Source organism: Oryza brachyantha, chromosome 4 (assembly GCF_000231095.2).
Source record: "Oryza brachyantha chromosome 4, ObraRS2, whole genome shotgun sequence".
NCBI lineage: Eukaryota > Viridiplantae > Streptophyta > Magnoliopsida > Poales > Poaceae > Oryza > Oryza brachyantha.
In genome coordinates, this window is record NC_023166.2 from 5,119,213 (window position 1) to 5,191,301 (window position 72,089).

Here is a 72,089-nt window from a genome sequence, read left to right on the forward strand (position 1 = left end):
TACGATTGGATTCTGCCATCAACTTCACCTTTCATACAATGTCAACAATGATTCGATTATGCACACCGGGATAACTAGACATATTGTGCATCCACCTGGTTTACACTTCGTTGATGGATGCATGTGGAGTCAAGGTGTCCTATTACTCTGGGAGATTGATCTCCTAGACGGATAGGCGTCGCCCGCGAGCCTCCGATTCGTGTGGATCGCCCGGGAGCAAGTTGTGAAGGTTGGTGCCTAACCTCCACAAGGGAATAGATAAGATTGATAGTGGATTCTTGTGCTTTCTCAGTGCTTTCTCATAGAAGGCTGCAGGGTAGAGCGAATTGCAATCTAGGGTTGGGCAAGTCGCCTTGATCTTGACCTTGGTGGTCGATCGAAGGGGTTGCTAGTCCCTAGTTGTGAATTCGGAGACTCGTGTTGGCCTTGTTGGAGGAAGCCAAGAGAGGGAAAGGATTGAGAGAGATCCCGCTCGCAGGAGCGCCTCAACGGAGAGTAGGATCGAAAGATCCGAACTTCGGGATAAATCTCTCGTGTCTTTATTCTTATGATTTCATGTTCTGTTTATTGCTGCGATCTTTCTGTTGTTTTGTGTTACACACATAATCACATCACGTTCCCAGGAACATCACCGAAAAAGTAGACTGTCAAATCTGCATTTTTCACTGACCGGACGGTCCGATGTTCTAACCAGGACGGTCCGGCCAGAGCTCTCGACCCAACCCGAGAGTGCCGACCGGATGGTCCGGCCCCTGTACTGACCGCTGTGATTTGAAAAGTTTTTTTAGGACACCTATTCACCCTCCCCCTCTAGGCTGTCTCTCTAGGACTTCAATGGTTTCAACCCTCATTCTTCTATTCATACTGCTGCCTCCCGATTTCGAGGTTAGTCCTACCTTTAATATTTCATATTTGAAGTCATACTTGGGAGATGAGGATGCGTTTGAGTCGAGGACGACTTCAATTCAATAGGGGGAGGATGTTGAGGTCATCACTCCTTCTGATGCACATAATACACCTCCGTTGGATATTCAAGGTCCAATCACTAGAGCTCACGCGAGACAATTACATTTAGAGGTGAGCTCGTTCCTATGTTCTTCTTTGTATGATTTGGAGAATAGATTGCTACCTAATGATTTTATTATGATTAGGAATCATGGATTAGGAATCATGGAGAAGACATGGAGACATTTAGAGAGATGCTTGGAGGTGTGGAGGATCATGAAGGACGTCCAAGTCAAGCTCGAGGGCCAAACCAATTCGACTTCGACCACTGTTCGAAGTACACGACCATTCTATAGTTAAACGGACGCCCAGATCGCATACGTGCTCGGATTGGGACGTTCTTTATATGGATGGAAAGCTAAGAAGATAACCTTTCCATTGGATCTGGTCCCACATCCAAATTCATTCCGAGTCAACGGAAATTGACCGAACAAGTTGGCATCCAGAATTTGTTCCGGTGTTGCGTCACCGTCTTTGGGCCTTTTGGGCCATGCATCGTGTCCAAGTCCATTAGGACGCGTCCAGGGGGTCTTGCATGAATCTAGCATTTATATATCAGTAGTCGTCGCCTAGATTAGGGTGGGGGTTTTGCTTAGATTATTTCTGTCAAGAACAGTTTCGCCGCTAGATCTGTTTGTGAGACCCCAACTCATGAATTTAATCATTCATCTGTAATTTTGGTTGCTTTCTTTCTTGTTCTTGTATGTGTTCTTCGATTCTCTAACAGGGATTAGTCTTCTCGGCTAGGCCATCTGTGTTCCGGCACGGCGGTAACCAGGGCAGATGTGGTGCTGCGATTGCGGGGCTCAATAAGCCGAATTGACGTGTGTCGCGGCTCTGCCCAAATCGATTGTTTATCAGAACCTTTCGGAAGATTGTGTCGCGGCTCCACATCAGGCCTGGGAGTTTCTAGGCCCACAGTTGTCACGCGCCAATTGCTCAGGGATACCCTCGGGCCCATATCTCCGACACAGGTCAATTAACTAGACAATCCTAAAATATCAGACTTAACCAAGATAATTTTGAGCCTAACTAGCCGATCAACTCGATTTATGAATTATCATACATGCAGTCAACAGCCGATAAAGCTTAATCCAAATTTAAACATAATAAAACTAGATTACTAGATTAATTACCAGTATTCAATAGTATTAAGTAACATTATGCATATTCAAGGTAAACCTAGAAGATCGGACTAAACCTAGGCAGTTTAGGTTTTAAGCATGTCTAAGCATGAGATCAACATAATATTGCATAATATGATAGACAACTATTAGGCCAGCATAACCCATTGACCTATTTATTAAACTTAACAGATCGAAGATGCTTCTAAAACAAGATCGGATCAGATTAACATAGATTGGACCATACCGAGACAGTATATATGCAATCTATGCTGATATAATCACATAATCTACAAGCCTAATAAACTGGCCAATGAATTACTTAAGATAATGCATGCTAGAACTCCAGCAAAAAGAATATGCAAGCATTCAGTCTAATCTATAAACGTAAGTCTAGAAAAACATGATTGATCGGACTAAGCCGAGACAGAATCACATCAACCAAACCTATATTAACAAACATGATCAAATTCAAGCACAAACTCTGATTGAAGATAAGCCATTACTCCAAACTAGAATGTAGATCGAAGTAATCACAAAACCTCAAGTAAGCCGTCGAACAGATTAGACAGAATATCGGACTAAACCGAGAAAGTTCTATCTAATCGATCCGACGAATTGATAATTACGAATTTACATTGCAAAGTTGACTAACCTTGTGTCAAGAGATCGCTCTATCGAAATAGGCTGCGATGCACCAAAAGATCTGTTGTTGATATCCTTTACAAACTACTAGGTGCTATATTTATACCCCTAAAACCGACTGAGAAACGGATATAGACTCGTATCTGTTTACCTAACTTAACACAAACAGACTCTATCTTTCCTAACAAGATAAGTATCAAAAACTAAAATTGCTATTTATTGTTTTCATACGAGCTCTATCTCTTTTCCGAATCATCTTCATCTGATTTGTATCCCAATCGGATTCCTTTCTCTAATCTGACTCATTTATGTATCAGCTATCCAATTCAGCCTCCAGCCGATAGTCCAATCCCTCTATTCAGTCCAATTCAGTTACATCTTCATGATTTTATCTCTAATGGCTAAAATATAAATTTTACCATTAACAGGCTTACAGATAAAGTAGAGTCTTAATTTAATAAGATTAAGATCTATCTTATTGGATACGATTGGGTCTGTGTTCCTGCCGTTCAATCCGGATATTACCAAACTCCTTAACCAATCCAGTACAGATATCATTGTCTTCCTATCTGATACTCCTGAGCCTATACGTACATGTATGGATTATGGATACCCGTAATATAGGTATCTCACAACGGTGTTAGTGGATGGTTGGGCCGGGTGTAGCGTGGTGTAATGCTAGCTAGTGTTTGGTTTAATATTGATTATTAACTCAAAAAAGTAAGCTACTCCATAACGTGAAATTTCAGTAAGAAAAAAGATTCATCACAAAATTTGTTGCTTCACCTTTTACAAGTTGGACAGGTTAAAAAGCACAAAGCAAAGTGGTAGGTGTAGGCATATAAGTACAGCGACGTGCACTAGCAACGTGCATCTTGATAGCGCTCCAAAGATATGCAGGGTGACACGTTACAAACCAACTACGTCCCATAATAAAGGATTTTGGCTATTCATCTGTATAGCTAAGATCCTTTTGTATCATGGGCTGAAGAGTACGTGTTGCTGAGATGGGTTATCACTTATTGGTACGGTTCTATATCTCAAAAATTAATAAATACTATTTGCGTATATCAGTCAACAGGAAATTTCAGAAATTATAGAAATAATTGTGGTTAAACTTGAATTTTCCAGCAGAAAGGATATCCTAACGTGGGACTGAAATTTAATTCTTAAATATGGAAATCCTACTTAACAGTAGAAATTTTAGGGTTTTCATACTGTGAAATAAGCTACAAAACACTATCCGTCTATAAATACTACTAAATTTTAACCATCAATGTTATATTAGAATATGTTTGTGATACTCAATTCATACTTTCATATGCAAATCTAAGTATAACATTTTATTTTTTAAAACCAATCATTTGAAAAAATATTGGTGATCAAAATTTTAAATGTTTGATCAATCTTATGTTATATACTTAACAGCAAATATTTATAATAAGATGGATTATATAGCTTCCCACAAACTTGTATGATATCAACACTGTAATTTTCTTAACTACCTGATAGTACTTTCTCCTTTTTTTTAATTATTTGACACAGTTAACCTTTTGATTTACATTGGACCATTTATTTTACTTTAAAAAGTTACATAATTATTAATTATTTGTTGTGCTTTATTTTATTATTAAAGATACTTTAAATATTATTTATAATTTTGCATATATTTATAAAAAATGAATAGTCAAATGGTCAAATGTAAATAAAATCAACTGGGTTAAATTATAAAACCAGAGGGGTAGGTACATACCTAGCTGTCCAGTTGTTGGCTTGCTATATATACGTTGATCTGCAGACACATGGATCCAAGAATAAATCACGAGAGACAGAAGAGAGAGCTAGACTGTGTGCTCGTGTTTCTGAACTACTGGAACCTATGGAGATCGGCAAGAAGCTTAAGGAGACTACTTCACTGTCGCCGCCTCTTCTTCCTGCAGCTCGGAAGGCGCTCGTCGTGCCCCTGCTCTTGCTGCTGCTCATCGTTTCTGTAGCTCCACCCACTGCATCCGGTTAGTAGCTCATCCATGGAATAAGTCATGCTCATTTTGGGGCCTATCTTGCCTAGTTGCCTGATAAATAGAAAAATTAACATTGCTGTTTCATCCATGCATCATTCAGATGGAGTGCGCTACGATTACAGAGCTTACACTGAGGTCCTAAGCTTGCAGCACCTTCTCATTTCTATTTGTTTCTTGCTCGTTCTCTCACCGTACGTGCCTGAACTCTGAACACGGCCGGCCGGTCATTTTTCTTCTTCTTCTTCAGTGCAAATCACATCCTGAGCCTGCGTTGTACAATGGTGGCATACTGCGTTGGGCGAACAAAGTGACGGACTTCAGAAAGGAGGACGACGGCAACTATTCGCCAGCATTTGTGCTGTATAATATGTCTGCGGCAACCGTATACAGCTTCTCTTGTGAGTAACTCGCTGCATTTTTTATCATTTCAAATAATATACGTAGTTGAATAGTTCATATGATTTTTTCACACACACACACACACACACACACACACACACACACATATATATATATAGCTGGTGCAATTTTGCAAAACGTTTGGGTTATCCACGGCCAATATATGCAGAGTATCTTGCTAATTTGTATCGTTGGAAACAAATGGTAGTATTGATAAAAATTGAATGAATGAACGGTAAATCCAACTGAAGAGAGCACATGCAAATTTTAAAAATAATTGAAGAAGGCCAAAAGACTGAAATATATCTTGGGTAAATGATTCCCTGAACCTTATTATAGTATATATTCTGAAACGGAGACTATGTTTGAGAGGGGAAAACGAAGTATATCTTTCGAAAATTTGCTCAATTTGCACCTAATTGTTCACCCAACCACACTACCTCTGTTTTTCTATTGTTTCGTATAAATAATAATGATGTCCTTAGACGTACTGACAGTAGTGTGCATTAGCTTTGAAAGAGGTATTATGGCCTCTCATAGGGAGGGGAAATTAATTTACATATACATATTAACTGACTTTGCAAGCACCGAAAAAGATCTTGACAAACACAAAACAACCTTGATCAACCTTAGTAACTCGACAAAAACTTAGTTCAATACTCCCTCCGACTTCTATTATATAACATTGTTAACTTTTTTACATGTTTGATAATTCAATCAATTCAAAAATTGTATGCAAATATAAAAATATAAATTATGTTTAAAATATATTTAATGATAAATGAAATCATAATAAAATACATGATAATATACAAGTTTTCTTCATTAAGACTAATTGTAAAATCAATGGATAAGAATCAGAGGTATCATCTCTTAATATCACGAGGAGATTTTTAGAGCGAGAGGAAGTAATTTGTAGTGTTGGCCTTTTTGTCCTATAGCTAAGAGTAACGACATGCATGCACGCGCACCTGTTAAAATATCCCAGAAACCGGGTGACACTTTCAGTGGATATTCACATGTCCACCCTCCAAAAAGTTGGTTGTGCTTGTGCCTCCGTTTGTAGGCAAACATACGCGCATGCAATGCTCTTTTTGTCTACTACAGCCATCATGTAATCTATTTGTATTTTGTGATAGCAAATTAATATAAAAACAGTTTAAGAAAAAAGTATCGTAAAACTTTTACTCAACCACAACTCTGATTAACTCTGGTAAGGTAGCATTCGGCAGGGCGAGGAACAACTTCTTCGGTGCACATGTATTAGAGCGATGGATTATCACATAATGAACTGAGTACTCTCTCGATTTCACATGCTAAGAATTTTTAACATTAACTGGATTCATATATAAATGCTAATGAATCTAGATAGACATACAAAATATACACATTAATTCATGGATAATATCGATAAGACCAAAGTATTTAACCGATGAAGTATTATCTTTAAAAAACTTAAATGGACAAAAATGATTTTTTAAAAAGCAAGTATTCCATATGTTTTCTAAAAAAAATATAGCGGTAAGCTACTAGGATGCGTGTGGAGAAACATGAGTGTTGAAGTTAGGAAGAGAGGGAGAACAATCGCACCCTATAAATACCTATTTTCTCAATTCTATATTATAAGATTTTTTGTCTTACTTAGATTCATTTGTATATTGATGAATCTAGACACATATACATTAATATATAAATGAACCTAGACAAACTTAGAAAATCTTATAAGTTATAAGATAAAACAAACGGTAGTGACATGATTAACTAGATTAGTGACATGATTAACAAAAATATTTTTATCAATATATTATTATTAAATATATATTATATCACTTATGAGTAAATTCGGTAGTGAGGTCGAGCTTTATCAAGCTTAAGAAAATCCTGTCTAGAAACTCAAAAGTTACATAGGCTCGACTCGAGCTCATGTCAAGCTTGAGCTTAGACAAACGAGGCCGCTCGAGCTCGACTCTTTGACAACCCTACCCATCCGCCGGTGCCCCCCCCCCCCCCCCAAAACCCCCACCAAATACATGGCAGCATGTGGTAGTTGTGATATATTAGAGCAATAATTGAACAAGAAATTAGATCAGTCATACTTATATTGAGATGGGAATCAAGATTGAATTTGGAAGGCAGAAATTCATAATTGACCAGATCATATCTTGTCTCCCTTGAGGAGCTGGCTTTCAGGGATGGCGGGCATCATATGGCCCTCCCGTAGTTGCAGTGAAGGAAATAGTTAGCACAGTTAAGCCTGTTCAAGTTAGGTTCGGACCGAAAGCCCAGCTCTAGGATGGTCTAACCATGCACTAGACCAGACCCAGGTCTAGATATTAAAGCCCAAAAATCCAAAAAAAAACCCCAAAATTTATGAAAACCCCAAGAAAGGCTGAAAATACCCAAAAAGTCTGGCCCCGCCCCGAGAAAGCCCGATGGTCAAGCCAGACTTGGACTTTGTTTTTCCATGGATTGTTAAGCTTGGACAAGGCTCAGACCGGGTTTTTGGTCAGTTTTTTCAGGCCTGGCCCGAAACCCGTCATAGCCCGCGGTTTGAATAGGCCTTGAAATAGTTGATGACAAGTTGTTTAAGCAGGAACAAGTGCTTCAGCATCTAATCAAGCAGGGCAGTACACCGAACGGTGCTCTCCTCCCATCGTCTTCTACTTTGGGGCTTAGGCACAGGGGTGTGCTGCCATTGGAGTAGAGAACGGGAGGAGCTGATGGAGTGAGTAAAATGGATAGGAAGAATGGGATTGAGGAGCAAGATAGGGACAGTTTGGTCCAAAGATGTGATTTATGCATTAAACAGTAAATTAGTATATCTCAAGTACACGTAAAGTTGTAACAACAATGGTACGGTTTCAATTTTGCAAGTTATAGTGGCATCTCAAAACTAAAGAAATTGGAGTGGCATCGATCCAATTAACCCAAAAGATATTTAGTCAGTCCATAACTCAAAAGATATTTAGTCAGTCCAAAGTAGGGTAGCATCTAAAATATGAAGAAAACCCAACGCAGTTGTCGAACCTAATTAACTTGAACCTACACAGAAAAAATAATCAAAAATACCAAAAAGGTATTATGAGCCTGTCAAAAAAACCAAAAAGGTATTATGAGCCTGTCCAGCCCCACGAGTGGATTGATGATCAGCTCAGAGCAGTTAGTTTTCCAATCAATTTGTTTTACCCTTCATCCATCCCAATATAAATATAGATTTGAATATCTATCATTAAATAATAAATATGGAGATAGTACGGAGTGAGAGGTTACTAGGTGTAAAATGAATAGAAATTTAAATATAAAGATGTTAATATGACAACAAGTACTTCGCAACATTGTGGCACAATTTAAATTTTGAAGACCATCGTGCCACAATTTTAATTTCCAAGACAAGGTAGTGTAATGCAATAATATTAGGCCCCGCATTAGAAAAGAAGAAACCAAGAAGTAAATGACAGGGAGGAAGGGTGACAAACTCACAATCAGATAGCCAGATGCCCAGATCTCACTGGCATCGGCATGCTCTCCTATGCGCCTGGGGGAGTGGGGGCCAAAGATTCCCACGGGGTGCCCGCATACAAATGAAAACGGAGGGAGGCGTGCGCCCAAAACAGCATGCAGATCGACGGATCGACCGTGGATCGAGAGCAGAAACGGGCTGGGAAGGCGCGTCCAACAGCACTGCACCAGCAAGCGGCCGCACTCTAGCTCCTTGGCTATCTTGTGTATTTTCGGCAGCTTTTGCACCAGAAGCCACGCACGCCGTCGCCCTAGTCTCCCATCCGCCCAGATCCATGCCGAGGTCGTCGCCGTCAGGAAGCTCCGGCCGAGGTCGTCGCCACCAGGAACCTCCGCTAGCCCCGAACGGATCCGCCGCCGCCCCGGGCAGATCAGCCAGATCCGCCGCCTCCACGGCCGGATGCGTCACCACCGGGCCGCCGCCATCGTCCTTGCACACGGGGAGGAGGAGGGAACGGCGATGGGGGAGGGACGGCGGAGGCAGCTGGAGCCTGCACGCCGGCGGAGGGACTGGGTGGAGGGAGCTGTCAGTGGAGAGGGGTGTTTGAGAGGTTGGATTGAATTTGGATTGAATTTGGAGTGAATTTGGAGTGAGTTTTATAAAAATTTTAGATTATAAGGTCTAGCTGGTAAAATTTTAGACTTAAAAAAATAAAAAATATGTAATGATTAAAATAGAAAGTACTAACTGCTGTGCTGTCATGCAAATTTTAAGACAAGTAGCGAAGAACACTTGCACTGACAGAAATTTCTCTTTAACGAGTGACCTTAGCCTACGTGACATCTAACAGCCGTTTAGTTTCTAAAATTTTTTCTAAAAAATATCACATCGAATCTTTAGACATCTGAATGAAGCATTAAATATACATGAACACTAAAAGTAATTACACAGTTACGGAGGAAATCGTGAGACGAATCTTATGAGCCATAAGTGCTACAGTAACCAACATGTGCTAATGACGGATTAATTAGACTCAAAAGATTTGTCTCGTGGTTAATCTGGAATTTGTTTTATAATTTGACTACGTTTAATACTCTAAATGTGTGTCTAAACATTTGATTTGATGTTTTCGCAAATAAAAACTTCAAACTAAACAAGGCCTAATATCACCCCTGTCAGTACTACTGTACTAGTACTTTGCTACTCTTGCTTGTTTCCTGCAATATGCTGCATCCAGGGTTACGAAACCGATTTCCCGCGAAAACGACGGTACCGTGCTTCCACGGATCCCGCAAGGTAACCGCAAAAACCGTAACGAATTTAAAAACAAAAAATTTGAATTCAAAATCACATGGTAAACACGGTTACCATGCGGTTTTGCACGGTTATCGCGTGGTAACCGCGGTAAGTATGTGCTGAAACAGCGTACGAGAACGGCGGAAACCAGCGGAAACCATGGTTTCCTGTGCGGCTTTTGCAGCCAAAACCGCGGTTATCACGAGAAAACCGCGGGTGTGATGTCAAATGAAAAAAAAACATTAAAAAATCTTTAAATATACATGAAAAATAGGAAAACATTTTATGACTATATTTGTGAGTTGTGACATAAGAAAAATAGGAAAATAGAACATGTTTTAGGGAAAACAAGAAAATTTTCATATGACCTTTTCTAAATTTTTGATATTGCATCATACAAACATACACCGTCATATAACTCATATCACCATTCACCAAATAACTCACACCAATAACAAGTAACAACTGTTGCGTCACAACTATACCTACTACCAATTATTACTAACATGCACATATAATTTTTCTCCATACATATTTTCCATATATCCATCGTTGTATATTTGTATTTCAATATTATGTACCCTAGTGTCTAGAGTAAATTAATAATGACTTAACAACAAAATATTCTTAACCATCTTCCTATGAAATATTATTTGCAATAGGCTATTTTTTAATTTTGTTTCCTAAAATTCTCCTTTATGACTTTTAATTACACCGGAAATATATTTTTTTCATAAATTTCTTTCACAAAACTACATTATATATCAATATATACAACATATATTTTTTTTATTAAATCTACTCAATTTTTTTAAATTCTCCTTAAATTTAAACTCGGTTACCGGGCTTACCGAAACCGTGCCTCCACGGAGGGCACAGTTACCACGGTTACCGCGGTTTCGGTAACCCTGGTTGAGATGCAACGACAAAGAGACAACCATTTGGTCACCGGCCGTTCTCTTGCCTCGTTTTATTTCAAATTAATTAGATGCTCAGTTTATATTAAAAAGTAAATAGTACATCATGAACTTATTATGATTTATATAACATAAAATCGTTCATCGGATTTAGAATTTTGACCGAATATTGTTCTGAACGATATATATTTTTAACTCGATATTTTTTAGAGTGATAAGTTAATAGTTGATTAATTATCGGCTAACTGAGTGTATTTACGGTAAACCAAGTGGCTGATCTCCCCAAACGCATGGTCATGGTACAAAAGAAAATATTTTTTTTCTTAGAACCCTGACCAATTAAAAATCATCATTCATTGACATTTGTCTCGATTTAACAATTTACCACTGGCATTGTCTATTCATATCAATGGTTCTACGGCATTTGGCATGCTAATTTTTTTTTCAAAATATTCAAAATGCCCTTCTTATATACATGTAAACCTTGACGATTGATTTATTCCAATGAAGTTCCGAGAAATTATGAAACATTTTTTTTGGTCTCGTTGCACGACATTGAAGTTTTTTAACGTTTCAAGATGTTTTTCATTACTATTTTTGCTAAAATGTATTTTTTTTCTCTTACATGCTACATAAAGTACTTTTTGTGCTTCTATTATTGTTATTAATGTAAATCATCTTTTACATGGTACCAGGGTTACCGAAACCGTTTTCCCGCGAAAACCGAGGTACCGCACTCCCGCGGATCCCGCAAGTTAACCACAAAAACCGCAACGAATTTAAAAACACAAAAATTGAATTCAAAACCACACGGTAAACACGGTTACCGCGTGGTTTTGCACGGTTACCGCGCGGGTAAGTATGTGCTGAAACAACACACGAGAACGACGGAAACCGTGGTTTCCCGCACGGCTTTTGCAGCCGAAACCGCGGTTACCGCGAGGAAACCATGAGTGTGATGTCAAATGCAAAAAAAACATTAAAAAATCTTCAAAAATACATGAAAAATAAGAAAACACTTTGTGACTACATTTGTGAGTTGTGACATAGGAAAAATAGGAAAATAGAACATGTTTTAGGGAAAATAAGAAAATTTTCATATGACCTTTTCTAAATTCTTGATATTGCAACATACAAACATACACCATCATATAACTCATATCACCCTTCACCAAATAATTCACACCAATAATAAGTAATAACTTTATTTTGATTGTTGCGCCACACCTATACCTACTACCAATTATTACTAACGTGCACGTATAATTTTTCCATACATATTTTCCATATATCCATCGTTGTATATTTGTATTTCAACGTTATGTACCCTAGTGTCTACTGTGAATTAATAACGACTTAACAACAAAATATTCTTAACCATCTTCTTATGAAATATTATTTGCAATAGGCTATTTTTTAATTTTGTTTCCCGAAATTCTTGTTTATAATTTTTAATTACGCCGGAAATACATTTTTTTCATAAATTTTTTTGACAAAACTACACTATATATCAACATATAAAACATATATTTTTTTATTAAATTTCCTCAATTTTTTTAAATTCTCCTCAAATTTAAACTCGGTTACCACGGCTTACCGAAAGTGTGCCTCCACGGAGGGCACGGTTACCGCGGTTACCGCAGTTTCGGTAACCCTGGCTGCATCTGCAAATACGTGATGTTGGTTACTTCAAAATGAGGGCATGTTTGAATCCTCCAAAATTTGTTATCAGTTTATATTTAATACTCTTAATTAACGTCTAAACATCTTAATTAACGTCTAAACATCCAATGTGATAAAAGACGAAAAAAAGTCACTGAATCCAAACAGCCACGGAACCGTCCAACGTCAAGAAGAAAATAGGAGGGAGTAATACAGTATGCTATGTACTCCCTTCATCTCAAAAAAGTTGTTGTTTATGTGTCCAATGTTTGATCATAGTTTTATTTAAAAGTTTTTAAAAAAATTTAAAAATAGTCAAGTGTGAAGTACTATTTATCATCTAAGAACAATAAAAATATTAATCGTATTTTTTAAATAAGACGAATAGTCAAACATTATATCAAAAAATAAACTTATTTTAGAACGTAGAGGTACATCCTACAACTTGATGGACGAGAGGAATTGAGATGTACTCTAAGGACATTGTTATGTTAGGATTTCAATCCATTGCATAACACTTCTGGTACTTACAATATTCTCCTATTTAATTTCTTCACTTATTTTCTTTATCTCAACCCATCACCACCATTGCTCACCTAGACCTTATTTAATTTTCAAATAATGACACAAGTTTATGCATGGATATACACATGGATGTGCTAATTAGAGACGGTAAGTTTATGCATGGATCCGGTATCGCTAGGTACATTGCCTCGTGGGCATGCACGTGGATTTAATTTTTTTGTCCATGGACATGCCCTATACCTGAGAATATATTGGGCGCAAAAAGGCTTTAAAATCATGGATAACCCATGTATTAGTTGATCTTTTTACATATCTCGCTACCTCTTTTAGTTGCTCGACCTGATGTCTTAAACTTTGATAAAGTTATACTATGTTGTGTGTAATTTTTCTTGCTCTTTAAACTTTCCGTGATAATTTTACAACTTATTTATTATGTTACTAGTTGCTAAATTACCTATTTGTTGGTACCACTAGGTATGGTATGGACATGAGGCACCATGCTAGATTGTTGATAATTTGTGTTGCTCATTTGACATTTGGGGATAATTATATAACATATTGATTTATGTTATCCTTTGCTAAATTCCCTATCTATTGAGTCTATTAAGAGGTTATTCACTTGATACCCATTAGGTGCCAACTAGGTATGGCATCCAGAGGCAGGCGACAGATCGAGTACTGTGATTGTTCAAATCAACGACTTTGCTTCTAAAAAAAGGCACCATTTTCACCTCCTATGTGTACATTAGTGGAAATGGCCCTACGCGCCTAAAATATTGTAGGGGGTGGGAAAAATTGTGTGCATGTATTTCCTAATTGAAACTATCCTATATCTTTGACACGATATTGTGAACAAGTAAAAATAGGAAAATTGTAGTGTTCATTGGATTCCTATAGGAATTTGAAACACAAAAAACCCTAAAAAAACTAGTGTTTGATTGACACATATGAAATTGAGTTAACATTTTAAAAGATTGAACATATTTAATATTAGACTTGTTTTGTTTATATTTTACGATATATGCTTTAAAAGTTTTTAATTATCAAAGATTCCAAAAACAAACTAGTATAACTAATCTTATAGCCCTATTTTTTCGCTTTTGCTTATGCTTATAAGCTTGAATTTGAATTTTTAATCGTAAATTTGAAGTAGATTTTGGGGTTTTTTATTATAGTTTATCTTTTAGCCTTATCTTTTATCTTTTAGATCGCTAAGATATAAAGTTTTATTTGCAATTTATTTTTAGTTGTAAATATGTCAAATAGTCACCCATTAGTTTTGATGGTTGTTGGTGGTCTGTGTACAACATGAATGTACGCGTGTGAGCTAGCCTTTCTTCTATGCTGTTGTCGAAAGAATTACTTTGTCCACGTGTACTATATACATCTTACCATACACCATACATGCAGCCAAGTGCTGCCACAAGCCAGCCCGGCGAATTTTCGTACCATGTTTGCCACTGTTTGGCGCACACATTTTCCTGCGTGGCCCTGCTTTTTTTAATTCTTTTTTGCCTTTTTTGTTGGCATGGCAGTGCTAGTGTAAGATATATCAACTAATTGAGCGATTGGATTCCTGGAGTTGTTGTGTCATTAGTCTAGGGGTTTACACGTGTAACCGTAGCTAATGACATGGGGATCGTACTGGATCCTAAAGAAACATGGAATTTATTATTTGTACCATATTTGCATTTTATTTATACATTAGAAAAAAATTCAAATTGGAAGGGTATGAAGTCAGCAGTTGTAGCTTCCATAGGATTTCTTAAAATTTGGATATGTTATTTTAGTTTCAATCTATTAGGATCCTAACAGATTTACATAGATATGGTTCATTTACATTACCCTAGTGTTGGCATGGGTCAAATTATATAGATAGGACATGATATTTTGCAACAACTTGAATTTTCAATCATCCGTCGACCGTACATGCTTGCTAACTTTGAATTTTACAAATGCCTTTCAAAGCATTAAATCATGTTTATCAAACTAGAGAAAAAAGTGTGATTATTATTCTTTTACAAACTTTTTATTTTTCAATTTTAAAATATATTGTACTACAACTTATTTTTAGATAACGTGCAATATTATTTAGCCACGCCAATGACATTGGTGTGGTAGAAGAGTACCATCTCTCTAACTCCTTATAGCATGATAGTGTTATTTGGTCATGTTAGACACGTAACCAAAACGTTCATATCTAAAAATAAGTTCTGCGACGATTTGGTTTAAAATTTAAAAAATAAAAATATGAAAAAATAATAAAATTCGATGAATTCATATTCAGCTATGTATTCTTAACCCATGAAACCATGACACAAAAAAAATCAATGGTAAACTAAAACAGGCATATACATTGTCCACCTCATATTTTGGCTTTTGTTTATACTTATAAGCCAAATTTGGACTTATAACAGATTTTGAGATTTTTTTTATTATAGTTTAATTTTTAGCCTTGGCTTTTAGATCACTATGAATACATATATAAAATTTTTATTCATAAATTATTTTCTGTTTATAAATATACTATTTGGCTTTGTCCTTCAAAAAGTGAAAAGATGTCCCCTTCTGGCTTGGGCACCGAATATCTTCTGCCAAACCATATATTTTTCATTTTAAACTTTTCTAAATTATATGCTAAAAATAAACCCTTTAATAATTTGAATATTTCTATTGACTGGAAAACCACACAGTTTGGCTACTCCATAAATATTTGTTCTGGAAAATGCCATGCCCTTTTGGTTGCAACATTTGCTTCCCACAGACGAGGTGTGTCTAAAAGGTTTATTTACAAAATAAATTTGTGGATTAAATTGGCATTTGCTGGGGTTAATTAAAGCTAAGTTTGTGGAATGCTTGCTTGATTTCTCCAGGCTGGGTGAAAATCGATGGGACATCAACTGCTCATGTGAAAGCAAAGATATTAACGCTAGCAAATGCTGCATCTCAATGCCTTGGTACAGCTCTGGTGCGAAACGACTGTTGGTCCTTTCTCAAGGGTGGTTTTACCCTCAACTCGGCTTCAGAAACCTCGGTCCTATATTTCCAGGTGATACTTAATTAATTCCTCAACGTGTGAAGGATTTCTTTAATGGACAAACAGGAAAATACATTCCTGTGTACATTGCATGAGTTGAGCAGTTGAGTCGCAGAGGGTCTAGCTAGTATTGATTATTCACGTAGTTTGTATTTATTTTCTGCAGACTGCAAGCCCAAATGCTTCCACAATCTCAATCAGAAGTGCATCTTTGCAACCATTTTCACCAGAAGAATGGAATCAGCATAGAGAGGACCGCATTCAACTGGTAAAATATTCTTAGGAAACTTCATCCTCACTCAAAACCAAATGTCCCACAGCCTATAATTAAAAATGTACACCTGCGCCGAATAACTTTACTTAAAAACCTTGGGTGGTCAAAACAAGGTAAAAGGAAAAACAATAAATTCACTTGTTACTCCCTCCAATTTTTATAATGTTTTATGTTATAAGATGCTTTCACTTTTTCTGAAGATAAACTTCTTAGTCTGACCAAATTTATATAAAAAAAATATAGCAGTATCCACGACACTAAATTAGTTTTTGTTAAATAGAACATTGATATTGTGAGAGTATATTTCTTTTACATTGAAAATATCCTTATATTTTTTCTATAATTTTGGTCAAACATAAAAAAGTTTGATTTCATAAAAAAATCAAAGTAATCATATAATATGAAATATATGGAGTAATAGGAACTTTCTTTTTCCTTCATAAAATATAATAGATTGTGTCCGTTTTGTTTATACAAATTATAAGAGATTTCGAGATTCCAAGACGTATAGTACAATAACTTTTGTATAATTTTAGTTCCCACCTACTATCTTTTATACTAGGGCTCCCATTGTTTCGATTTTACAGTTATTTATAAGTTAAAATTTAAATTTCAAAACTTAGTTTTAGGGTTGATGTTGTTATTTTTTGTCTTAGTTTATTTTATATCATTTGCTTTTGAATTATTATGGACATATATATAAAAATTTTACTTATAAATTAGTTTTTGTTTGTAAATAGGTCATTTCGTTATTTTTCTTTCAAAAAAACAAAACTATGAAAAAAATGAAACGATGGGACCTACATTTTTTACATTGTACTAGTTTGTTCTGCAAATACAAACTCTTATACCAGCTCTTTATGGATTTGACGAATGTGTTTGTCCTTTTACTTACTTCTTTAATTATTTGTTTAGACATGTTTGCTTGTGTTTTGGGGGCAAAGGTGATCGGTTGGAAAAATAAATATTAAACGAACAAAACTTATTGATTTGTGGATCTAGGATAAATAAGAAGATATCGAATGAATTTATTTTGGATAAATATTACTACCACTGCCCTAAAAATAAGTGTAGCCAATTTAAACTATAAGATTGTCTTTTTAAGTTTAAATTTAAACTATAACGATGCAATTTTTGTTAGACGGAGAGATGCTAGAATGAAACTACTTTTGGGACTCTGACGAAGTGATTGTTGAGAGCAATCACTAGTCATGACTTTCATTTAATCCATATCACAACAAAATTGATACTAGATAATGCTCTTACAATATAAACAGTACTAATTCATATTTAAATTTAATGTTACTCATCTCTCATTATATCTTAGGTGTTAGGTAGAAAATCATGTCTCATACAAGAGACTTCATTTACTTGTTATATGATTTTTTATTATACGAACATCATACTAGTTATTGTTATTGTAATGCATTGTTAATGCCCTTGCTACTATCGTGAGAAACAACCGATGATGTCAGCATTCAATTTTATTTCACATCAGAACCGGAAACGCTTTGTAAACGTCCACGTGGCAGACAGCAACGGAAATCGCCTGGTTGGTGCTAAGGTTACGGTGCATCAGATCACCAGAGATTTCCCATTCGGCTCTGCCATCAGCAGGACCATCCTTGGGAACAAGCCTTATCAGGTTACTAGTACTAAATACTCCCCTTTATTTTCTTGGTTTTATGTACTCCTTAGAAAAAACAGTGTTTATGATGTATCTATCGTCTCACCTAGGCCGCGTTATGGTGATAATATACTAGGGTTAGATGTTCGGCGCGAAAAACGTAGCAATATATTAGTATATGATTAATTAATTATTAATTATAAAATTTTAAAAAATAGATTAATATGACTTTTTAATGCAACTTTTCAAAGAACTGTTTTGCAAAACACATCATTAGTAGTTCGGAAAGCGTGCGCGTGGAATACGAGGGAATCTAGGTAGTTTAACTCACCTCCAAATCAAATATTTTCAATAGAAAAACAATGACAAATATAATTCTATTTATTTTAGATAATATCATAATATTTTCTTTTCTGAGTGGCAATCCGGAGCATTCACCTAGTATTTCTTAATTTTATTTGTACGATATACTTTAATATATTGTTTTCTTTGATTTATTCAATGAAACGGTGATTGATAACAACATAAAACACGAATGCATTTAATTTTGTAGGAATGGTTCAACAAGAGGTTCAATGCGGCGGTGTTCGAGAACGAGCTCAAGTGGTACGCGACCGAGCCGTATCCGGGGAAAGAAGACTATACGGTGGCAGACCAGCTGCTGCAGTTCGTGCAAGCCAACGATGCGGTGGTGCGCGGGCACAACATCTTCTGGGAGGACCCGAAGTACACGCCTGCGTGGGTGAAGAACCTGACAGGATCCCAGCTCCATGCCGCCGTGTCCGGCCGCATTGAGAGCCTTCTCTCCAGGTACAAGGGCGACTTCGTGCACTGGGACGTCAGCAACGAGATGTTGCACTTCGACTTCTACGAGAACCGCCTTGGGAGCAATGCCACCGTCGAGTTCTTCAACACGGCCAAGCGCGCCGACCCACTAGCCACACTCTTCCTCAACGACTTCAACGTCATCGAGGTCTGCGACGACCTCAGCTCCAGCGCAGACTCCTACGTCTCCCGCCTCCGCCAGCTCGCCGACGGAGGCGTCACCTTCGAGGGCATCGGCCTCGAGGGACACTTTAGCAAGCCCAACATCCCCTACGTGCGTGCCGTGCTCGATAAGCTTGGGACCCTTCGCCTCCCCATCTGGCTCACCGAGATCGACATCAGCAGCTCATTCGATCCCAAGACCCAGGTATATACATAGCTAGTCTTTTCAGTTTTGAGTCATCTGATTTGTTTCTTACATATTGATCACCTAACACAAGGTATTTTCATCTTCTCAAGAGGGGATTGTTAGTAGTAATAACTATCTCATTGTATTATTAGCATACGTACTATATATATGATCTTTCAGGCTGCTTACTTGGAAGAAGTGCTCCGAGAAGGGTTTGCCCATCCATCCGTGGATGGCATAATGCTATGGACCGCAATGGACGCCAACGCTAGCTGCTACCAAATGTGCCTGACAAACCAGAATTTCAGCAACCTTCCTGCAGGAGATGTGGTCGACAAGCTGCTAGGAGAGTGGCAGAGCAAGGAGACCCTAGGAACAACCAACGACCGCGGCTCCTTCAATTTCAGTGCCTTCTTGGGCGAATACAAGCTGTCAGTGACTTATCACAACCTCACAGCTGAAGGCACCTTCTCACTGGCTCATAGTGATGATACCAAGCATATCAACATCCGGTTAGCACCATTACCTTGAATTGATTCGTGTGTTAGAGAGATCTGTACGTATATCTATTTGATATAGAATGGATATCTATATGCGCATATCTGTATCTGGATTGAGGATTTGTGTTCCGCTTTTCTTATTTGTCGAGCCACCATATTTTCGCAAATTGTTAGTATCCTTGACCATCAGATATCATATTATGATTCGGGCCCAACTCTGTTGAGTTGTCATTTCCAGATATAATGGGTCACTCGGTAGCCCATTTTCTCTAAATCCATTACCCCATCTAGTGTCATACAGCACAAGGATGGGCCCACAACACATGGCCTTACCTGGGCCAGGGCTCCAAATGGTTAGAAACACAAAGGCTTAATACAGGTAGTACTTAACTTTGTTTCTTTAACTATGATTGACCAGGATGAAATTTATAGTTGAAACTAAACCTATTGGAAAGGAAACTCGGAGATCTTTCTATCCAGTACTCGTGGATCTAAAATGAAGCTTATATCTAAAATTGATAGCCATTTGAATTCAGTGTTACCTCAAGAGGACAAACAATGGATTTGATCTATGTCTCTCTCTGTGCATCATCAACGAAATCTCCAATTGTCTTCTAGGTTCCCAAGCATGTAGAACACCCTAAAGTTAGTTCATGTGAACTTTGGTCATATCCCAACTCCCAAGTAGTAATGGTCACACCATCTTCCTCTTAAAACCGTTGTTGATGCAAAATTCACATAAGTGTAGGCCAAGATTACGCTGACATGCTGAAGGTCAGGAAGATGTACTTAATTTCAGTGCAATTCCTAAATTCTTTGGTTCAAATCGTGCTGATGAGCAACGAACAAAGTTTAGTTTAATTAGCTAATCGGCCTGTAGGCCGATGGTTGATATTGTAACCAGTAGGTGTGACCTAAAACTACAGTAATAGAATGATCTTCTCTATTATCAAAGTAATAATAAACATGTAAAATGTAATAAAATTAGTCGAATAGAACTAGTTAATAATTAACTCAAATTTACTAAATATATAATTAGGAGTAATTTCATAAATCGGACTGAACCAAGATAGTATAAGATTATGACCAATAAAAATAAACTAAAAATTGAATAAATATATATTAACTATTAAAGTCGCATTAGCAGTCATTGGTTGTAATCTATCGCGAGTAAATATAGGTTTACCATAGTAATCAATCAATTTAATTTGATATAACCTTGATAGATCGCATTAAACCAAGACAATATAGGTTCATACTAGACACATATATATAACTTTAGCAATCTTATATTTCATTATCAATCTAATATGAGTCAATGACAAAAACTTAAATAATAACAAGATAACTCATCGGCTAAAACTCCGATGAAACAATAAATAATATAATACAATCTACCAACTACTATTTGATCAAGACAGCAATATAGATTGGACCTAACCAATACATTATAAAATTGAGAATAGCAAAGTCAATTAATAATCTGAATTAAAATACTTAGAGTGATTTATTAGAATAATGCATGAAATATATATAACTCAAAACAAACGAGTAAGATTGATAGCAATAATAAAGGTTTCGATTAGAATATTGGACTAAAACAAGAAAATCTTAATCTAGGCTATAGAATTACACATCAATCAACTAGAAAGACAAAAGATATAAACATATAACTTTGATTGAAACAATCTGATAACCAGAACTTGTACAAGAATGATCAAAATATCGGATCTCACCACGAAAGTCTTGATCTAACTGATACAACTACTATATTCCTAGAACTTAACCAAGTGTTAAAAGTAGTACTTAATCGATGCAACTCAGCCAAGAGCTAACTCTGACGAAAACTACAACTAATGTTGTGACGCACCGAAGTATATTGAGATTGATCTAATTCTAGAAGGCTCCTAACAAATATATTTATACCCTCAAGCAGACCTAGAGTCTGATTCAGTTACAGACAACTACTCAATGTTTTATTTTGAAAACGAAAAGGATTTTTGTAGTCACCTATTTATTCTATCTCTTATTTGGAAACCATTTATTGGCCCTCGTTTCTAGAGGCAGGGAACCTTCGTGAATAAGGTACCAATCCATGGATCAAGTAGTTGGTAATCATAAATACATTGCTGATACATCAAAGACTCATACACAAAGGGTCTCACATATATTTATTACAATATGAAGTCCGCGAGCACAAAGTAGTACTTAGGACCACATGGACCAAACATAGAACTGAGATAAGCCAGCGGAAAGAAAAGCAGTCACAAGTTATTGCCATAGCCCACAGGCAACAACTAAACTATGAACTACTGGGCGTCACCACATTATTTTAATAAAAGATGACTTGCTCTTATGTTATAGTTTGTTGTCAATGCCATTTTGATTAGGTACTGCACAGTTTTCTAGAAAAATGCAGTTCTTGTCTGTTTTATCTGTATCTTTAGGTCATATAAATAAAAGAATTACCCTATGGTGTATATATGAAAGTTGTAGTCCACATTCTTTATTTTTCAGAAATGTTATTGTTTACTATGTTATGTGATGTGAAATTAAAGATACAAATTATTGGTTTTTTCTAGTTTAGATTTTTCTATGGGTTTCTAGAGTAGGAATCATGCATGTTATCTATATTACGATATATGTGTCTTGTGTGTATGTCTGAAGTGACTCTTGTACATGTGGTTCCACTTCCGGTCGCAACTAGAGCATGTAGTCTTCGTCGGTAAAGACAAGTGGATATAGTGGTGTTGCTATGCTACCCCTTTAACTTGTTATTGGTTGCCTTCACCTAATTTATGAGAATGAGAACCATTGCAATAATAATTCACTTAGAAGGGTGAAGAAGCAGTGCAACAAATATCATCCATTGGAAGTTAAGTCACGCAGCAGCGGGGCATTATCGGTACAACGTTGTACGTTCCTGCGAAGGGGCATGGTGAGCAATAGCATGGCATGACATGTGCATTCATTTGCATTCATTTTTAGTTTTTGAGAGTGAACTGTAGAAGGGTTAATCTACTTGTATTTATTTGGATTATAATTTTAATGTATTGCTATAGCTTGATAAAAGAATTCACTTGCTGAGTTTACCAGTCTCACCCCTTCTTTCTCTCTACTCATGTTTATTTTGGTCTGTTAGCAAGCATGTCCTTACCACATAATGAATGATGAGACTATTACTTGTTAGTTAAACGTTTACACACCTATTTATTCATGTGACTATTACCTGTAAGGATGTCTTTTATTGTTAATGTATGGTACTGTACATCCACAATATATCCAATTAATTATTTTCTATCTGTGTGAATGCTTATTAGTGGTGTTTTTGTCTTATGAAGAGATTATTCTAAAACTTATTTTTTTTGGCAAAGATGTTTAGTTGTTATGTTTCCTCAGGTGTTACAATATATCAAGGATGGCTATGGCTATTTTGCTTAAAGCTAACATCATAAGTAAAGTTCACAATTTTAGACCTGGTGGACAAATTTTAGGTTCACATTAGTATTATCCAACAAAGGTTATGTCTACCATATATGTTTATCCAAGGATGGCTTCCCGCCACCGGTTCATATTTTCTAGGGTCCACCCCTTGTCCCACGAAAAGTTGATCTACTTTCGTAAAAATCAATGCAATCCTATTCCCATCAAGTTTATTTATAAATCTACTCAAGTGTATGAAATGTTCCGGTGCTCCTTTAACCACGATCATGGCTATTCAAATATATTAGTTTACTCTTCCTGCATGGGATGTACACTTTCCCTGCACTCCGCAACTTGCACAACGAATGAGTCTTCTTCCCACACAAGAGTTGTTATGGCCAAACATTTTAATAGCCTAACATTTATGGTACCCGCTCCATAAACTCTAGCCCTCATGCACTCTAGTCATAATGTTTATAGCCGATCGACAAGTTGACATGCACTCTAGTCATAATGTTTCTAGCCGATCGACAAGTTAACAGACACAAACTATATTGTGAGGCTGACAACCTCACACCAAAGGCCTGCTCTTGTCAAAAAAGTTGACGATACGCTGAAGATGTGTGTATTAAACTATTTGTTGGCTTTACCAAGCTACACGATACCCTATTTGTATCCTAGAAAATAACTAACCTAGTGGGATATGGAATCTTAAATCCAAAAAAATAAAAAAGGTGAACAAATAACTAATAGAAAAATAGAAATATAAACACATCCATCCATAAAAAAATTACGAATGATGAATGGATAGAAAAATTCCTAAGTTCTACCTTATAGGAAAGAAAATTTTCTTTAGTTTTCGTATACATCATTCTTACCAACCAATTACTTTCCTAAGAATTAATTCATATGAATCTGAGTTCTATTGTTTTTCCTCCAAATCCACTGGGCCCTTAAGTAGTTAGGATTATTGGACCATAGCAACAGCTTATGCACTTACATAAGCTAGTGATTGTAAATATAGTCATAAGAAAGAAATGGCAAAACAGTGAGTTTTTTAGTTAATATTTATCATATAATTGTAAGATATGATTAGAAACATCGAATTCTCAAGTGTCAATGATTGCTTTAGTTGCATTACAGGTGGAATCTATCTTTACAAGAAAGCTGATCAAATGACTGAATTTGGAATAACCGGTCTTTTCCAGCATCCTACTTCGACCACAGTGAAATCACACAGAACATGGCCAATCACTGATTTTAAGTATTAAACGCAGGCAAGCATGACGGCCGTTACTGTGATTTTTAGTGTTAGTTCTTAACATTTAACGAGTAGCCTGATGGTTGTACACAAAAGCTTGTGCCAAACTCTCAATTGGCATGGTTAGTTCACTGAAATTAGGAAATTCATGTGGCTTCACTGTTGGATAATTGCCAGCTTCTAAATCAGATTGACGGTGTCATTTCCTACGAAACGACCAAAAATTGGAATCTACAAGAAACTAGTACCCAGTGAAATATCACTGAAGTTGGACAGGATCTGCGAACGGGTAGTTCCAATCTGTTGTGCAATATCAAGCTGTTCTTCTAGTGATAGCATCTCATAGCTACAAGAGAAAAAAAACTGGTCAATTAGCGAGGTATGTACAATGATTAAATAACCCACCCACCATAAGAACTTCCTACAACACAGTAGTTTCAGTTCGAGCCATATATGACCCCAGTTGAAGCCTATTAGATTACTACTAGTACAACATGTTTGTGTAGTTCCTTAGAAGAAATAATACGAACTCATATAAGGTACTAAACTACCATTATGCTTAAGAACTAATATCACATCAATTGTGTATCATGTTCTGTGCGGACTGAAAAATACCAAAGAATATGAGCAAAGATCAAGTTCAAAATTATGGATACATAAACTTTTAACTTGTCTATTAGACCCTCTGAAGGCACAACTCTACCAAGGGCATCATCTGCTCTATGGCATTTGATGGAATATGACGTGCATAACTAGTTTTCTCCCTTTATACAGAGGAAAAAACTCATCAAAGGCAGTGGAAGTGGTAGGCAAATAGGTTCAGCTATTATTGAAGGGGTAGCTGTTGGCGTGAGGTGTAAAATGTACTTACCCACACCTAACGAAAGCTATCCTACAGTATGCAGCCCACCATCACACTGCATCCACACTCCTACAATATGCAGCAACTCTACCCCCCCCCCCCCCCCCCCCCCGACAGCAAATGCATGACATTTTTCGACTTGTCTTTTGTTCCCTGCATTTTCTTATTTGAAAATAACCAAAATTTTGCATGACCAACTCTAGAAATGCTTACATTTTGGGACAGGACTAAGGGGTTGTTTGGATCCAGAGACTTTTTTTAATCCCTTGTCACATTGGATGTTTGAACATTAATTAGGAGTATTAAATATAGACGATAACAAAACTAATTGCATAAATAAAGGCTATTTCATTAGACATTTTTTAATCCTAATTAATCCACAATTAGCAAATGTTTACTGTAGCATCACATTCACTAATCATGGACTAATTAGGCTCAATAGATTCGTCTCGAAAAATAGTCCAGAGTATGAGATGGGTTTTATTAATAGTCTATATTTAATACTTTTAATTAGTGTCCAAACATTCGATGTGACAGGGACTTAAAAAAAGACGCTGGGTATCCAAACAGGGTCTAAATACTTTCATAAAATCATTTTGTGCACTCAACCTAAGAATCCAGAAGCGAATGGAAAATAATCAAACTGAGGTGCTGAAGTAAACTTACTTTGCAAGAAGTTCAAAGTCAATAATGTTCTCTGGTCCAGGACGATGCCCCTTGCCATTAGAATGGAATTGCCTGAATGACCTTGGGTTCAGGCCACACGCATGTGGGACAACATCTACAAGCTTCCTCTGTAAGCTTTGTAACCGGCGGAATGTCAGCTCATCAATAGGCGCAATGCATCCAATGCCACCATCCAGATTACCAAATAAAAGAGCAAAACGATTTGTCTTTTCAGATGCTAAGCCCTGAGTAGGAAGCATTTGCAGCCTCAAAAACTTTGTTATATGGGCGCCAACATGAAATTCTGCTCTAGAGAGGAGCTTCTGCCCCTTCCAGCTCTCAACCATTTTGGGAGCATAATAGAAGATCTGCATGCCATAACATGTTAAGAGTGCACACAAGCTCTGCCTTTTTCATATACATATCTGCATATTTTGATATACACGATTCTATGGTTCCAAACACTTTTAATCCAGCTAAAAGTCATTTTATGATTTTATGATAAATAAAAGAAAATGCCATAGATTCATGAATACCAATCTCACTAATTGGTTTTCTTCACATCAGGCCTCGCTAGTATGTTCAATATTTTTTATTGGGAGGATACAATAAACCATTTGGAAATATGGGTGAAAGACAATAAATTATTAAACTAGGGGTATCATTGAAGCATCGATCAATTGAGCTCGAAAGACATGATAGATATAATTACACAGCAAGGGGTAAACCACCACAAAATGAACAATACCCCAGGAACAGAATGGGTGGCTAAATCTCAAGGCAAAATATATCCAGATACACACCTTTTTGACTACCAAGCTAGCAGAAACCCGAATAAATGCATCAAACTACCATGTGGAGCTGACACTACCAGCGGCGGGACCGCCCATGGCGCAGCACAAGATGTGCAACAGCAGCCGCTGGTGTTTCCTAGTGGCTAGAATGCAATCTAGGAGAAATCAGCATGCTAAGGAAAGCTAGAATTAAGGATAGTTTGTTTCCTTTTAGTAGCAGGCTAAATGCTATAATAACTCTACCAGGCTCTCTACGGATCAATCAAATAACAGCCTATTTCTAATCTCCCTAAAGCTGTTCTGAATCTCATCTCTTTCACCATTGCAAGCTCGGGAAAAATCCCTAGCACCCCTACCTCCTCGAGCTACGAACTCTATAGTCGAGGGCCTGCCGTCTTGGGCGCCGACGCACTTGTATGGTGTTCCTCTATCCGCTCCAACTCGTTGTCACAACCAGTTGACACCATCTCACCAAGCCTTCTACAGTCGAGCTTGCCACACTCATCAAGGCGTTGTCGGCAACAGTCGACCGGCTCCAGGCGTCCGTCACCGTGCTCCAGCAGCGAGCACAATGATCGACCGCCGCGATTCCAAAAGATGGATATCCCCAAATACGACGACAAGTCTGATCCTCTCGCTTTCATCAACCGCAATGAATCTTACTTTCACCAGCAACGGATCGTGGAGGAAGAGAAGGTTTGGATGGCCTCCTACAATTTGGAAGATGGCGCGCAGATGTGGTTCATCCAAGTTCAGCAAGATGAGGGCACACCGCAATGGCATCGCTTCACCAAGCTGCTTCATCTCCGGTTCGGGCCTCCCCTGCGCTGCAACCCTCTAGGAGAGCTCATGGCTTGCAAGCGCACCGGCTCCATCGTCAACTACCAAGACAAGTTCGAGGCACTCCTTTCACACGTGGGCACGATGACGAAGGAGCAATGCATCCAAATCTTCACGATCGGCCTGCAACCGCCCCTCAGCCTCGACGTGGAGATTCACGACCCGCAATTGCTCGCTTTCGCTATGAATCTCGCCCCCAAAACAACACTCCTGCCCATGCCACCACAGTGGCCGATTCTTCCAGCGCCACAGCCACTGACCGCACCAACCCACCGACAGTGATAGTCAAAGGACGCGAGGTCAAGCGGCTCTCAAGCTGAGATGGATGAACGCCGCCTTGGCCTGTGTTTCAACTGCAATGAGAAATTCTCGCGTGGGCACAACGGCATCTACCAACGCCTTTTCCTACTCGATTTCAGCAACACCATGCAAGTGCACAACTGCAATGAGAAATTCTCGCGTGGGCACAACGGCATCTACCAACGCCTTTTCCTACTCGATTTCAGCAACACCATGCAAGTGCACATCAACCTAGGCGACACCAACCGCCTTGCACTCCACGACAACCGCTCGTCGCACCAAGCTCAAGCTCCTTCCTAGCCGCAAGATGCAGGTTACGGTCGCTAATGGAGAGAGCGTTCCGAGACGATCCACACCGACTATGACGTTGTTGGCGGGCAATGACATTCTGGGCACTCAATGGTTGGCGTTTTTGGGCTGATCTTGTGGGATTTTTGCTCCCTCTCCATGTCCTTTTGGCGGCATGAGCGTCACGTATGATGGTGTGGCGTAGCAGGTCCAGCTGCTCCCTCTCTGAAAGCCGTCACGGGCCACAACCTCATGGCGGCATTGCTAGAAGACTTCACCGCCGTCTTCGCTGAGCCAATGGGCATGCCTCCACTGCACTGAAGGGATCACTGCATCAACCTCGTCCCTGGCTCAGCGCCGGTGGCAGTCCAGCCCTACCACTAGCCCGCCACCCACAAGGACGAGTTGGAACGCCAACGTTCCGCAATGTTGACGCAGGGCCTAATACGACAGAGTACATCGGCATTCTCGTCGTCGGTTCTGCATCGACTACCGCCCCCTCAACGCCATCACGATCAAGGAGGCCTACCTATCCCGGTGGTTGACGAACTCCTTGATGAGTTACCGGGTGTCCGCTTCTTCACGAAGCTCGACTTTCGCTTTGACTACCAAGTACAGATGAACGCCGCCGACATTGAAAAGACCGCGCTACTGCGCAAGGAGGCATTGGTCAAATGAGGCGGGAGCTGCCTTCAACGTCCTCAAGACGGTCACCACCACCGCACCGGTCCTCGCCCTCCCCGACTTCGCCAAGAAGTTCGTCGTCAAGTGCGACGCCTCAACCCATGTGTTCGGTGCAGTTCTCATCCAAGACCATCCCGTGGCCTTCTTCAGCCGGCTAGTGGAGCCTCACCACAATTCATTGACAGCATATGAACAGGAACTAATTGGCCTCGTCCTCGCTAACCGCCAATGGAGACCATACCTATGGGGCTGCTGTTTTCTGGTAAGAACTGATCATTTCAGTCTTAAATGCTTGCTTGATCAGCACTTGCCAACTATCCTCCAACATCATTGGGTGGGCGAGCTCCTCGGCTTCCACTTCACAGTGGAGTACAAGGCTGGCGCTAGCAACACGGTGGCAGACGCCCTTTCACGGAGCGACACCGACGAGCCCATATGCTCCTCACCATCTCTGAGCCTTGGTTTGACTTTATTGACCGCTTGCGTCAAGCCCACTACTCTAATCCCACACTAATGGCACTCCGGGGTGAGTTGCGGGCCAACCAACGCAGGGCCCCATAGGCCTTGACCAACGGCATGGTGACGTATGACGGCCGCCTCTACAGCCCATCGGCTTCGCCACTCCTCCAGGAAATCATCGCCGCGATACATGGTGATGGCCATGAAGGTGTCCAACGCACTCTCCATCGACTCCGACGCGACTACCACTCGGCAAACCTTCGCACGGTCGTCCAGGACCATGTCCGCGCGTGCATCACTTGCCAACGCTACAAGTTTGAACATCTACATCCAGCTGGTCTCCTACTTCCACACCCGGTACCCATGGCGGTTTGGACAGAAATCGGCCTTGACTTCATTGAAGCGTTCCCCCGCGTCGGTGGCAAGTCAGTGATCCTCACAGTGGAGGATCACTTCAGGAAGTACTACCACTTCATACCACTGGCGCGAGCGTTCGGTGGCCCAAGCATTCTTCACCGAGATTGTTCGCCTCCGTGGCATGTCGCAGTCCATAGTCTCGAACAGGGACCTGATGTTCACCTCCCTGTTTTGGAGGGAGCTCATGTGTCTCATCTGCACCAAGTTACATATGACGTCGGCCTTCCACCTGCAGACCAAAGTTGTCGTCATGTTCCTCCACTCTCATTGGAGACCGTCCTTGTCAGTGGCTTCGTTGGCTACCATGGGCGGAATACGTCTACAACACGACGTTTCAATCGGCAGTCAAGGACACACCGTTCCGGGTCATCTACAGCCGCAACCTCCCCCCCCCCCCCCCCCTCCCTCCCTACCATCCACTCATATGAGCCAAGCAACACGGGTGGCAGCCATCGCCAAGAGCATGGCGGAATGGGACAAGTTTCTCACATACGTCTGCTATCGTCTTCAAGAAGCTCAGGTCATCTACAAGCGGCATTATGACAAGCATCACTGCGACATCTGGTGTGGCTTCTTGGCCATCGCGCCCTGGCCTCCTCAACATCAGAACCACGGGCAAGTTGGGTTCTACGAGCCTTACCGCATCCTCATCGCCATCAACAACGTAGCCTATCGCCTCGAACTTCCTCCGCGGGCGTGTCTTCACGACGTGTTTCATGTTAGCCTCCTCAAGAAGTTCGCTAGCACCCCACCTTCTGCACCGCCTCCTTTACCGAACACACACCATGGGGTTGTGGTTCCTGAGCCAAAGAAAGCTATGCGTTCGCGTCTTGCCCGAGTATGCCAAATCCTAGTCCAATGGAAGAGCAAACCCATCGACAGCTTCATCGATCGCTATCCAACCTTCTAGCTCGAGGACAAGCTGCTCGTCGAAGGGGGAGAGATGTCATGTGGGGCTGAGCTGCTCATCGAAGCGGGAGTATGCTAAGGAAAGCTAAATTAAGGATAGTTTGTTTCCTTTTAGTAGCAGGCTAAATGCCTATCAAAGCGGGAGTATGCTAAGGAAAGCTAAATTAAGGATAGTTTGTTTCCTTTTAGTAGCAGGCTAAATGCCTATCAAATAATAGCATATTTCTAATCTCCCCTTTGTTGTTCTAAATCTCATCTCTTTCACCATTGCACGCTCGGGAAAAATCCCTAGCGCTCTTACCTCCTCGAGCTACGAACTCTGTAGTCGAGGGACAGCCTTCTTAGGCATAGATGCCCTTGACACAAACAGTTATGGCAAACTAATTGAAACAGCTAACATGGAAAGAATCCCATCTAGAGATAAATACTTGCCTCTAATCCTATGCTGCTGCTCCTGGCGCAAATATCCTACTCATCTTTGATTCAAAGAAAGCTTAACTTTTAAGCGCAGGAAAGATTCATTCCCAGACTCTAGATCACCACTTGATTTTTCGACAGCAAGTTTATGTCAAAATAACATAAAAAGAGAATTTACAGTACAAATGAGATATCATAACTGAGAATTCTTGAAGAAAATGTTTATCCAGTTACTCCCCCGTCCCCAAATGTAAGGGAGTCTAGGTTGTCTTGGATCACCAGTTGATTTTGTTTATTTCTAAAAGAAGGAATTATTGGATGCTATCCTGAACCCTTACGAACATAATAAAACCGCATGAAACATCACAGTAAGTCACAATACAATGCTAGTTTGCAATATTGAAATTACTTTGCTAGAGAAGTAGCCAGAAGGAATTAAAGCCCTATTTGATTCAGCTTGGGATTATTATTGTAGGAATAAGCTAAAATAAACAGATCGATTATTGTGATAGATTATTAACTACACTAATCCAAAAAAAAAAAACAAAGTCCTCATAGATTATTCTACTCCAGCTTATAATAATCCAGCTTATAGTAGTCTAGCTCAATAATCTATATTACAATAATCCCAAGATGAATCAATCAGGGCCTAAATTTTAAATAGCTGACTATAATGCATTATTAAATTCCAATGGCAACAACTGAAGGATGAAAAAGATTGAGAAAGCAAATGACCTGCACATTCTTATCAGAATCTGAAACTACAAGGCTCAGAGTGCTTCCATCAATTAAAAACTCAGTTGCAAAACAATCAAGAGGTCCAAAATCTTTTGCCAGAAGACTCAACTGAGAACCTTGCTCTTTCCAGCTCAGAAAATAAATGCTTTTATGAATATCACCAAACAAAACGAAGTTTTTTACCTGTTAGAACACAAGAAGAATCTCAGTGTCAGTGGACTGTAATGTACTTATAAACATGTCATTTTCATGGTTCCTAAGGCGTTAAGGCAAGACGTGACCCACCCATGCACCTTACACACAATGTGACAGTCAATGTGACACCTTACACACAAGAGCACAAGAGGAAGAGTAGAGATCTATGAGGAAGAACAGGGAGAAGGGGAGGGGAATAGCAAAGGATTAGAGAATAGATAGAGTAGAGATCCAAGAGACGGATCAGAGAGACGAGATAGAGGAAGAACATGGAGAAGGGCAGAGGTCAGAGGAAGAGCAGAGAGGATTGGAGATGAAGAGTACAGGCCGTGGCCATAGCGATGGTGCTGCAGGCAAGGAGAAGGCACAGATCCATCGAAAACAGAAGCAGCGTGAGGGAGGTCACGCAGTCACCACTGCGACTGTTAAGGTTCCTGGCTTAATGCTGCTTTATCTAACCTCTAATTATGGGCCCAGCGTCCGTTCTATTCATCTCTCCCTTCTCTAATTCATATGCAGGGCCAAACGTGGCCATGATTCCTCGCACCCAATCAAAAGACGCGGAAGGCTGAGCAACGGCGACGCTTTGCCTTGTGTGGCCACTCGGATGCCAAGCTGACACCTAGGTAACACTTTTAAAACCATGGTCCTTTTGAACATCTAGTCACAAAAGAAGAAACTTTAACCACTAATTTTTTATTTTGATGACTTATAAACCCAACAGATATTAATACTATAAAGTAATTTTCAGACAAATCTACAAGCATGAAATTTCTCTCCCAACTAGATATTATAAAAAATATTGATGCTCAACATGATATATGTCCAAAATGCCTTCTTAAGACCCGACGGAGTAAATTAATGTTGCATTAGCAACACATGGTAAGAACATGTAGTGGCTATATCATACAATCTTTCTATAAGAAATCAAGTTAGTAAAAAGCCCCTGTCTACAAAAACAACTTAGTAAACGCATGAACACTGGAAAACCCAAAGTCCCAGCTGGCTCAAAGGCTCAACTCCCAATCTCAAATATCAGGTTATTGGTCAGCTTCAAGGAACCAAATCCAGGAATTTCTATTTCTGTACCCTTGTGTATGAAGAAACAATTAATATATTACTTCTTTCTATTTATAATTGTTCCTAACCATTAGGCATGGGCTTTTGCTTTGGAGGGAAAATTATGCCTCGACAACAGAGAAGATGAACTAAACCAGAACATGCTAGAAACCTAAAAGCATATTAATTGAACCAAAAGCTATGCAACACTTACTATGTTCAGGCTCACAACATGCAAAGGGGCATCATAGAATGCAACAGCAGTCAATTCAGCACCAGTCCATTTGTTTAATGTGATCTTAGGACCAGAAGCTATCAGCAGATGACCTTGAAGAGATGCAACAGCTGATACAGCACCTTTACTTTCTTTTGAGTAGACTTCAGTAACCTGCAATGTTTACATATCAAATCAATCAATATGTAATAGAAGTAATAACCTTTTTTACTCAATTGCAACAATGCTACTCATAGTACCAGATTTTGGGAATTTTCACTTCTCATGAAAGAGAACAGAAGCACACGGCCTCTAGCAGCTACATCCTCCCCAAGAACATAGGCAGTCCCAATGGCCAACAGAGTCTCATTTTCCTTGGTGGTCGTGTTCTGAAGTAAAAATTAAGAACTGTTCAGTGAAAAATATATTTAATTTTACATAGATATGGACCTCTGGTCATTAGATTTTTTATACAAGATAAATCTCAAGTATAGAAATAACATAGTAACCATCATGCATTTCAAAGAAACGAAGATAGAAAATACAAGCTATGATTACTTTGTTCTATCTGACGATTTATGTAAACAGCTCCCAAATTGAATTAGAAGAGTTAAAATGGGGTGTTTTATTTGCCAAAGTGCTGTGAGTTGCTAAAATCTGGTGACTTCAACCAGATAGGTCCACTTGGTTTGACACAAAAGTTCATTTAGTTTGGAATAAGAAAAGTCACATACATATAATGTAACAATGCGCACTGTTAGAGCATTTTCAAACAATTGCATTGGAATAGTTGACTTCGTCTCCCAATGTCCACCAGCTTTCTCCGGCTCCAAAATGCGAACCTCAAATTCATCAACAGTATATGTCTTTTGAAGGTCATCGGTGCTTGTAACATCATTATCCATGTGATGGACTGATTCTTGATCAGCCATAGAAGAAAGAACTTGATTTAGGGGACGAACTACCTGCAGGGACAGAAAACGAGAATATTGAAGTAAATGTTGTACATATTCAAAAATGCCTCAACCATAATTCGATGGCAACGATAAATCATTTTTAGTATTGCAGTAATAGTCATATAATACTTACAGGAACAGACACTATAAGGGGATAAAGAGAATGCTCTGCATAATATGTGACCTGGTGTGGGGTGGCATGCAAAGGAACCTGCAAAGATGCAGCATGTTAAAACTTTCATCAAGGATTAAATGGATTCAGACTAATTCAGTTTATCACAGGCTCCTTGACACAATAACCAGGTTCCCAACCCCCTAAATTCACAGAATAAGAACAGTTCAATCCCTTGAGGCCTTGTTTGGATGGGCCAAACTAGCAGCTAATCCACATGTATTGATCAAGAATTTAGTTCAAATTCCTTCACTACACACGTAAATGGATTGGGATTGAGTCTCATCTATCTATATCTATCACAAGTTAACAGTCATGGAATAGGAAACTTTTCCACAGATAAATAACACTAAATTTCGATCTCTTCTCCAAACAAACCAGAATAAGATCTATGCCAAGGGTTGTAATAGTCAACAAGGATGACCTAGTTATACTCATATTTTCAACGAGAGTAGCAGGATGAGTAGGATGCCAAGCATCAATGGCAAAGGTCGAGGAACAAGCATCTGCACCTCAACCATATCCCACCTGATTTGTGATTTTGCAAAATTGAGTTGTCAAAATGCATGATTTGATGATACCCAGCACAGATAGTTCGCCTACTCCAACCATGTCTGCTACTCATAAGACGTGGTCCGCACTCATTGTGAATTGCAAACAGCTCTTGGCTCAATGAAAGCAACATTTGTTGCAGCTGATGTTGATTCTGCAGCAGTAGTACCATCATCCTCACCGTTTACGTGAACTTGTTAGCTTGAGATATAGTGGCTTTGGCTTATTTGGATGTGCATGAGATTTCCAATTAGTTTCTAAGGAGCACGGTAGTGGGCACATTGACTCCTTGCCTCAAGCGATAATTTGCTCTTTGGAAGACTAGGGCAGAATACCACAGTTTTTTTCATTCAGTAATTAAAGTGAGGTTAGACGTGTTTCAAGAAAAGACAGCACAAGAGCAAGTATTTACCTTTTGAACAGGCCAGTAGTTGTCATAGTTATACGCCGAGGGCAATTGACATATCTTCAGAAAACCCTACACCCCCAAAAGAAGTTTATCCCTGAATCTTGAACTTTCAATAAGATTATCTTACAACAATGTACAAACAACTCTTTACCTGTGATGTAACATATATAAATCCATGAGAACAATTTACATTATGCAGAACGGTGAAGGCTTCAATGGGACCGTCACATAACTGCAAAATGGAAAATGCTTCAATTGGGTCATTTTAAAATGTCAGATCAGAATTGCGATCGGTAGAGTAAACGTATACTGTCCATGTGAAATGCTACCAAATAAAATAGATGCAAAAAAAAGCTACCAAAAATCAATAGCATTTGGTAGTATGGAACACATTCCTAGTCAAGTGAGTGTCTGGTCCAGTAAATCAAGATAAGGAGCAAAAATGGTCAACTGCAAGAAAATTGAGAACTCATAATTCACATACCTGTGGGTGCACCCGCAATCGTTGTCGACAAACCATAACCCAGGCTGGCCTCATGCCACTAAGAAACAAACCCTCATAGCCACCAACATTGTCAAACATTGTTATTCTTGCCCGTCCAAGAGTTGGTATATCTTCTCGTGATGTAATATCTATGGAAACCCGGTGAAATCTCAAATTTCTGAGTCTGCAATCACTGGCGTTGCGATGATCAGCAGAACCTTGAGGTGATAATGGATTTTTTTTCTCAATGCCCTCCGAGGGTTCATAACAAAAGGCATGGTAACACAACAATGAACCATCATTCAACAGTCCAAATAGGAACGGACTACTGAATTGACCAGACCATCTATGCATTGCAAGTTCAACTATCCGAATGCTATCTGCTGCTTCTTTTCTTAGGGAAGCTTTAGTGCAATCATGTCTTTCTTTCCTGCTATCCTCATATACAAGCTGAGAAAATGAATCAACCAAAAGGGCATCGCCAGAAATAAAATTTTCCACCGAGAATACACATCTGAAACTAGGAACTTGAAATATTTCCAGTTTACCACTTCCATAACAGATGATGCAGTATATATCAGACTGATCATGAGATGAACTACCATTGCCATCAATTGCCTCAGCAATACCAGTAGATAACCATGCATCACTGCATGTCTTTCTCAGCCATGGTTCAGGACCTCTGTCACGATAAAGTGTACAGGCAGCGATTCGCTCACTTGAGCTAGTAAATATATTGGGAGAATTCACAGAAAGAGTACAAGTAGAATGATCTGCATACGGAAACAAAAAATGCATGTATTTAATTATTTCAGTAACTGACGATGAGCAACTAAAATAACATAAACAACTTACTCGGCTAACTGACCATGTAAAATTTATGGGCTAAAACCTTCCCTAAACCTAATATATACGAACATCACACAAATTCATAGGCTGATACCAAAATAGGAGTCTATACCAATGATTAAAACACAGGCTGGCACCGAAATAGGAGTCTGTGCCAATAATTAAACACCGCTCTATGCGTCAGCTTAGACCTTAATTGACAAAGCACTAGATTGCTAACTTCTATCAGGAAACCATCTCATGTCAGCTGTGCCCTCTAAACCCATATGGAAGTAAAATGGGTTACCGCCGTATGCTTATACAATCTGTACTTCCTGAAAATATTTTTTTCTTTCTAGCATTACTGGACAATGACACATTGCACGCTGTAACTGTATACTGGTCAAACAGAATTATAATTTACAAAGCGAATAACGATGAACGGGGATATACATTACCTCCTACAAGAAGTTGAATAGTTCCATCAACCATCTTCAAAAGAACATATGGATCTGCAATGGAAGCACATGCCACAGCAAGAGGCTCTGAACTTGATGATTCTGAAGAATGTGTAATAAAGTTTAGCTCCTGTGTCATGAAAGAACCATCAAGCACACGAGCACCCTTCCCATATACCTGTATGACACGCCGCCTGCCAAAAAAACTCAAAACAATAATGATATGATAGAAATTATTAAACATTAAAAACCAAAGCATCACAACAGTGTTCTAGATACATCAATAGTGTGACAGTTTTTAAGAAAGGGGGCTACATCAATATGTTATATACATATAGTATATGTTAAAATATAATTGCAGCCATGCGATATGTTATGCCACAAATATATATATATCAACATATACCAGATTAAAAATTTGAGATACTGAGGTTAACTTTATGAATAGATGGAACTATTATGTCTATATATGCTACCCCCTCGTAGCCAAGGTATCACCCATCAGTCCATCAATGTTTCTTCTTTCTTCAACTGTAGCACTAACTTCAGCATTTTCTTTTTAACAAAAGAAGCTGCAGCATTTTCATTTTCAAGCAGTACGAGAGGATACGGCGAGCTTACACAGGACTACAACTATCATCAAAAGAAGAGCAACCCACACATCGGATCTGAAAGTTGCAGACTAGGCTTGCAGGCAGCGGAGAACACGGCGGCAGGCTGGGGCTCCAGCAGGGTGGCAGCAACCAAAGTGGTAGTAAGCTGGGTTCCTGGAAGCGGCAGCAACTACAGAGGCAGCAAGTTCAGGCTTTAGGCGGCGGTGCAGCAGGGGATGGGTGTAGCTACGGAGCTAAACACAGTGGAAGAACAGCAGGGCATATTTGCTTGTCTCACATGAGAGAACGATGGCCTTGGAGTACTGGATTAGTAAGTTTAGGGTTCATGCTTTATTGGGCTTGCGATGAACTCTCGATTCTCAAACAAGGTTAAATTGCACTAGGCCATGCATATTGCTCCCATATCATAGCCATATGACCCACATATCAGACTTTCTAACATTTTTCTTTTAACGAGAAAAGTTCCGATACTTTCAGGGTATGCATATTGATGTACAATACAGGTACGGCACCTCACCAATGTATCGGTGATTCATAGATTACAAGATGCATGTAATCTATCTATTCCATGGCAATACCAAACTAGTATTTACATAATTGATACATATTACAGAAAATTTTAGCATTTGTATACCTCCCAAACAAGTTGCCAGCAGCAATGGTACTTGCTTGAACAAAGTAGTCAACAGTCTCTGTAACCTCCCCTAAGTCATCACCAGTTTCAAGTACCTTTAACAACACGATGATCAAATGGTTAGCCATCATTGCATTAAAAAGTTCTGAACATTGAAAAAGCACACCACACAGGCAGGTGAAAGCAACAACGTACACATAATACAGGTCAAATGAGTACAGATCTTGCGAGGGACAAGGAATATATGTGTTTGTTTTTAATACTGATAGTCACAATGCATGCCATCATTTTGGTGTAATGCTATTAAAAACACCCTGCCTACAGGTACAGGACCATTTTAGTATACATTTGAGAGACAGAAATTTCACGTGACACAACAGTGACATTTCAAGAAGCTGAGAAGAAATTTTGCAGGAGACAATATACATGTAAGTATAGTAAACCACCCAACAATTAAAATGAGTTATTACTGTGTCATGATTTTTTGTTTTCTGTATGAGAACATTAGGGGGACCCTACTAAGCCCTTTCTGAAAACTTATTTTACAAATAAACCCCTGGAAAAACTTATCCCGGGAATGGACCCCTAGCTCAACACCAATGTCACTAGCCAAGGTCTAATGTCTCGGTGCCAACAACACTGGCACTAAGAACCTGGCTCATATAGATTTGGAGCTGAGCTCATCAACCTCTTAACAAGTCAATGCCTATGCCTAGATAATAGAACAGCTGAGGTGTGGTATCAGTGGAGACAGCTACAGCTACCACCTTGCAAGCCATGTTATTCTTCCTTGGTGCAAGTGATTTCTTTTTTTCATAGAGCGTGACCAACAGCAGTTTCTAAGTGGCAGATGTGTCTCGTGACCAACAGAAGTTTTTCATTTTTTCATTAAAAAAAGTGGCAGATGGCAACTGAACTCCAAGTGTCGTAACCTTAATTAATAAAAGACTTCACAATGCTGATCTCCAACATAAGTTAATTAAGAAAAGTACTCAACTAACTCCATCCCATAATAAGGTCATATTTCTAGTTTAAATTTGAACTGAAAGATGATGTTATTTTGTGATGGAGAGAGTATGTAATAACATCGCAAATCGCTCGGCTCAATTAAGAAATGAAGTTCAAAACACCGAACTTTGTTAATGAGCTACAAGAAGGTCTAAAGGATGTTGCCGTTTAAGGGAAGAAAAGAAAAAGAAAAAGAAAAAAAAATGAAGATTGCCCAACCCAGGAATCAAACTGAGTACGCTTGGAGACAAAACACATCGGACCACTGCACCATACCAAAAGACACCATTGACCCTGGCGTATAGATATAGGTCCATGTCTAATGTATGTTTTGTCAGGGGTCTGGTTTCAATCATGAGTTATTGCCGGGAAATCTTGTAACGTATGGGTAAAACTTATGAAATTTCTCAAATTTAGACCATGTTTAACAAAGTTTCAATGAAATTTGATGAGATTTTATTAAATTTTGCATGAAACTTATTTCAATACAACCTTATGCAAAGTGAAATATGGCGCATTTTACCTGGTGCAAAGTGCAATTTACTCTTGTAAAAAATCCAGCCTACTGCAATATATAGGAACAATACTGAAAGTGTGAAGTTAAATAAAACACAAAAGAAATATGATGCCAAAAACATCTCCACACAACACAAAAACATTATAAAGGATATCCTTGCAAATCATTTAAGCTCTGGTGTACAAATTAGGTGCAAAATTAGTGAAATCCTGAAAAATATTACAAAACTATGTAGGGGAAAATATATACAACCATGCAGAATTTTAAGGCCAAACTCAATTTTTGCTTGGAAGATAAACAGGCAAAGAATAGTACTGAAAAAACATTTGGCTCTTCTGAATTTTAGCACTACTCTTTGCCTGTGTTAGATTTCAAGCATTATCAGGTTTTGTGACGTCACCTCCCCTACACTCCAACCTATATATTCCTGTCATCTCTAGCCATCCTATGAACCCTTGCCCATAACAGTAATCTTACCTACTCCCAGAAAAATTACAACTGTATGGGATACCACTTAGCCATTTTGGACATGAGACAGACATAGGAGGTTGAAAGCATATATTTTTGTACCATTTATTCTTTTTATATCACGTACAGCAATATTTATTTCAATTTTTTAAATGTGTGAATGCCCTGTATTCATGAACCTTTTTAGGTTATTGGACCATCCTATGTTTAATATCACATCATATTAGTTTACCGTACCTAAAGGGAAACCAAAATTCCTGGGAAAACATTATATGCATGTCAGTTCACCACATTCAATGGAAGGAGTACACATCACTGACAGAAAATATTATAGGTATATTGGAAAGAGCATATATCAAAAAGTAACACAAAAGAAAATTGTACTACCATTGTCCGATTCTCCAGACTTATGATCAGGTATGCATGATATTCATTATCTTCTGCCGTCTGTCCACGGTAACTCTTATAGTAAACTGTCCAAATACCTCTGCAACTTGGCAATTCCACCTAGAGAAGTTACGAACGAATGTAACTTAGAAAAAACATAAATACATAACATATTGAAGTTCCACAAAAGACCTTGAGGCATACTTAGTGTTGACCAATAGATGCTTTGTTGGAGATTTTCATAAGGCATTGATAGCATTTTTAGGTTGTTTCAGACATCAAGATATGATCTAATGGCAACAATCTTTCTTTTATTAGAATTGTGGTTACTATTTTACACGTGCTGTAAAGTTTCGTTTTATAATCATGTATACAACCAAAATGTAAAACACAACAGAAAAATCTCTTATTTTAGCTAGCATTGCTGACACTGACATGAGACTCAGCATATCTGATTTCAAAGACGTATTACAGTATTCTCCACAAAACAAACAAAAAAATATATTACCATCTTTGAATGTGTCTGCACAATTAGCAAAAACCACCATGTGTTCCATACTAAATCACTTCTCACCACTAGCATTAATATGCTAAGTGCATGTTTACTGTCACAGCCTTACTATACCACTGAATGGCCCAAGCTGATCGAGCCCATGCCTAAAGAAGGAACTGTAATTATGACCCAAACAATCTGCACCCATCATGGAAACTAATATGTGTTGATCAGCTATTCAAAAGTTAACTAAACGAAAGAAATCTCGCTTAAACAAGCAAGCAAATAACAAATGAATTAATAAAGAATTTGCTCCTTCCCAAAAGATTGCAAGCAAGTAATTGAAATGATAAATGAAGAAATATGCACCTCAGTAATTAAATCAGGACGGATAGATTGTTGAAGGACAGAAAGTGACCCATTTTTACCATGACCAGAACAGCACACCTGACATAAGAGCTAATATTGTTTAGAAAAATGAGTAGTTCAAAACAAGGATAAATCACATATAGCAGTAACTAAGAAAAAAATGGTTATATGCCACTTTTAAGGTATTTACAGTTTAGAAAACTGCCATCAGAAAGGTTAGGGTTAGAACTCTTCCTTTCCTCCCTCTTCACGTCTCCATTCTTCAGGTGCCCCCCAACAAGGAAGGCACCACCAGCGTGGATGTAGCAAGGAGGCACATGCCTTTTGCCTCCCCTACTGCAAAGTACAGCCATGTCTCCACAGGTCCAAGATATACCATCTTGAAGGTGTGCTGCTGCCCAAAGCAATGAAAAATCAAATGAAGACGAAAAGAGGGAGGAAGATTCCAATCAAATGGTGTGCTTCACTGCTTCTGCATACGATGCAGGTTGCAGTTGCAAGGAGCACTGCACACCAGCAAGATTCCGATCTGAGAAGGACCAGCGTCACTGACACTCATCAATGTCTGTGCCACTAACTCCAGCATGAGTGGACCTACAGGCAGGCATGTCAATGTAAAGTATGCTGTCAATTTGCGTTCGTGCCCAGGAGGCCTGTGTTGGAGAAGCTAAGAAAAGTAGGCCAGGGAGGACAACGACAATATGACAGTGGCTCGACCTGGTGTCAAGAGATACTGCCATGGGATCTCCAGTTGTTCTCAGCAATATGTGAATGTTTTCCTCACTGCAAACACAAGGATGCAGTGGCCACTCGTCGTTCATCCAGTTGATGCCAACATTCTTTAGCATGCCACTAATTGGTCATTCGCAGCCACGTAGTGGGCAGAGATGGGGAAAGGGAGAAAGAATAAATTAGGGTAAATCGGTCCATTTGTGTCTGAAATTCTCACTTTGCAATGGCACCCAATCCATAATTCTCAGTAGCATTTTTGTAAAACTGTGCTTTGAAGTGGCAAATATATAGTACTATTCATAATTAAATCAGGATATAGATTGTTGTATTCCATTAAGCTATGTTACCTGGATACTTCTAAAAACTAGTGTATCCTGTATCCGATACATATTGGATACAGATATATCAGATACTCAGATACTTATCGCGCACATATCGGTGAACATAATGATTACTGCAAATTCAGGCAGCAAATGTGATTCAATAAAATACATTATGGAACACTGATGCTAACGTGTCAATTGATTACAGATGGCACACTGTTACTCGATAATTTTTTTTAGTCATGTACTTCACAAATATAAACTATGGATAAAATACAGTTAATCTTTTTATTATCTTCTATTTAAAGTTGTTACCTGACTTCAGACCAACTAATCTTCAAAACCTAGCTAGTAATAATATCAGAAACTTCTGGAATATCAAAAACCAGCTGTTGTTACAGGTAGAATTTGAAACCTTGGTTGTAGTAATACTGATGCTGTAGATTGAAAAAAAAAACATACAGCATATGTCCAACAATAGCAACTGATTGATATAGACCAAACAGCAATAGAAGATCAAAAGTAAAGATTGTCATGCCACTGACCAACTCGTAATTGCTTTGCTTCGCATTTCCTGTTGCATTGGGATCTGCATTGCCTCTTAAACCATATGAAAAGTCTTTCAGTGGGCCAACATTGATCAAGGCATCTCTGACAACATATGAGATCTTCTGTAAAGTAAAAGCCAGTTAATTATACATTCAAGAAGACAATGCAAAGAAACTATGATATTTTCTAAGAGAATAAACAATATAATTAGTAATTGGAAGTGGTAGCCAGCAAGAAATAGTAAACGTGACTATATACAAGATAAATGACAGTTTGTTATCAATTGAAAGAGATAATATCATTGTATGTTGTAAAGAATTGAAAGAGATAAATATCATTGTATGTTGTAAAGGGAAAACACTATCATCAACATGTAATCAATCCACATAACCCATAAATGAGTAAAGATTTGACCATTTTCTTCTTGTCTCAAGTTTTCTTATATTAGTGAATATTACAGGCTAACCAAGTTTTAGGGATTATATTTGGTGCAACCTTTTCTTCGCTACTAGGTCCCATCTATCAAAATTGGGGGGCGTTGGTGATGAGGTGTTGGCAGATTCACCACCTCCACTTGCTTCTTTTTAAAAGGAGTACAGATACTCATTTTATGATTATGGAACCACATGTAGCTACCATACAATTGAAAACATCAACTTAATACACAGACCTGTGCTGATTCTAGATTGTTTGGTGCAATATTATTCTGAAAGGGAAGTTCCTCGACACTGGTCACATCTTGTAGAACATCAGAAGGAATCCTCTTTAGGCGCTTGGAGAAAGGCAGATCACCTTCAATATCAGCAGACTGCTACAAAAGTAGATTGCTATGTTATTAGTAACCAATCTGCTTCAAGGGACAGCCAGAGCTTACCACATATCTTTCAAAGGCTCAATGCTACTTGCAACAATTATAACCATTTTATGTACGTATTTGTCTATTATTCTATAGTCGAATTAGTATTAATAAAAACTAAATTTAATATTGTGTAGTACATTTTATGGTCATTCAACTAAACATACCTTTAGATGCTTTAACAATTAAGAATACATATTCCAAAATTATATTTATACAGCTACAGGGCCTATATGTTTTGCAGGAATTAGATTGTTTCCTGCAAAAATCCAGTAAAATTAACCTCTTCTACATTGAGATACTGACTGAAGGTGGCATTTAACATGCAGAGGAAACCAAACAGGAGAAAGGAAAGCAATTCAACCAGAAATTTCACTCCATGCTCTGACAGGTCTCATGGTCTGGCCACACCATGCAGCTTGGTGATGCAAGTCTAACACAAAAGTGAACAAGAATCTTGAGCACAAAGTCAAGCTGGAGGTGAGCATACTTGACAGTGTCTGGCACAACAAAACCATCAAACTGATGTTTTGCGTCTGCAGAGCCCAGGCCAAGCCCCAATTATGATGTTCACTTCATGGCAAGATGGACTAGTTGATGAGTCCCAAGGTGGCCATCATGCCACACAAAGATGACCTATATCCTCCATCTGAGCTGCATACCTGCCATCGATGTGACACAGAAGTGTGCTACATGCACCATTAGTGCTCCGAGCGCCCGCACACATCGTTCACTACTTCACTGGGATGTCAAGATTAACTACATGGAGCATAGCTCCATTTGCCTAGCTCTTCACCCCCTTGCATGTTTAAAAACCACCAAATTAGCAATCACTTGGCAGCATGCTGTGAGGTGTGCATGTGTCCGACAGAGAGAGGGGCTGAAGAATGTGGATGATGTCATGATGATCTAGATGAGCACATGGGGCATCTCAACATAGCAGTTTTATGCGCCAACAATTATATACATGTTATCAACATAAAACCATCATTTTTTGAACCAAGGTGGTAAAGCAGATGAATTGGAGAGTTCACCGTTGATTTCTGAACTTCTGTCAAAAGTTTAGGTTTGCGAAATGAATATTACTCCTTAAAATGTCCTAAATAGTGGCACCATTGAACAAGCAGAGTGGAGTTAGTAGCAAAGGCAGAAGAGAAGACAAAGAAGTGGATGGAAGATGAATTTAGCAAGGATGAACCTTTAATGATCTCTACCAGTGGGCAGTTGTCAAGTACCAGTCAGTTGTCAAGTACAGCAATGGTCTAAACAACATGAAAACTAACCCAATAACCATTTCTACTGACCTGCAACAGAAAAGCTGCTCCCTGCGTTTCATATTGTAAGACGTTTTGGCTATGCCTAAAGTCATCTATATATTGAAAAATAATTTTAATTGGTTGAAACAAGATTGCATATCTTTATATTGTATTTAAAAAGTACAGAAAAAATCTTTCACCTCAAAATAGAAAGAAAAATGCCATGCTTAGAAACTTAAAAGGTTGTAGAACTACACAAATACAAAGAGCAAGTAGAGGAGCATTCGCATGTATTGTGCTGATTAATGATCCACATGTCAGTGATGGTGGTGGTGGCAAACTCACCACCACTATTGTCTTGTAATAGTAGTATAGATATTGTTTATATATATTTCTATATTCATTATCATCGATATGAATCTAGATAGAAAGTTTTACATTGTGAAACGGACATAGTATATTGCAAGTTGAGAAACACATAAGAGGCATTTTGAAACATAAAATTTAGAATGACTTGATGGGAGTGCCATAAATGTGCCATCAGCTATCTCACGCAATTGAAAGCAGCATTACGCATGGATAGGGGTGGACAGAAAGCTCGTGGCTCATTAGTTCGCTTGACTTGTGACAAACTCAGCTCGGCTCGACTCGTTTCATTTTTCTAACGAGCCGAGTTAGCATTTTAGCTCGTTAGAGATAACGAGCCAGCTCGAGCTGGCTCGTGAGCTCCTCACGAACCTAACGAGCTAGACCAAAGACACAAGATCACCGGCGTTCATTGATTTCACCCTGGAATACATGTGTTCAGTACTTTATAGGTTCACCATGTGATTTGTTGGTTCAAACTTTAATATTTAAATACAATTTCACATGATTTGCATGTTTGAAATGAAAATTTTCTTGTATAACCTATTGAAAAATTATCTAAGTTAACTTTTTATGCATGGCTCACGAGCCTAACGAGCCAGCTCGAGCTTTATAATGAGCCGAGCCGAGCTAGGTTTTTAGCTCGTTATCTTAACGAGCTGGACCGAGCCGAGCCGAGCTGGCTCGTTATCCAGCCCTACGCATGGAGGATCAATGCACGCTGCAAAAAATGGTGGAAACAGTTGATACTAGTGGATGGATCACCAGCACAAAGTAGTGACACCCAAATGGTTATGCTTCCATGGTCATGCTTTGACACATTGTGATGAATTAGAACTAATATTGCATTCAAGCTCGGTTCTATATATATATAATTCAAGCCCAATGATGAGTTAATGGATTTAAACTTTCAAAACTGTGAGCATAGAAATATGGCATTTTTACTTATACTTTTTCTACAATGAAAATAAAAAATTTAGTCATTTTAAGGTGGTGGTGTTCCAGAAATATAGGTATCCAGAAGCATGGAGTGAAATGTTTTACTTCAAAGATAAAAGGTACATCAAGAATGATATCTCGATACACACCTCATTTGTCAAATCTTGCAAAACAGATTTCGATGCACCATAGGAAAATTGCACAAGAAGGCTATCCCCAACACGACTACCAAGGAAGAAGAATGAGTTGCCAATAGTTGTGACCGCCTGTCCATAAATAGGCCAGTAAACTTAAGAAAGAGCAATATCTAAAAATCAAAGCATATAAGCTCACGAGTATAACGAACCGAGCTAAGGACAGATGATTTTGATTTCATAAGATCTAATCTCTGCACAACTCTGAAAAGAAATAAAAGAAAGCATGTAATGATTGATTCTGTACGCCTATTGGTTCTATAACAGTAGCACAGACAGTAAGATAAAGATGAACCATAGAATATCATACCGCCCATCATAAACCACTGTAAGTAACAGCATTTCTCCAGCTTTTGACGAAAACATTACAATCTCATTGGACAACCATGTTGCTTTCACTGCATCAAGCTCAACTTGGAAATTTGACTTAGGAGTTTCTGGGCTGCAAAGCCAGCAAAAGAACAATTACCTGCATGGACATCTACTGAGAAGGAAAGAAACTAAGCAATATCACTAAACTGAAGAACATAAGAATTTAAATCAACTATGCAATAATGACATACGCCACTAAGACCAGAATTCCTCCCTGTTAAATAATAATACATATGACATATGTCACAAAACTGTCTGGCTAAAGATGGTGAAAAACTACAATTGCTTATCTGGACCTCAAATATTTGACAAAACCAAGTCAAATACGGGTTACAGTTGCCAACTTGACATTGTCGATGGTAGATCTGTTATAAGATTCCAATAGCTAATATGCACCTTTTTTTCACCTAGCACAATGTGGTGTGTTATGCACACCCAATAACCCATAATCAACGACAAGCACCTTCTAGTATTTTTCACCTTACTACTAAGTTCACATGTTTACCAGTATATCAAGACGGGCTCACTTGTTGCATGTTAGTTTTCTTATGTCTGAGTTAACACCCTCAGCAATAATGAATATGAAAATACGTAGCTTAAACATAACCTTCCAACAAATTAAAATAATTTGGTCGCTAGGAGAATCTCAAAAAATTTTGTTTATTAAAATCTTATCTTCTATGGATAACCATATATGAAGATCTGCATGAGTGATCTTGGCGTGTGATTGGCATGGTACTTCACCAACAACATCCATGTAGTGATCAAGCAAAAACAGGGCCCATTTCTATGCGATCTGATAAAAAGAACAAACAGGCACCTCTACGCACAGAAAGAAGACTATCTTAATCAGATTAGGACTTGCATTCAACATGTACAAACAGTACCTGCCATCAGGGTGTGATGAGAAATTGTTCAGGTCAAGAGAACAAGAGGTGGACTACAGCAACAAAGAGATTTTCGAATTAGTTACCGACAGTTCAGCAAATCAAAATAAAGTAAGTGAGTTGACGAGTATTTAAACAGACCAAACCTGACTATGGTAATGGATGGAATTTGCACAGACCACAAGAACACCACTAATTGGGGGAGGCACTGCAAGAAGTTGGTATGCATCGTGGGGCAGATTCTGAAAGGAACAAACACTTTGTAATGGTAATTACAGAAAAAGAGAACATGCATGAACTGAAACCCTTAGAATATCTAAATATAGAAGGTTGAAAATTGAGCAATCAACAAGAAAGAAGTAAAGACTTTTCGATCATAGTATATCAACTGTTGTGTATAGACCGAAATTATACCACCACTAGAATTAATGATGTTCACCGCAATGTGGTATCATTTACCTAATATGCGGGACTTGATGACTAGGATTAATCCTAGAATAGTTAGCAAAATTTGATAATTTACCTAAACCACAGTACTTACCAGCCAAATAAATCTATCACATTCTATGCATAAGATACAGTTAAATGTTTAGTGAATAGCACAAGCCACCTTAGGACTTAAATACCAAAATTTATTCACAAGAACACCATAGAAGTGGATGTGTAAGCTGCTAAAGACAAAAAAGAGTGCTTAGGAGCAATCTTAAACACTTACAGCTGCAGACCATATCATCGGATGTTGCTTCAGAGTCATGCTGATACTAAATGCAGATATCATGCATGTATGGTGCTTTGATAAGATACGCCCAGCCCATGTAGGCTCTTGCTCATGAAGTATGACCAAAACAGGTTCAATATAACCTGAGGAAATCATAAACAGAAAATGGCATGAACGCAAAAGGAGACACCTAATGATATGCAGACTCAGTACCAGTATCAGTTTCCACTACATTTGAAGCTTTATTTTGTCACAGAAGGAAATGTCTCCTACAACAAAATTATGTGTGAAACTGTAAATAAAATACTAAAGTTACAGTTTACAAGCCACCAGTACTTAGCAAGCTAAAATTCAACAAAAAATATGAAATGACATTGTTAGGAAGCTCCAGGCTTCTTATGGATGTCAACCAAGTTAACATATATACCAGTGCCCAGTGGCCACAAAACATGCTTCCCTATGGACATTTTACTAAAGTTACAGCTTGTCATTGGTATTTAACAAGCTAAAGATTTAAATGATTTAATACAGAACAAAAGCTAAAGTACATGTTGCAATACATAAAAAACTGCAAAACATAATAGTCGAGCAAAAATGAAACTTCAAGCTACCTAACTCTTATTTGCTACTTACAACATACCACTAGTAAGATGCGGAACACACAATTATACAAGTGTAAGATGTGAAATGCATCAGCGATAATCATATACAATGATTAAACAAAATGATAAAAGATATACAGCATAATTTAAGAGAGGCAAATACAGAATTAGATATAAGCATCAGGTCATTAGAATCTAGTACATGAGGATAATTCGAGACAAGTTCAAAAAGGCTGATAGAAATAAGCCTTCATAATTACGCATTAAGGTTCAACATGATTATAGAAAAAGCATACAGAAAATACATATAGACTGCAAAATAGACAAATTAACATGTGTAAAACAGATTGTATCTCACCATGTACAAAAGCAAAATCCTTGACATGGTTCATATCTAAAGCTCGTAAGTCAATCAAATATGATGACTCAATGCGAACAGCCGAACCCAATGCACAGGTGGGTTCATCTTCTCCAACTAAGCTCTGGCCAACCTATCATGTATGGAAATACCACAGGGCATCGATCAAATACACAACATTGGAGGTAAGTAAAATATTTGTAACTCTACTGGTTGAAACAACTAATCTCTATCCATGGCACTAGCATTAATAAATGGATGTAGTCTTCAAGCAATTACATAATGAAAACCTGATGGTAATAAGAAATAAAACAAAAGACAGAGATAGCACAAAACAAAAACATGTGATACATCAAGGAAACATCACCTGGGCAGCTTTTAGAATAATCATCTGAAGTCCATAAACAAGCGCAGCCCCACATCTCCCAAGAGGATCAGCCTTTATAACAGGACCCCAAGGAAATGATTCCCTGCCTCTCTTCAGATGCTGCCAATCCGGGCCCTCAAAGCAATGCATTGAGCTGAAACATCAAGACTGATAATGCCATACTGGATACTGCTAGCGCATCAGCTTGTAGCAAGGAAAAGGTAGCAAAATAGTTCCACCAAAAAAGATGCAGTTTTTCAGTTTTATCTACATCAGAAAGCAGCAGAAAAGGTGAATGGCACTACTTATTTCAAATGATAGCTAATCATCCAACAACCTCTATATTATCCAAAATTTTCCAATTAGCAGGTTTTGCAGGATGGTCTCAGCCATTAATCTCGAAGATTGACCAAGCCCTTTGACTATTGAAGACCCTTGAATCATCAAAGGCCATCCGACAAGCTACCAAGAGAAGAACAACTCACCCACAAGTGATTTACCAAGAACCTCAGACTCGACTGTTGGAGGGTCCCATGAAGACATGATGGTTCCCTCTTCATTCCAGACTCACTACCTAGGGACCATCTCGCAATAGACACAGTCCACAACTCCATGTGGGACCAATCCATACACCGAATGTAAGAAAATGTCTAGTGTGCACCCAGGCCATACACCTTTATTAAGGCCAAATTTCTAATTTCCTATGTATCCTCAGACCTACAAATACAACCTGAGCAACAGTGTAAAGGGAGGCTTCCTTTGGAGCAAAAATTCTAAATATTTTGTGTTTTTTCACTCTAGTGCCACATCAAAGGCCAGGGGTCTTTGACAAGTCTCCGCACTAAATCATTCCTTACTTAACAAGTAAGCTGGTACCAAGGGGATACTCTAATCCTAATAACTAGATAAGTTACTATCAATGTACTTGTTGCTGGTGTGATTCAGAGGCCCTCCCAGCGTGCCAGTGGTAAGTTGTGATGTACATTAGTTGTGTTGTTGCCACATGTATCAGTTACAATATATTGTACAATTTTGCAAAGGGGCCTATATTCACAGCATACAGGACTCAATAATTTAACGATCTATAAGTAGTGGTGATGGTGGGTGGTAAATCTGCCACCACCACTACTGCCATGTGGGCCCTAAATGTTTGTGTCGTCTCCAAATCAATGGCAGACGAAGCAGGTAGAGCAGCCACGAAGTGGGAGGACATACATGGTTGAGCCTGCCTGTGCAATCTGCAGTTTCTGCCATGAAGCCCCATGATATGTGCTGCCCCGGAGATCTCTCCTGACTTGGGACCAGGGAGGAGAGACCGCCGAGAGTGGCAAAGATTGGGAATGCGCTGACTGGGCCTCCACCTCCAGCCTGCTCCATCCACGCGCACCGTCGTCACTAACGATGCTCAATGTTATCTGATCGTCCGATTAATCACGATTAATCGGGCTGATCGGTCCCCTGACCTCGATCAGGGCATTCTAAACGATCAGGCCGATCAGGTTTCCGATCGTCCGATTAATCGGCGATCAGGGGCGATCAATCGGCCGATCAGATGCTCCATACGATCAGAATGTTTTGGGACAGCCTGAAAAATCTTTTGTCACTTAGAATTTTAGTTGGGCCGGCCCATTATTTGTAGGGTTTCTTTCTCTCAAAGCTAAGTACCATCTAACCCTCAAATAATATCTCTATTGTTGCATATTATGGTGTACATTAAATAGTATATAGAATTATTATGTTCCGGTAAATATACCGCATTACTGTAACAATCATCCTCGATTAATCGGGCTGATCGACGATTAATCGTCCTGATCGACCTGATCGGTGCCATGGCGATCAGGTCCGATCGGCCGATCAGACAACATTGACGATGCTTGCTCGCTCGCTCAGTCCCCCGCCCACCACCCAGAAGTTTTGATTTGGTAGTATGGTCAGGAACTGGGAATCACACTTCGGTAGGCTATGGCTTTGGTATGCTCTCGTCATCAGTGCGCCATGTGCAAGAGAGCACAGGTGGATGGATCAAGAACACGAGAGGGGGAGGAGTCGAAGCGATAGCTTTCCCTTTCCTGTTATTATTTCTTCACTTTTTTTAGCCTCATCGACTTTCCAGGTGGAATCCCATCGAAAATATCAGCGCACCGTATTTTACATACAGCACATTGATAAATAAGAAAAATACAAATGACCCTTATGCCTTCCCATGAATGTGAAGCTGCCGGATGGTAGATACTTATTAGTAGTATTATGTAGACCATCCTTTTATCCCTTAACCTTCATCTTGGGAAAAACATCATTTCTTGCAAATAAGGAATAATCCCCACTGATATGAAACTTTAAAAATATTTTATTTCAACTAAAACCTGTTTTATTGGTTTTTTCATTAAATTTTAAATTTGAGCATTCATTTGATAAACAGCAGTAACAATCGTTTAGCATTATTTTCGGTAATCGGTACTTTTCTCAGGAACCAGTATATTTAACTTTATCAACTCAAATGGTGGACATGATTTGAGCACACGAATTTGCTATTTTTGTGCAAAATCAGCCTGCTAGCCTATAAATCATTTTTTCCTTTCGTCTTTGCTAGGTATAGAAAGAAGAGGAATGAGGAATCAGTGTGCATACCTAGTACGCAAGCCATGGATAGCATCATCAAACTCCAAACACGTTATTTTTGCATCCTTAAATGCAACTGCAACAGCGGCTCGCCTATTCTCCGCTCCATCCGACAACACGGTAAGGGACTCGATGTTTCCATGCAGCCTACATGCCATTCAACAAAGTACTCGCCAATAAACTAGTACCAAACCCTAGGGTTCATGAAATCCAAAAGGAATGGTAAGTTTGAAGAAGGAAGAGGCCGCCCACCACACCTGTAATGGCACACCAACTCTAGGCGCGCCTCGGAGATACCGTCCAACACGGCGCTGGACGAGGAGGACGACTGGCCGCCACCCCCTCCTTCCTCCGGCACCGCATCAGCCCTCACGGCGTACACTTCGAGCATGTTCGCAGCAGCCACGACCAGGTTGGGCGTGGGACCTAAGCGCCTTGGACGCCCCGCTGCCGCGGCAACTGAATCGATGTCGCCTTCCGGCCCGGGACCAGCCACCGCGGCGGTGGAGAAGGCAACGGCGTCGGAGGAAGAGTGGGTGATGAAGCCGGCAGCGCAGTGGTCGACGCCGGTAGGCCAGTGCATCATCTTGTAAGCCGCGTAACTCATCTTGCGGCTCCTGCCGGCTGCCGCCGCGCGCTCGCCTGCCTGCCGCCGCCCCAGGAGCCGCGACCTCACGCCCGCCGACCGCCGCCCCAAGACGTCGCGACCTCACGCGGTCACGCCCGACGGCCGCAGCCAGCTAGCCTCCGCCGCCCGTTATCCCCTGCCCCTCGCGCCCGAGAGAGAGAGAGAGTTGCTGTGAGAGAGAGAGCGCCCAAGATCTAGGGTTTTGATGATATTTTGGGCCGCTGATAGGCTTTTGGGCTAAGGAGGGAGCCCAAATGAGTGGGCTGAATCAAACTTTTGAGAAATACATATGGAAACAGTTTTTAGCATATTGCATGTCATCTAAATAGTCATAAAAAAATATGAAAAAAATTAATAAGATAGATTAATATGATTTATATCACTACACAAACATGCAAGTTTAAATTCAACTTCTACAAGTTATAGCAAAAAAACAAACAAAACTGAAACTAAGTATACGCATATTTATAATTGTTTTTGCTATTTTTCTTACAACTTGTAGAAGTTAAATTTAAACTTGCATGTTGGTGAAGTGATATAACTCATATTAAACTATCTTATTAAATTTTTTATAATTTTTTATGACTATTTAGATGACATACAACGAGTGTATATATACCCATGTGTAAAAAATTGCTTCCAACTACATATACTCTTTGCATTACTAGTCGGCCCATAAGTGGGGCATGGGCCCTAACCGCCCTACGGCAAGTTCCGCCCCTGGCGACGGGTCTATGTTTTCGAGCGGGACCTGAATTTTTTTTTTCGAGCAGGAGCACCACGGAAATCGAAAGGGGATGGGAGAAGAAGAGGAGAAGGGCAGCTTCATCCCAATGAGTCGAAGATTTGCATAAGGGAAAAGCTCTACAAAACTCACCAGGTTGGTGAAGTCGGTGGGCATGTTACTACACGCGCTAATGGGCTATGAAGTCGGTGGGCATGTTAAGACACGTTCTAATCGGCTATGCTCTAGCCCATTGAAAACATTCAGGCCTGGACCAGACTATACACGAGAAAAAAGAGTATGGCCTCATTTGACCCCAAGGTTTCTATTTTTTTAACAAATTGGTCATTTTCAAAAAACTTATTGCAAAACTAGGCCAAAAAAAAACTGCATCCAAAATTAGACCGTTAGCTCAGCCCCGATTAACCTGGCGCTAAGGTTGTACTCAATCGCCCCAACTTACCTAGCACTTAGTAGTTGCCGCCATGCGAAAAGTCTAATGAGCGACCGCTCGCGCCCCCCGCGGGCCGCGCGGCACTACTGGCCCAACATAATATACCACTGTTGCAGCCCAACATATATATACACCCCACCCACCTGGCGCCCGCCCGCGTGACCTCCCCTCCCGCGCACTGGAGCGCCGTTGTCCAGCGCACTCAGAAGTAACAGAATCCGTCTAGCGCACATACTAATGCAAGCTGTAGACGGTGAGACTGAAGTCATTCCTGCTCTCTTGCTTAAGTGGTAATCGGCAATGAGACTGAAAGTAGCTCGCGTAGGTTCGATCCTACCAAGCACATATTTTATTTCTTTTTTAAAAAAAGTACTGTGGTTTTTCATGCTTTTTTTTAACCATGCTATAGCTTTTTATACTGTTTTTTAGGGATTATTTTTCACGCTGTTTTTTACAGTATCGTACTATAATTTTTCGCGCTCATTTTTTGGTTCTTCCATATGTTTTATAAGCGAAAATTCAAATCTTCAACCTTACATTTTGAGTTTTATTGTAGCTTATTTTCTAGCCTTGTTTTTAGATCGCTAAGAACACATATATAAATTTTTTATTCATAAATTATTTTCTTTCATTTATTTTAAATTTTACAGTACCACAATATAGTTTTTAGGTTTCACGGTACAATACTATAGCCAATATGTTCAAACTGTTTTGGAAAAATGCTAAAAGAATGTTAAGAAGCGTCTCAACATATCTATGGTATAATACACATCGATACGTGGACAATAAAAAGATAATCTATTAAAGTGAACTTAGCTCATCCGGTTACGTTAATTTCAATCGATCCAGTCTATCTAGCCCATCTGTCTTAGTTGACAGAGCCACCCTTTTTGTCGCATGAAGAAGGGTGTGGAGTTCTCTGCTTGGTGATGATCACTTTTATTATTCTTTAAATTGATGTTGAAATTATGAATTAAGTTTAGATTTCTCTAGTTGCAACACACGAGCACTTTTCTAGTATATATGTGTGTTGCTAATTGCCTATCGTGGATGCTTATATTTTTCAAGAGGTACTCTGTTAAAATTTTCCATAATATGCAGTAACATACGTGTATGTTTACAGCAACACATGTGTATATCTGCAGTAACAGTGGTAACATTAGGATTCTTTTTAATGATACATTGATCCTTGTATATTTTACCACTAATTGTCTGTTCTGGATGTCCATATCTGTAGGAGGAACTCTGCCAAAATTTTTCATGGTACACAATAACATATATATATTTTTACAGTAACACATGTGTATATATGCAGTAACAGACATCACAGTAGTTGTACAATGTTGCAATCAACAAAACAACCAGAGCACAAAATGTAGTAGAACTGCAGTAACATTGCATTATCATTATAGCATCATAAGTGTATGTCTAGAATAACAATTACAAAAAGTAAATCAAACTAGTTTAAGTACAAAAGATCCTCTTCGTCTTCTTCCTCATTGACCTTATCGTGTGTTCTTTTTCTTTTTCAAACACTTCATCCATGTCCTGAATTTTTTTGCATCAACATAAAGCATGAATTTACAATAAAAACATAATCATTATGCAGTAACACAAAGCCTCAATTGGGAAGGGGTGATCCTGATTTTTTTTTTGCAGTAACACAAACCATAATTTTTTTTACAGTAACCGACTATTCATGTAGTATCATAAAACCCTGAAATGCCTCATTCATTCATGCAGTAACACAAAACCCCAAAAGGGAGGAAATCCTGGGGTTTTCAGCAAAAACACAAAATAGTAATTTTTCTGGAATCTAACTAATTTATGTAGTAGATCGAAGCCTAAATTTGTGGTAGGGAGGGGGCCAGAATTATTTATGCAGTAAAACAAATCCTGAATTTGCAGGAACAAAAATTTTATGCAATAACAACATCAACGTAGCAGTTTTTTTGGGTTCAAGGGACTACGAACCTATGGCAATGATGGTGGGAAGGAGCCCCAGATCGTCGCTGCTGCAGGGAGGGAGGGATGGATGGGAAGGGGGTGGGGAGGGAGGGAGGGCGGGGGAGGAGGAGGACGGTGTGTGTGTGAGGAGGTGTTGCTGCTGCGACCGTCGAGGGGAGGAGGAGGATGGGAGGGAGGTTGCTGTTGCCGCCTTTGAGGGGAGAGGAGGTGGAGGTGCTGTCGCCTTGGAGGGGAGGAGGACGGGGGAGGCTGCTAGCACTGTGAAGGGGAGGAGGACGAGGGGAGGCTGCTGGCACCGTGGAGGGAAGGAGGAGGACGGGTAGGGCGGAGAGGGGGGAGGTGGCTGCCTGGAAAAGGAGGAAGGGAGGGAAGGAGGACGGGAAGGTGGCTGCTTGGAAAAAGGAGTAAGGGAGGGCAGGTGGAGGTGATAGTTAGCAAAAGGGGAGGGGGTGCACAAAATAGGGTGCGCGTATTAGTCATGTGTGTATATATATATATATATATATATATATATATGGTATTACTAGCCTAATATATATACACTATTGTTGTGGCCCAACATATATGGAATGCACAACAATTTTTTACTTTTTCATAAGGGTTTTTAGCTTTATATGTATAAAGTTTACATGTATAATTTTATATGTATAAAATTTGCATGTATAAATTTATATCTATAAAAATTTTCTATAGTAAATTTATATCTATAATATTTTGTGTATATATAATATTTGTATGTTATAAGTTTATATGTATAAATATTTACATGTATAAAGTTTATGTGTGTAAAGTTTATATATATATATATAGAACAAGACTAATACGTGTACCCCTAGTATAAGCTATTCTACACCCCCACCATTCCAAGGCCTCCCAAGGCTCATTCTACCTCCCACCCTCCTCCTAAGGTACAAAAATTACCCCATCTTATTTAAAGGCTGGTCAAAGGGTTAACCCCGTGGGTCAACTCTATTATGGGCTTCCCCTCATGTCTATGTAAGCGTACCTCTCGTCTCACAGGAATTGTACAGTAACATGACGACAAAAATACAATAACACGACAACTAATTTGCAGTAACAATGTCAAAACATACCCATGAGAGATCTATTTTTTTAGAACAATTTTTTTCAAACAATATGACATAAAAGTTCTTAAAAAACAATATATGAGGTGAGAGATAAAGTTTTGCAGTAACATCACGATAGAAGTACAGTAACATCATGACTGTATATTATTGCTACAGTACTGCTAATGCATGTGAGAGAGCTAAACATATTGTATTCCTAATATTTAGAGAGCAATATCTCATGTGTTTTATATTATTTTTCAACAATGTTTTCGCCACATTGGTTAAAAAACATGATTTAAAAAACTAGATCCGTCATGACTATGTTTTAACGTTGTTACTGTATTTTATAAGACATGTTACTTTTTTTTGCCTTCGTGTTACTGCACTTTTTAGATAGATGGGAGTTGGCAAAGGTGCAGTGTGGAGGAAGGTCAAATGTCGAGTTTGATCGACGAGGTTTAGCTTTGACCAGCCTAGAAGAGGGGTTTTGGGCCTTGGAAGAGGGTGGGAGAGGGTTTGGGCCTTATGAGAGGAGGGGCACATAATAGCTTATTGTATGAGGGATGCACATATTAGTTTTGATATATATATATATATGTATATATATACTCACTTGCATATTGTCACACCCGGAGTTTATCCTAAGCCTAAATTCATAAGAAGAAATTGTAAATAATGATTGACTTAATTAACTCAGAAAAAATCCCTCTAAGGAATTAATTTAATTAAATCGTGGCTCGCAAATCATTAACTAGATTTAATCTCAAATTGAAGAAATATAAAATTTTGCCAAACAATTCAATTTAAAATTCGGCAAAAGTTGGGTTTTCCTTTTTTCCTCCTTTTTTTCTTTCTTTTTCCCTTCCTTCTCAAATTGGGCCGAAGTCCAACTTTCCTCCTTTCTTTTTCTTTTCCTTTTTCTTTTTTTCCTCTCCTCCTACCCGGCCCGGTCCGGCCGAGCCGGCCCATCCCCTCCTCCCTCCGCGCGCTCCCCTCCTTCCTCCCTCCTGGGCCGGCCCCAGCCATCGCCTCGGCCCAGCTCCCTTCGCCTGCGCCTGCGGGGAAGTTCGCATCTCCTCCCCGAGCCGGCTGAGCCCGAGTCAGCCGCGCCGCTGCCGCCGCCTGCCATGGCCGAAAACGTCGCCGCCTTCCATGCCTCGCCGTCGCCCCCGCCTTGGACGTCGCCCCCGCCTCACCGTCGTCGCCGGAACGCCGCCTCGCCCGTCGCGCCGTCGTCGTTGCCTCCCCGAGTCAGCCGGCTTTCCCCTCGCGTCGCCGCGGTGCGCTTGTTCGCCGCTGGGTGCCGTCCCCTCGCCATCGCTGTCGGGTCGCGCTGTCGAGTCGCCTCGCCGTTGCCGCCCTTCGCCGACGCCACCCGATCTACGTCACCGCCCCGTCGCCCGTTCGGCCGGTCGCCGCCTCACCCCTCTGTCCGGTCAAAGTCGTCTCCGCCCCTCTCTGTTCTATGTGGCCGACATGTGGGGCCCGCCGTCAGCAGGTCAACTCCTCCCCTCCCTCCCTCTCGCGCTGACCGATGGGCCCGGCCTGTCAGCCGGTCGCCACCCCTTTCCCCTCTCTCCTTCCCGGGCCCGCCTGTCACCCTCTCTCCATCCTCCCGCTCTCACCGATAGGTGGTCCCCACCTGTCGGCTCCGCCCTCCTCTCTCCTCGCTGACGTCAACACCCCGCTTAATTGCGCAATAATTGATTTAGGACTTTTCTGTTTTGCTAAAAACCCAAAAACTTCTAAAATTCATAACTAATTCATCTAGTCTCCGTTTAAGTCCATTCAAATTTCATTAAATTCATAAAATTGTCAAGAATCCATTAAAATACTTTCTTTTACTGTTTCTGTAGAGTTTGTGCCTATTTTATTTATTTTTGTGCTTTGTCGCTTAGATTCGGACCCCACCGAAGCGCCGGTTTATTTCGAGATCGTCGCCGAAGTACCCCAGGGACCAGAGCAAGGCAAGTGGCACTCATCTTTGATCATATTGAACCTATTATTGCGAATTCCCCGCTTTATTTATTCAAATATGCATTGTTTTAAAAAAGTACTTATCTGTATTTATTTTTCGGGTAATCCTTATTACTATGCCGTTGTTTACCCAACTTTATTCTTGTTATACTAGGGGTAACTTGATTAGAGTTAGGCCTAGGTTAATGCTTAGCCATGCTTAGAACAAGTAGCTCATGGAATCACACTTAATCGTTACTAATTCTGAATAGCTGTTAATTGTAATTCATTACCCGGTACGGGTTAATGTCAACTAAAATATTGATAATGGTGGGCTGTGGGTGTATGGTTTTGAGAGTTGCACCCGTGGCAATTAAGGATCGGTTCATGGGAAACCCCTGGAAGTAATTCAGTGCTAACCACATGCCGAAATGAGTAAGGTGGGATTTAAAGCATGGCTTCGAACTATTTGACGTACCAAGACAAGGGTAGGCATGATGGAGTATGGACGGGCAATCGTGGTGTAACAAAAGACTCTGTTGCTTCCAGATCTACCAAGGCACAAGAGGGGACTGCCCGACTTGGTGTAAAGGAGGGGGTGAAACCTGAAGTGCGGTGCGATTAAATAGGGAGGGTTATGTAACGGATCCTATCACGGTCTCCTTTTCGGTATACCATGGTGGTATGTCAGCGCACGTTCAAGTGTAGTGGATTCGTGTCTTGTGGGTACAGTAGTACACCTCTGATCAGAGTATAATCTATTTGAATAGTCGTGCCGATGGTTACGGGCGAACTTCCAGCTTCACTGTGATTAGTTGAACCTTTAATGACTTAGGTAAACTGGCTTTCACTTGGGACTACTGCAACGTGGTGTAACGTTGAGTAGTAATTGGGTTTGTCGCAACGTGGTGTAACGTTGGACAGTGTTGTGGTATCTTTACAACTGTTTTATATTCAATCCTTTATTTACTTAATTACTTTTATTCAATTTAATCTTTGTTATTCATTTAAAATGCTACTTTATTGCAACTAACCTTACCATGTCCTTGATGATCCTTATGCATCATTTACTGCTCTCTTTTCCGTGCTGCCTGTTGAGTAAAGTAGTTTGTACTCAGCCTTGCTCAATTTCCCCCTTCAGAGTTAGAAGTTGAGTCTGTTGGAGGTGACTCTCAGGAGTGAGCTAGTCTGTTGTCGAAGCGTTGCCTGTGGACTGAAGCCGTATCCACTGGAGCTAGTCTACCATACCTTTCCGTTGCATTTTCGTTAGAATAAGTGTTATTTTCAGTTGTTTCTAAGAACGATGGTTATATAATCAATATTGTCTATTTTTGTACCCTGGCTGGTCCTAGACAGGGATTTTATACACAATTAAGTTCAGAAATTCGTATGAGCAATTTCTGGGCGTGACATATATGCAGGTATATGTATACATATACTCAATACGTATACATATACATATAATAGACATAGTTAGAGCATCTCCAATAGAGGGCTAAACAAGTCCCTAAAACAGTTTTTTTTTTTGGTTTTGCATAAAAAACAAAGGTCCAACAGTCCACCTAAAACGTTCCTAAAGTAATCGTGCTCTCAATCCAAGCCTAAAACTTATGTAAATCTGAGTACACAGTACGCACTCCCAATCTCATTTAGTGGGAAAACGATCGCACGTGAAATTAAAGTCCGTGGCGCCTTTTTATTTTCTCGTGCCAAACTTGCGCTATGTCCGCTGAAATTCGTCGTCGTCGGTTCCACCCCCATCGCCGAAGTTCGTGGCCGGCGTCGTCCCATCCGTCGCCGCCGGCGGCCGCGGACGCCCACTCCGCTGAAGGCCATCAGTGGCGTCGATGGTGCCGCCCCATCCATAACAGCCTGTCACCGACGCCGCCTTCTCCAGCGCAGCCCGCGGCCGCGGACGCCCGCTCTGCCGAAGGCCACCGCCGGTATAGTATGATTTAGGCTCGCTCGCTGTTTGCTCCAGGTATACTACTACGACTTGCTTTTCTAGATTATAAATGCTTCTGCTTTTCTAGGTGTCTCCGTCTAGCAGTACTGCTTTATTGCTTTTGTAGAGTATACTGCTACTACTACCTCTCCCTCGTATTTTCTAGATTATACTGCTATTCATTTTCTCGTCGTGAAATAAATCCAAGTATGACGAGAAAAATCATCTATAAATATGATATAATAGCGATGGCCTCCTTTTGAAATAAAAGGAGTTGGGCCCAAACATCAGAATGAACAAGATCAAACTCACTAGAATGATAGGGAAGCTGTATTTCTTTTCCAAGTTTACAACCTTGACATTGATCTAAAGAGACTTCACCCGACACAGACCCTAAAAGACCACGACGAACTAAAGCCGATAGGCGAGAAAAATGGCACGAACCACAAAGATGTCCTAGTCGATGATGCAACTGTGCGAAAGACGCCGAAGAGGAAGCAGCGGATGCAAGAAAACTGGCAGGCGCAGCGGAAGGAAGACAAAGCCAGTCAAGCTCCCAAAGACGTTGAGAGTCACGGCGGCGAGGGCTAGTACCAACCAGGAGACCCGTGCGACGATCCTGGACACAACAAGAGTCAGAATCAAGAATTACATGGCAGCCATGGTCCGCGAGTTGGCCGGCTGACATGAGTTGCATGGTCAATTTAGGAACATAAGAAACTGCAGGAACACTAAAAGAAGAACTAGAGAGAGTCCCACGACCAACAACGGGAAGAGGAGTACCATCGGCAATATGAACAGTAGTAGGAACTAAAGGGGAACAGATAGATGAAAGACTAGACCTATCATGAGTCATATGGAAGGAAGCACCAGAATCTAGAATCCATGGAAAAGTACCTGGAGCATATGATGATCCCTTAGTGGAAGATGCAGAACCAGGAACAACAGTACCAGATTATGCAGATGGCAGAGCAACGGAGCCAACAGAACCTGTCGTAGCAGAAGCAGTAAGGCGACATAGTAACATAAGAATTTCCTGTGAATCTGAACCTCCAATATTCTTCTGAGAAGAACCACCAGTACTCTTCGAAGAACTGCCACGGTGTAAATCCTTCTTCCTAAAGCAAAAAGACTCCACATGGCCATCTTTATCACAATAGTTGCAGTGGAGGTGACTCCTAGTAGATGGCACAACTGTGGCAATAGGACGTGCCTGATGAAGAAGACGAAACTGCAGAACGCATAGCTAGTGGCACAGTAGTCGAAGAAGTCATAGTACGAACAGCTAACACCGAAGAAGGAACCGGCAGAATACCCACCTCCCGAAGACGAATCTCCTCGGAACGAATCTCTACAAGAGCTTCCATCATAGTAACACGAGTGCCAAGCAAGTAACTGTGCACGTGTCGACTCGTACTCTGATCGAAGACGTGTGAGAAAGTCATAGATCCGACGAAGATCTAGGTGAGAGTGCTGACGTCGACAACACTGACAAGTACGACAAATCTGGTCCCAAAGAATCAAGGTGACGCCAAATAGAGGATAATTGTGTATAAAACTCATCCACTGTACTATCCCCCTGCTGTAAAGATTGCTCCTGACGCACCATTGCAAGATAAAGAGCATCACCAGTTGGAGCATAGCGGTCACGAAGGTGTGTCCACATGAGATGAGCTGAAGTAAGATTAACCACCTTAGCAGTAAGATGAACCTCCATACTCGCTACAAGAATAGCAGAAGCTCTGGCATCCTCATCCAACCAAGCCTTATACAAATCGAACTGAGTCTGATAATTTTCCATGCTATCATCATACCACCCATGTGCTGTTGCTCTGGCTGCATCAGAAGCCTCACGTGGAAGGATAGGCAAATCTGGAGCAACAGGGCAAAGAGGACAAGGTATCTCATCACATAAGATATCCCCAAGACGTTGCCCACGCATATGAAGATGCATGTGCTGAGCCCAATGACCGTAGTTGACACCATCGAAAAGAACCGAGCAACGAGGAACGGACACCATGCCAGATAAAGACGACATCATCGGAGATGAACAAGCGATGACAAGAGCGCAAAGGAGCAAGCAGCAGCAAGCAAAGGAAGAAAAAAAATCTTCCTCTTTTTTTTTAACTCATCACAGTACGCTGCTCTGGAAAAGCAGCAGACCGCAAGTTTTTTTACCCCTTCACCTTTTTACCTCCCGATCCAGATCTGGAGGGAACCAGCGATGGCTAGGGAAGAGCGAGTGGGGAAGAGCGACGCGAGGGTGGCGACCGGCCAGCAGCGATCGACGGCAACCGGCGATGACCAGCGGCGACCGGTGACGGCCGGCGACGACCAGTGACATCCAGCGACGAAGGCTGGCGACCGACAATGGCCAGCGACAAAGGCCAGCGACAAAGAACAACGACAACGTGCGGCGAAGAGCAGCGACGACGTGCGGCGACACAGCAAGAAGACGAACAGAGATCAACTCTCTTTGACAAGGGGCTAGATCATGAGGATCTGATGGCTTCAAGACAAAAGAAACCAAATCATCCTTGATGAAGATCGAGCAACAAGAAATCAAGGAGACTTTTGCTAGAGATGAGATGAACTAGCTTTGATACCATGTTAGGAATAGCACTTGTATTCAATTGAGGGCAATGTACCCAAATATATACATGTACAAGAGAATTCCAAAAGGTGGAAAACCAAAAGGCAAAAGAGCTATATATATATATATATATATATAAAACAGGACCTGCCCCAACGAGTTCATGGAGAGATCTACCTTGTGCTGGATTGCCTTGAGACGGTCCCCGTGCTGCAGCAGCTTGAGGTCCTGCTGATCGAGACGGTCGCAGATCACCTCCACACCATCCACCTTCTCCAAGCCCAGCAGTGCTGCCAATAGCCGATCCTCCATCCCCTCCATGGCGGCCACAATCTGGCGCACTTGAGCCGCCTGCTTAGTCGGCGCCGTGGTGCCTCCTTCTCTGGGTCCGATGAACCCTCGAACAGACTGACTGCAGTTCAACCCAGATGGGGAACCACACGCTGAGCTATGGGGATTTTACCACCAGACCAAGAATACGAGGAAGCGCGCCCTAGATCGACAAAGCAATCTGTGTGACACATGCATACCGAGTGCATGCCTAAACTCACGCCTTATCTTGGGCTCCTAATCGGTGCCTATAATGGCAGCCCCACATGACACATAAGGTCCAAAGCTCGAGCCTAACTACTAACGCTTCTAAAAAAATGATGACAATGGATTTGTTCTGATGAAAAATAGCCGAGGGGTTCTATAGCCTAACTATAGCCGAGGGGTTCTATCTCTCTCAAGAGAAATACATTCGAGCCCTTCTTAATGTTGAAACTCCTATGGAGCTCAATGTTCATCTTTGCCTCACTGATGGTGCTCGTCTTTCTGATCCTACTCGCTATGATCATATTGTGGGGAGTCTTGTTTATCTTGGTATTACTCGTCCAGATATCTCGCATTCCATGCATATCCTGAGTCAATTTGTTTTTGCTCCCACCCAGCTTCACGATACTCATCTGCTTCACGTTCTGCGCTAACTTCGTGGGACTATATCTCGTCGTTAGTTCTTTCGACGCTCTAACTCTTTACAGCTCCAAGCATATTGTGATGCTACATAGGCTAGGGATTCCTCCGATTGTCGATCTCTTTCTGCCTTTTGTGTGTTTCTTGGTGGTTCTCTCATTTCTTGGAAAACTAAGAAGCAGATAGCAGTTTCTTGTTCGAGTGCAGAGGCTGAGTTGCGTGTTATGGCTCTTGTGACAGCAGAGGTTACTTGGTTACAGTGGTTGCTCGAGGATTTTGGTGTCTCTATTTCTACGTCGACTCCTCTTTTGTCTGATAGTACAGGTGCTATCAGCATGGCACTTGATCCGGTGAAGCATGAGCTTACTAAGCATGTTGGTGTTGATGCTTTTTATACACGAGCACAAGTACAAGATGGAATTGTTGCTCCTCAGTATGTGCCTTCGGAGATTTAGTTGGCTGATTTATTTGCAAAGGTGCAGACTGGAGCTAGACATAGATTCTATCTCTCCAAACTCAGTGTTCTTGAGTCACCCTAAGTTTGAGGGGGGTGTTAAGTGTAGATGTATTCCTATTTGTACTCTTACTCCTATTCCTACTCTTATTCCTATTTATATAGTTTCCTTATGCACTCATCTTGTACATGTATATATTTGGGCCTAGTGGCGTCATATGAATACAAGTGCTATTCATAATAGGTACAATAATAAAAAGGTTAAATCCTTCTCTTTAATACTAATATGTTACAATTAGTTCATCTGAAAAGAAATTGATGATATGAGCTAATGCTCACAACAAAAAATATTCCTTTCAATAATGACAAAAAAAATACTTCATAATTACCATGGAATGATGGGAATGAATTCTTTTGTATATGTGGGTAGCTACAGATAAATGACTAGCAGACAAGAGAATGAATTAGGGAAGAATAGGAAAGACCATTTAGGCCGCATTCTTTGAGGGGGATAAGTTAACTTATCATGGTACGAAAAACGTAGTAATAGATTGTACATGATTAATTAATTATTAAAAAATATAAAATAGATTAATATGATTTTTTTAAAACAACTTTCCTATAGAAATTTTTAGTAAAATATAGACCGTTTAGCAGTTCAGGAAGCGTACGCATGAAAAACAAGGGAGGTTAGTTAACTTACCATGGCAGCCGAACGCAGCCTTAGTCAACAATATAAGTAGCTTCTGTTAAACAGTGCCATGAGACCAAATATACTTTACTAGTTATATATTTCTTTTCTTGATTCATCCCAACATTGCATAAGGAAGTAAATCAGGTGGTACGTGCAGGTTTTAAAAGGCAATATAGGTATGACTATTGGTAGAAAATAATGGAAATATAAAAGCACTGTAACAATTTGATAAGCACCTAATACTAGTATGGTGGTACCACCCTGATGGAAAGGTACAAGACCAAGGTAAAAAAGGGAAGATTATTGACTGGAAAGAGTAGCACGATAATATACAACAACAATACAAATATAAAATGGGCAACAGTACCTTGCTTAGAAGGTACATTGTGCTTGCATACTCCGGATGACCAACCCCCATAACACGTCCTTCTATCTACAGATGCAACTAAAAGTGAGGTTGTATAGTAACAAAATTTAATTTCCTTGCTAGTATAGTTCAATATTTTTATATTGTCAGATCAGTGACTGTCAACAGATATGCATCGTTATTGCATATCCATTACAAAAATTACTAACAAGTAGTGCTCCACTAACTTTTAGTTGAATCAACAAAATTAACCCCATTGTCCACAAACAACAGAGAATCAAACATAGCAGGATGTCCAAAGCCCCATTGTCCACAAATTTAAGTATTATTCGATATGATGGATGAGATCTTGAACATTCAACAACTAATTTAAAAGATTATTTTAAAAAAATGCTGCCATTAGACCATAAAAAAAAGATAGAACACCAATTTAACAAACCAAATTGAGCTGCCAAACTAATATTCCAATTATTTTATTTGTTTATTTAAGATGATGAATCTATATTGGATTGTCATATTGTGTACTTGGACTTAGTCCTAGACCGAGGATAATATACATACTATTGTTCGAAAATTGGTGTAAATTTTTAAGTGTGACTGCTTGACTCATTATAAGGATGATCCAAACCAAATTCGATGGGAGCCAATCAAACATGTAACCTTAAAATCTCCACTACTACGGCCATAAATAGACCCTAATGGAATTGTAATAGGACATCACGCCTACAAAACTTTTAAACTTGGAAATCTCATTTCTTTATTTATCTATTTCGATAATAGTAGGAGTTGTCTGTAGTAAATCAAACCATAAGTGGCGAAGACACATGCCACCGAAGAGAAGACTACAGAAAACACCATGAATCACATGTGTCACTAACATATCAACGCCAGAGGATTCTTCTCTCTGTCACACAACTCATCAGAAGTGAAAAGTCCTGAAAATGACAAGTGAACAGCCAATTTTCTTGAAGAGTTGTTACAGATAATATGAAAACAAACATTGCTATTTGCTGAAGGCAGCATTAGTTAGTTCATACGCCATACTAAAGAGGTCTAGTTTGATCAAACTGTATGAATTGTTACTGTCTCAACGACTTCTTTTCTGGAAGAGTGAGTATCCAACAAGAGCAGACAACAATATAGTCCATAAAACCTGCATAACAACACAAGGGGTTTAAGATGAACAATGATATGTGTGATATTTAACTGTTTAATCTGCCAACACATGCAAAGTGAATTAAATATTAAACCAGTAGAGAATATGGGTCTTGAATCTGACTTATACACAATTATAGTATCGGGAAATAAAGAACAATTACCGTATTTATTGCATTCCATCTCTAAAGCCTCCTTAACCTGGAATCCTGGATTGCACATCATCAAATGTACTATCTATGGACGAAACTTCTCTTGTAGGTGAAGATAAATCTGAATTGAAGCTACCTCCATGTATTACAGAATTATTCAATCTATGAGTAAAGTTGAGAAACAACGGTAACCAAAATCACAAAATCTGGTTATATAAACACATCTTCTACTACAGTTTTGGTTTTAAGTGATATCAGTAGTAAATTAAAAAAACAAAGTAATTGAATCCTCAAATCCAAACAAGTGTGCACATAGACATACATAGCTTATGGAATCATTTACAACATATTTAATCCGTTTCATAGTTTAAGACTTTTAAGCATTGCTTAAATTCATATGGATAGTAATAAATTTAGAGATATATACAACTTATATACATCAATCAATGGATGAATATAGACAAGTCTAGAAAGTTATAAAATATAAAACGGAGGGAGTACCATATGTGTAGAGAATAACAATCATTTTTTGCTGTGGGAAGGTGCACATCATAGCATACATGAACATAGTCATACAGAGCTGATGGTACCATTTACAATATACAATAAAAGTACTGTCTGCATAACATTGGTGCCCTTGTAAGCTATAAAATTGGTAATTAATTAACTTGTGCAGTCATGCATAAATGGCCATTCATCCATCAAGGACATTTGAGGATACGACTACCTGCCGCTACTTTTACAAGGAGCTATAGACATTATTTAGACGAACATTACTGCACTTTTATGATATGGTCTTTAGAAAATTATGTTTTTATAACAGGCATGACAAGGCAATCTGCTATTATGTTCTCCCACAACCATACAGCCCCTCGTGTGAACAGTTGTAAAAACAAATAAAAAGATCCCATAAATGCAACAGTAGTGTGATGTATAAATGATTTACAACTTGTTGTTTGAAGATAACATACTTGTGACTGGATAAACTCGACAGTATGAACATTTTCATCCGCTCGCAAACTCTCTAGGATAATTTGAAGATAGCTCTGCAGAGCAAAATAAAATAATAAAACTGAGTACATACAAAACGTGTGTGCATATTCAATTTTTACTAGCTAGGATTTTTTTAGAAGACCATTGTCGTGTATGAACCGTTTAAGCTGAGTGCAGATGCAGCAGAGGAAACTATTTCCTTGTTGGTTCCTTTAATCTGAAGATACAGATTTATCTCATCTTGTAATTGGTCAACCTCTATACTTATCTTCAACCAAGTAAACAAAAGTTTTAGAAGTTAGTGGTCACAGAACCAATGGCAACATGAAAAACAAGAAATCTGCTGGCATCATAACGTTAACCATATTACAACGACGAAATGAGAAATTGGGGGAAAATATGGGCATTGTCATAAAGCAGCTTCAAACCAGAAAAATATGTGGATCTGTTCATATTTTGTGCAACTGGGAACAACAATGTCCTGATCTGACAAGCATTCCTCCAATCCCAATAAGTATGAGAAGAGAAAAAAGTGGTGAAAACTATTCCAATACAAATATTATTCCATCTACCCTAAATCAAATTGTACAGTTGTACCGGAACTTTCATTGAACAAATGTTTCTCAACAATTCAATAGATATAAATAATATATGTTTTCTGCACAGATATGAATACAAGTAAATGTTGGGACACAATTGTACAACAATACCATTTTAATTTACAAATAGTTCAAACTACAGGAATTTGTACTATGGATGGTGAGTCAATAGTAGTAACTTAAACTTCCTTCATTTGACTGTTTCACAATATAAATCTGTATCAATCATTCACATAGACAAAGAAAGCACTCTGAAATTTCAATGAAGGAATATTTGACAGGTACCATTTCTAAAGTTTCAAAGACATCAAACTATATTTTACATGATTTTTTCATATTACATTTTTAAGGGAAATTTCAGTCAGCTCTTGCTGACAATGTTTTGGGCATATAAGCCAAAACATCAGACCATAGACAAAGAATCACTTCAAAGATACATTATTTAAACTACAACAACAGCACAAGGATTGTGTCCTATTTGGAGTCCTAGGGGGCACATCTACTATTTCTGGGACATATTTACTGTTTCTGGGATGTGTTTACAGCCAAGATGCATTTAACACATATTTACTGTTTCTGAGATGTATTTACTATTTCATGGGCAAACGTTTATAGTAGCAGGGTGGGACACTTCAGCATGTTAAATCATTTCAGAATCATTAGTCCACACCCACCATTGAAGGAAATGCACCTATAACCGCACATCTCATGGTTTATTTATAGTAACTTGCCCAACAAATGCAATAGGACTCATAAAGAACCATTGCACAGTGATCATATGACATGCATATGCTATGCTCATAATTTATTTTACAAAAAGAATGAAGAAAAAATATAGATTTGAAGGAAGTAATAACCTTTCCATCTTGGGTAAATCGTTGCAGAAGCTTCAATATAAGCCACAGCTCAGTAACTATTAGAAAATGAAGAGAGATGAGGAAATTTCAAGAAATGCCCTAGAGCTGCAAATAACCAATCACATTGATCAAAGTTATCTTTCGGAGCATCAACAGAAAGGTCATTAATGACTAATCTACAATCATACCTAAGTTTGATGTTTCTTTGGGTGTTGCCCAAACATTAGTTGACACCCAAACACAGAAGTATCATGATAGAGTATCCCACAAGAGGACATGAAAAAATATTTCAACTCAGTCACAAGTTAACAGGAGGGATAAGGTACAATGTTAGGGGGATGAAGCACCATCAACCATATAATTACTTAATTGGTGTAGCCCAGTTTTCTCTTCTGTAAAGTTATGCCATCCTGATCAGACACCAATGCAAGTATTTTGGGAGAAAATGTAAAGCTTTCTGCTCTCGTATGTGGTATTCTTGCCTTCTTGGTGCTTATTCATTATAATTATAGTTGAGATACATGAATCTCCATGAGGTTGTTCTTATGAACAGAGAACCATGAGTTGAAAATAATATTGATGATACTCCCTCCGTCCCAGATTATAAGGGATTTTGACTTTCTGTTTGTAATGTTTGACTACTCGACATATTCAAAAAAAAATGAAAGTATTATTTATTTTGTTTATTATTTTCTTTATTATTAAAAAGTAGTTTAAGTATTACTTATACATTTTTATATTTGCACTAAATTTTTGAATAAGACGAATGATCAAAAATTATAAGTGAACAGTCAGAATCCCATTATTATGGAACATAGGTAATATTTTGCTAATCCAATGCTCCAGAAGTCAATTGATGAGTTCCACTCTCAAATTCAAATTGATGGTGCCAGGAGAAACTTTTGGGGAATGGGAGTCCATGTTAACTATTATTTATCAGGCGATGTGCTTCTGCATGATTCAGTATGATTTTAGCAAAAATAAATCAAGATAAACCATCAAGCGTAATCCATTCCTAAATCCAGACTGAGTAAGGTCAGTGTGTTGGAAGGACCTAACAACAGGATGCTAGTTCATTTTGAACTAGCCAATGTCAAACAAAAAAAAAAAGGGAGGGACTAGCATTTTGATAAAACATAAAACCTCATTACAACCCCTATATAATGTCAGCTAAATTAATAAATAGTGTCATGAAGCATATCACTTGCCCAAGCTTAAGTAGTCCTGCAACAGGAGAGGTATGGTTTGAAATAGACAGTGAAGGAGATGATGAGTTGGGAGGAAAAGTGGGCAGCAAAACAGACAGTCTGAGTAACATAATACAAATATCATCTTCAGCAACCCCCTTACCTTCCAAATATGGTAATAGGAAACCAAGAATATACCTAGGACTGAAAAATAGTCCGTTTTGAACCATAACAATAACAAAACGCACATCAATCAGAATATGAAAGAGATTGGTGGTTATGTACTATACCACTCCACATTCGTCCGAGACCTGAAGCTTCTCGAATTTCTTTCTTCTGCACTTCTCAAAGTCAAAGCATGGTACTTCTACTTTGCGATTCTTTCTGATCTCCTTAATGTTCTGCAGGGCGACAAGAGAGATCATTTAACAGGTACTATAGAAGAACCAACTATATAATTCCAAAAAGGAAAAAGCTTCAAGCAAAATGCTGTTGAGTAGCAATAATTGAAAGGAATAGTTTCTTCATCTTCTGTAAATGACTAATACAACCAATATGTATTTCTTGTATCTTGCATGCTAGTCATCATGTCACATCTTCACATATCTTTCTGGCTTTATTGAAAATCTCAGTTTTGTAAATTCAAAAAAAATATCTGGT

General features: G+C 39.4%; 2 protein-coding genes and 1 long non-coding RNA gene across 9 annotated transcripts in view; 1 reads left to right on the forward strand and 2 right to left on the reverse strand.

The window, feature by feature from the left end:
- Window positions 1-4,609: 4,609 nt before the first annotated feature.
- On the forward strand, window positions 4,610-19,873 carry LOC102708887 (endo-1,4-beta-xylanase 5-like). The gene is made up of 8 exons (XM_006652072.3): window positions 4,610-4,786; window positions 4,896-4,930; window positions 5,043-5,193; window positions 15,928-16,103; window positions 16,258-16,359; window positions 17,864-18,010; window positions 18,546-19,184; window positions 19,347-19,873. The coding sequence occupies exons 1-8, from the start codon at window positions 4,654-4,656 to the stop codon at window positions 19,695-19,697; spliced, it is 1,734 nt and encodes a 577-aa protein (XP_006652135.1). The 5' UTR covers window positions 4,610-4,653; the 3' UTR covers window positions 19,698-19,873.
- Window positions 19,874-24,142: 4,269 nt separating this feature from the next.
- Window positions 24,143-53,463, reverse strand: LOC102721072 (probable cleavage and polyadenylation specificity factor subunit 1). 3 transcript variants are annotated; one of them, XM_015836496.2, is made up of 26 exons: window positions 52,937-53,463; window positions 52,689-52,826; window positions 50,061-50,214; window positions 49,694-49,826; window positions 48,731-48,876; window positions 48,162-48,257; window positions 48,016-48,068; window positions 47,067-47,198; window positions 46,909-46,960; window positions 46,712-46,828; window positions 43,816-43,953; window positions 43,142-43,267; window positions 41,542-41,619; window positions 40,680-40,799; window positions 38,300-38,394; window positions 37,052-37,245; window positions 35,766-36,538; window positions 35,433-35,513; window positions 35,285-35,350; window positions 34,282-34,359; window positions 33,927-34,157; window positions 33,453-33,581; window positions 33,193-33,366; window positions 31,722-31,907; window positions 25,879-26,246; window positions 24,143-24,696 (listed from the first exon to the last, which is right to left on the reverse strand). In XM_015836496.2, exons 1-26 carry the CDS (start codon window positions 53,284-53,286, stop codon window positions 24,582-24,584), a joined length of 4,323 nt encoding a protein of 1,440 aa, XP_015691982.2. In that variant the 5' UTR covers window positions 53,287-53,463; the 3' UTR covers window positions 24,143-24,581. The 3 variants fall into 3 exon arrangements, with proteins under 3 accessions (XP_015691982.2, XP_015691983.2, XP_040379639.1); XM_015836497.2 differs by having other exon boundaries at window positions 43,142-43,264; window positions 43,816-43,956; XM_040523705.1 differs by having other exon boundaries at window positions 43,816-43,956; window positions 52,937-53,286.
- Window positions 53,464-67,077: 13,614 nt separating this feature from the next.
- Window positions 67,078-72,089, reverse strand: part of LOC102709167 — a 21,576-nt gene continuing 16,564 nt past the window's right edge. The window contains exons 21-26 of one of the 5 annotated variants that reach the window (XR_005811701.1): window positions 71,720-71,830; window positions 70,243-70,298; window positions 68,929-69,054; window positions 68,765-68,839; window positions 67,806-67,955; window positions 67,078-67,639 (exon numbers count right to left, since the gene is read on the reverse strand). This is a non-coding gene — a long non-coding RNA (uncharacterized LOC102709167). The remainder of the gene's footprint in view (window positions 67,640-67,805; window positions 67,956-68,764; window positions 68,840-68,928; window positions 69,055-70,242; window positions 70,299-71,719; window positions 71,831-72,089) is intronic. The other 4 variants (XR_001550116.2, XR_001550111.2, XR_001550114.2 and 1 more) reach the window with 4 other exon arrangements.

Bases quoted from the DNA above. Each gene is read 5' to 3' on its own strand.
- LOC102708887 (XM_006652072.3), top strand. From the start codon at position 4,654: ATGGAGATCGGCAAGAAGCTTAAGGAGACTACTTCACTGTCGCCGCCT. The intron at 4,787-4,895 runs GTTAGTAGCTCA...TGCATCATTCAG, and splicing joins AGCTCCACCCACTGCATCCG to ATGGAGTGCGCTACGATTAC. The intron at 4,931-5,042 runs GTCCTAAGCTTG...CTTCTTCTTCAG, and splicing joins ATTACAGAGCTTACACTGAG to TGCAAATCACATCCTGAGCC.
- LOC102721072 (XM_040523705.1), bottom strand. From the start codon at position 53,286: ATGAGTTACGCGGCTTACAAGATGATGCACTGGCCTACCGGCGTCGAC. The intron at 48,069-48,161 runs GTTTGGTCTGTT...TTGTTGCTGTAG, and splicing joins CCATCCATTACCATAGTCAG to TCCACCTCTTGTTCTCTTGA. The intron at 34,158-34,281 runs GTAAGTATTATA...CTGTCCCTGCAG, and splicing joins CCCTTATAGTGTCTGTTCCT to GTAGTTCGTCCCCTAAATCA.